Source organism: Lepus europaeus, chromosome 10 (genome assembly GCF_033115175.1).
Source record: "Lepus europaeus isolate LE1 chromosome 10, mLepTim1.pri, whole genome shotgun sequence".
NCBI classification, from domain to species: domain Eukaryota; kingdom Metazoa; phylum Chordata; class Mammalia; order Lagomorpha; family Leporidae; genus Lepus; species Lepus europaeus.
Window position 1 is genome coordinate 121258282 of NC_084836.1, and position 69511 is coordinate 121327792.

The 69511-nt window shown below is 61.8% G+C and overlaps 1 protein-coding gene across 4 annotated transcripts; it reads right to left on the reverse strand.

Annotated features, from left to right (window-relative positions):
• Positions 1–10362: 10362 nt before the first annotated feature.
• On the reverse strand, positions 10363–58443 carry PMEPA1 (prostate transmembrane protein, androgen induced 1). Of its 4 annotated transcripts, none has more exons than XM_062204403.1 (4): positions 58425–58443; positions 17046–17200; positions 14044–14097; positions 10363–13827 (listed from the first exon to the last, which is right to left on the reverse strand). In XM_062204403.1, the coding sequence occupies exons 2-4, from the start codon at positions 17157–17159 to the stop codon at positions 13285–13287; spliced, it is 711 nt and encodes a 236-aa protein (XP_062060387.1). In that variant the 5' UTR covers positions 17160–17200; positions 58425–58443; the 3' UTR covers positions 10363–13284. The 4 variants fall into 4 exon arrangements, with proteins under 4 accessions (XP_062060387.1, XP_062060385.1, XP_062060389.1 ...); XM_062204401.1 differs by lacking the exon at positions 58425–58443 and adding an exon at positions 57529–57644; XM_062204405.1 differs by lacking the exon at positions 58425–58443 and adding an exon at positions 54126–54311.
• Between the last annotated feature and the right edge of the window lie 11068 nt (positions 58444–69511).

Consider the following 69511-nt stretch of genomic DNA (forward strand, 5'->3'; position numbering starts at 1 on the left):
CCACGCTCAGAGCATGAACTTGGACTCCTAGCTCATGCCAGATGTAGGTGCCAGCTCTTCAGTGCCCAGAGACCTACACGTAGGAGCTAAGACTATAAACCTCTGCTGCGGTGCCGGCATCCCGTATGGCCACCGCTTCATGTTCCGGCTGCCCCACTTCCGACCCAGATCCCTGCTGATGGCCTGGGATAGCAGCAGAGGATGGCCCACGTGGTGGGGTCCCTGTACTCATGTGGGAAACCGGAAGAAGCTCCTGGCTCCTGGCTTCAGCCTGACCCAGCCCTGGCGATTGCAGCCATTTGGAGACTTAACCAGCAGATGGAGGATCTCTCTTTCTCTCTGTAACTCTGCCTTTCAAATGAATTATTTTTAAAAAGTATTTAAACAAGGATCATTATATAATCCAGTAATCGATTCCCCCCTTAAGGGTGTATCCAAGAGAGCTGAAAACTGTGCTGCAAAGCCTGACGTGAATGCCCACGGCGTACGACGCATCGAGGCCAGCAGCTGGAACCGCCCAAACGTCCAGCGACGAGTAGAAGGCGATGTGGCCACGGTGGATCCTTGTCAGGAGCCACAGGAAGGAGTGACGCACGGGTTCATGCTACCACACGCGTGGACCCTACGGCTGCTCCACGCTAAGTGAAACAGGGCAAATACAAAAGACCACGGACCACGTGACTCCCCTGGCCTGAAATGTCCGGCACAGGCAAATCTGTGAGACAGAAAGTAGATGGGCAGGGCCGGTGCTGTGGCGCAGTGGGTTAAAGCCCTGGCCTGAAGCACTGGCATCCCATAGGGGCACCGGTTCTAGTCCCAGCTGCTCCTCTCCCAATCTGGCTCTCTGCTAAGGCCTGGGAAAGCAGTAGAAGATGGCCCAAGTCCTTGGGCCCCTGCACCTGTGTGGGAGACCCAGAAGAAACTCCTGGCTTCAGATCAGCACAGCTCCGACTGTTGCGGCACTCTGGGGAGTGAATCAGTGGATGGAAGACCTCTCTCTCTCTCTCTCTCTCTCTCTCTCTGTCTCTACCTCTCTCTGTGACTCTGTCTTTCAGATAAATAAAATAAAAAAAGAAAGTACATGGGCAGTGGCAAGGGGTGCGGAAAAGGAGAAAAAGAAGGGTGACTGCTCCTGGGATGAGAATCTGGGAGGATCGTGGCGGTGGTGGTAGGATCTGTTATTTAGAGGAGTGTACCTTTAACACAGGGGCGTTTCACGGTAGGTAACAGGGTCTCCATTTTTAGATGTTAAAATAAGGACAGATGCAAGAGAATTTCCACGCTCAGCTCTGCCGTGCAAACAGCCTGGAAGCCAGAACGCTTGTCTTCCTGATAAGAAAAGCCTGGGCCGTGGCCCCATCAGGGGAGAGCCACAGGGCAGGCAGCTGCTTGAAGTCTCCCGGGGTGACAGAGCCGGTGTCGCTGTAGGGACGGGGACTCCCACCTGAGAGCCACTGAGGGCAAGCCAAGGCAGCATGGAAGTGGACCCAGGGGGCGCCGTCCCCGGGGACCCACACCCACCCAGGTCAGTGCAGTGAAGAACTGGGCAGTGGCCACGGGAGAGGAGGAGCAGGCACCGGGGGGGACCCCTCTCGTTCTCCAGGGGCCGAGCCCCCCAGACTCTCAGCTGAGGGGAGAGCAAAGGAAGCTGCAGGACCCTCGGGAGGGTCCCCGCGCCGGCACAGCAGCACGGGAAATGCCAGCAATTCGACCCTGAGTCCACTTTGTCACCACCGTGCCGGGGCAGCTGGGATGGTGGCAGTGGTGCTGAACTGGAGGAAGACACAGTCTCCGTGGGAGAGGCCGGAGTGACAGGAGCCAGGAACTCCATCCGGGTCTCCCACCTGGGCGGCAGGGGCCCAAGCACTTGAGCCATCGCCTGCTCCTTCCCAGACGATTATCGGGAAGCTGAATCAGAAGTGGAACAGCCGGGATTTGAACCGGTGCCCATGTGGGATGCCGGCATCACGGGCAGTGTCTATCTGCCTTCACTCCACAACGCCAGCCCCTCCTCCATTCCTCTGACCCAACAGCCTGTGCCTGGTTGCTAACCAAAAATCGTCACACACATGCTAAAAAGGAAGTGGAAACGTAGCCTGAAGAGACAGAGCGAGCAGCGGAACCAGGCTCAGCTGTGACACCGACTTTGGAACTATTGGATAGGAAATTGAATAACCGTGGTTGGTTTGTTAAATCCTCTAATGGGGAATAGAAAAAGGAAAGAATGTGCTAGAATGGATGGCCAGTGTGAGCCAAGCTGAAAACGCTCAGACAGACCCAAAAGGAGGGGCTAGAAACAAACAAACAAACAAAAACCGCCTTGTTGGGAGCCGGCGCTTGGCACCGCGGGTAGAGCACCCCGGCCGCTCCACTTCCCATCCAGCTCCCTGCTGTGGCCTGGGAAAGCAGCAGAATTTGGCCCCAATGCTTGGGCCCCTGCACCCCTGTGGGAGACCAGGAAGAAGCTCCTGGCTCCTGGCTTTGGATCAGCGCAGCTCCGGCCATTGCAGCCAACTGGGGAGTGAACCAGCGGATGGAAGACCTGTGTGTGTGTGTGTGTGTGTAACTGTTTCAAATAAGTAAATAAATAAATCTTTTAAAAAAGAAAGAAAGAAAGAAAGAAGCCAGAGGGGACGGCGCCCTCCTTCCCTGTAGAGGAAGCAGGGTAAGAATTCCGCCAGACTTCTCCGGAGAGAACTTTCCAGCGAGAAGAGAGTGGGAGGGAATAATTAAAGTGCCAGGAGAGCGACCAACCTGGAATTCTATTTTCTTTCTTTTTTCAAGAGTTATTTATTTCAAAGTCAGAGATACAGAGAGAGGCAGAGAAAGAGAGGAGTCTTCCTGGGCCAGGCCAAAACTTCCAGGAGCCAGGGACTTCCTCCCAGTCCCCCCACGCGGGTGACAGGGCCCAAGGACTTGGGCCACCTGCTGCTGCTGTCCCGGGCCATGAGCAGGGAGCTGGATCGGAAGCGCGGCAGCCGGGACACAAACTGGAGCCCACGTGGGATGCCGGCACCACCTGCTACCCCCTGCAATTCTCTTTTCAGCTAAAATTTTCTTCAAATGTGAAGAAATAAAGACTTTCCCAAATATACAGAAACTGGAGCAGTTATTGCCAATCTACTTTGGAAGAATTATTAAAGGAGTTCTTCAGAGAGAAGGCAAGTTACGCAAGCCAGCAACTCAGATCCACAGAAGCTGGGAGGCGCTGGGGAACGAGAAGGTAGAATACAACTGAAGTTTTCTTCTTGTCATTGGTTTAATGGGCAATTGTTCAAAATGACAGTGGCAACAATGGGCTTGGTTGATTATAACTTGTGTCAGCCTCGTGACACGGGGCAGGGGACGGGAGCGGGATTCTCCTGTCATGGTCTGCACGTTTTGTCTTCCCCCACATCCTAACCCCCAGTGCGGTCCTGTCTGGGAATGACGTCTTTGGGAGGTGATTAGGGTTAGATTAGGTCACGGGGCGGGGCCTTCACGATGGAATTGGTGGCCCAGTAAGAAGAGTGAGAGGCTTACCTCTGTCTCCTCCCACCCTCCCCCCTCCCCCGAGCACACCCTAAGGTAAGCACAGGTAAAGACAGAACAGGAAGTTGACCATCTGCAGCCCAAGAGAGAGCCCTCCCCAGGAGTCTAAGGAGGGAACACCTTGACCTTGCCCCCCACCGTGAGAAAAGGAGGGAACACCTTGACCTTGCCCCTCACCAGAAAACACGTTTCTGATGGCTCAGCCCGGTCCACGGTGACTTGCAGCAGCCTGACACTGCTAGAAGATCCATCGGTAGTCATGGAGCAGGGCAACATTTTTAGAAACTGGACTAAGAATAAATGTAAATGTATCTTGCAAACTCCAAAATTTTAGGACAAGCACTAACATTTTTAAAAGAAGAGAAAGTGGCGTCATACAGAACGCTCAACTTAAACCAGAGCAGTCAGGAAGAGAGGAAGACACAAAGGAACCAAAGACCAACCAGGAAAAGAGAGAACAGGGGCCGGCGCCGTGGCGTGCTGAGCTGAGCCTCCACCTGCAGCGCTCACATCCCACGTGGGCACCAGTTCAAGTCCCAGCTGCTCCACTACCAATCCAGCTCTCTGCTGTGGCCTGGGAAAGCAGTAGAAGATGGCCCAAGTGCTTGGGCCCCTGCACCTGCATGGGAGACCTGGAAGAAGCTCCTGGCTCCTGGCTTCGGATCGGCCCAGCTCTGGCTGTTGTGGCCATCTGGGGAGTGAACCAGCGGAGTGAACCTGGGGAGTGAACCTTCTGTCTCTGTGTAACTCTGACTTTCAAGTAAAATAAACAAATCTTTTTAAAAAATACACAGGAAAAAAACTGCTAGAGATGCAGGGAGAACTAGAGAACCACCCCTGCAGCTCGAGTCTTGAACACCTTTCTGCAGTTTGTAGATCAAAGAGGCAGAAACATCAAGGCCGGCGCTGAGCTGAACAGCGCTCTCAACGGCTTTGCCGTCATCGACATTTGCAGAAGACCCCACCCAGCAACAGCCAATCACTGCTCTGTCCAAGTCCATCTGCACATTCTAGGCCCTGAAACACATCTTAACATTCAAAATAGTAGAAGGCATACAACGCGTGGCCCCAGGCCACAGTGGAATTACACTAAACCGATCAAAGGAAGGCAGCTGGAAAAATCTCCAAATACCTGGACATAAAGCACTCACTGCTAAATAACCAAAGAAGAAATGATGAGGACAGTTAGAAAATACATTCACGGGGGGAAATCAGACAAAACCACATGCAAGCCTGCGGGGTGCAGCTACAGCAGTGCTGAGAGCGAGCTTCGTGCGGTAAAATGCATAGATCAGAAAAGAAGAAAGACCTCAAGGACTATGTGACACCGTAGGAAACTGGAAAAAGAAGGCTAGTTTAAACCTAAAACAAACAGATAGAAAGAAATTAAGAACATAGCAGAACCTAATAAAAATAAAAATATGCAATAAAGAAAATCAACAAAACCAAAATCTGGCTCACATAATTTTTCAGTGAAATTGACAGCCTTCAGCTAGGCTAAGCAAGAAAAAAAGAGAGAAGACATGAACTACCAATGTCAGAGATCAAAGAGGAGTCTTCATCACTGGTCCCCTGGACATTGAAGGAATAATAAAGGCGCTGTGGCGTAGCGGGTGAAGCCACCGTCTGCAGTGCCGGCATCCCTTAGGGGCACGGGTTCAAGTCCTGCCTGCTCCTCTTCTGATCCAGCTCTCTGCTGTGGCCTGGGAAAGCAGTAGAAGATGGTCCAAGTCCTTGGGCCCCTGCAGCCGTGTGGGGGATTGGAAGGAAGTTCCTGGCTCCTGGAAGTTTTGGCCTGGTCCAGCCTTTTGTGGCCATCTGGGGAGTGAACCAGCAGAGGGAAGACCTCTCTCTCTCTCTCTCCCTCTGCCTTTGCCTCTGCCTCTCTGTACCTTTTTCTTTCAAATAAATAAATCTTTAAATAGTAATAATAATTTCAATAAGGAAGCTAAAAAAACTCTATGCCTATAAATTTGATAATGTGGAGGAAATAGATGAATTCCTTAAGATATATAAACTACAAAAACTCACATAATAGCAAGTGATCTGAATGCTTATATCATGAAGTAAACCAATTATTAATTAATAACCTCCAATAAAGAAAGCATCAGGCCCAGATTGGGGAGTTGGGTAGGGAAGGGAGAGAGAGAGAGAGAGAGAGAGAGAGAGAAAGAGAGAGAGAGAGAGAAAGAGAGAGAGAGAGAGAGAGAGAGAGAGAGAGAGAGAAAGAGAGAGAAAGAGAGAGAAAGAGAGAGAGAGAGTTTCCGTGCATTGTGTAACTACTAAAACGCCTGCAAAGGCCCCAGGACCAGGCCGGAGTCAAAGCCGGGTGTTGGAAGTCCGGTCGGGTTTCCCACGGGGTGGCAGGAACCCAGTTACTCGAGTGATCGCCCCTGCGTCTCCAGGTCTGCAGTGGAGAGCTGGAGTCAGGCACCAGACTCAGGCACTCGCTGGGCTAAATGCCCACTCCCCAGGTGGATTCCACCAAAGACTCGGGGGAGAAATGACAGCAATTCTCCATGAACTCCAGAAAACAGAATCAGAAAAAAACACCAGCTCACTCTGTAAGGCTATGGTTAACCTATTACCAAACCCACACTGGAAAAAAAAAGACATTACAGGAACTAAAAGCTACAAAAAAGTATCTTTCATAAACATAGATGTAAAAATCTTCAACAAAATAATAGCAAATCAAGACCAACTACATATATATATATATACATATCTATCTACCTATATCTATCTGTCTATCTATCTATCTATATCTATCTATCTATCTATCTATCTATCTATCTATCTATCTATCTATCTATCATCAAGAATTATATGAGGCCAGCGCTGTGGCATAGCAGGTAAAGCTGCCGCCTGCAGTGCCAGCTTCCATTTGGACACCGAGTCCTGGCTGCTCCACTTCCGATCCAGCTCTGCTATGTCCTGGGAAAGCAGTAGAAGTCGGCTCAAGTCCTTGGGCCCCTGCACTCACATGGGAAACCTGGGAGAAGTTCCTGGCTCCTGGCTTTGGATTGGCACAGCTCTGGCTGTTGTGGCCATCTGGGGAAGGAACCAGCAGATGGTAGACCTCTCTCTCTCTCTCTCTCTGCCTCTCTGTAACTCTGTCTTTTAAGTAAATAAATAAATCTAAAAAAAAAAAGAATTGGGGCCAGTGCTGTGGTGTAAGGGGTAAAGCTGCTGCCTGCAGTGCTGGCATCCCATGTGGGCACCAGTTCTAGTCCCGGCTGCTCCACTTCTGATCCAGCTCTCTGCTGTGGCCTGGGATAGCAGTAGAAGATGGCCCAAGTCCTTGGGCCCCTGCACCCGTGTGAGAGATCCAGAAGAAGCTCCTGGCTCCTGGCTTTGGATCTGCACAGCTCCGGCTGTTGCGGCCAATTGGGGGGTGAACAAGTGGATGGAAGACCTCTGTCTGTCTCTATCTCTCTCTGTAACTCTGTTTTTCAAATAATTAAATAAATCCTTAAAAAAAAAAAAAGACAGTTGTGTGCCTCCTGCAACTGTCTTTAAGTTATTTAAAAAAGTAAAATAAGTAAATTAAAAAATAAAAAGAGTTACCCAGCATGGCCCAGGGTCAGTTCCTACAGGTGCACAAGGACCTGGACACTCCAATAGTGCAGCACCCAGGTGAGCAGGCGGGGGCTGAGTCTGACCGGGGCAGCGGTGCAGAAAGTGTCTGACAAGCCCATTCCTGACTCCTGACCAAAGGCAGTGGGCGTAAAGGGGCGGCAGCCTGAGTGTTGCGTTCTACCACGTTCTCAGGTGGAAATCCTGGTCCTCCAGGCGCCGCGGTGGGAGGCGGGGCCGCGGGAGGTGATCCGTCACAGGGCAGGGCCCCAGGCACTGTGGTTAGCACCATGCCAACTTGACCAAGAACGTTCTTACAGAACCTGCCGGCCAGCGTCGCGCCCAGTGACGGGAAGCTGCCTGCTCTCCCCTAGGAGAAGCAAGCACGGCCCCTCTCCCTGCACCAATCCACAGCGCGCTCCACGCCCCCGAGGGCTCCCGTGCCACGAGCTATGAACAGGAGATGAAGTGTATACACATACGGAGAGCAGACAAACAAGACTTTTGTTTACAGATGACGTGATTGTCCATGGAGAAAACCCCAAGAATCAGCAAAAACTCCAGGAACTAGCAAGTGATTTTAGTACTATAGTGTTGTGGCCGGCGCTGTGGCGTAGAAGGTTAAGCACCAGCACCTCATATGGGCACCGGTTCGAGTCCCGGCTGCTCCACGTCTGATCCAGCTCCCTGCTAATGCACCCGGGAAAGCAGTGGAGGATGGCCCAAGCCCTTGCGCCCCTGCACCCACATGGGAGACCCAGAAGAAGCTCCAGGCTAGGGCCTGGCCCAGCCCTCACCATTATGGTCATTTGGGGAGTGAATCAGAGTATGGAAGATCTCTCTCTGTCTCTCTGTCTCTCTGCCTTTCAAATAAGTAAGAATCTTAAAAAGAGGTAAATTTAAAAAAAATAAAAATTAAAGAAAGTAAGCCAGTAGGTAAAAGGCAATTGTTTCTCTATATACCCAGTAACCCACAATTGCAATCCTGAGAAAAACCCAGATGTGCCCCTTAGAGGGAGATTCTACAAACTTCCTGAGCGGCCTTTTTGCAGACTGTCAAGGTCATCCAAAGGGAGGGGCGGAGGGGGGGAGGGTCCCGGGCCGGAGGACTTGTAGCAGATGCCGCATTAGGGCTCCTGGGTGTGTTCCCGGGACAGAAAGGGGGACCAGCTAAGGCAACGTGAGTGAAGCTTAGGTAGATGATCAGGTGTCAATGTGGACTCCATTGTAACAAGCACATCCTACTAGCGTAGGTGGTTATGATGGGCAACACTGGATTTGTAGAAGTCAGTCTTCTCAATTTTCCCATAAATATAAAATTGTTCTGAAGATAAATATTTACCTATTTGAAAGGCAGAGTTACAGAGAGAGAGAGAGAAAGACAGAGAGAGAGAGACAGAGAGAGAGACAACGAGAGAGAGAGAGAGAGACAGAGAGACAAAGAGAGAGACAGAGAGAGAGAGTGGTCTTTCACCTGCTGGTTCACTCCCCAAAATGGACTCAAGAACCAGGAATCTCATCCGGGTCTCCCACGTGGTGCAGGGGCCCAGCACCTGGCCCATCTTCCTCTGCTTTCCCAGGTACATCAGCAGGGAGCTGGATCGGAAGTGGAGCAGCCGGGATACGAACCGGTGCTCCTCTGGGATGCTGGAGCTGCAGGGGGCAGCGCAACCCACTGTGCCACATGGCCGGCCCTGCCCACCCCACCCCCCACACCGTCCTGCTTTGCAGTGACCCGCATGGGACGCGCACTCTGCCGTCCACCAGGCCTTGCGGTGTGCGCGCCTGAGTGTGCTGAGCACGAGCCGTGCTGATGAGGCCCGGGCAGGCTTGGGGTCCGAGTGTGTTCTCTGCTGGCAGTGGCTTCCATCCCCACCGTAAGCCAAGGCTATCTGCATCTCGGGACTCAAGATCCAGCCCTGTGCAAACCCCCCGCACACTGCTGGGGACCGCCGGGACTGCGGGAGCGCTGAGGCCTGGGCCCGAGGCTTTGGTGTCTCCCAGCACCCCGCGTGCTCACAAGGATGAGAGCAGAGAGGGCGGGGCCGCCCCGCGTGAGGAGCTGCCGGCTTCGGGCGGAATGCAGCGCCTTGCTTGGTGCAGTGGGTGCTCGCTGTCATCCCCGGCTGACGGCTGTGCCTGCCGGAGCCATCCTGGTGCAGGGGGCTCCCTTCTGCAGCTGGAAACGGCTCTGCTCTGCCCTGACCACCGGGGATAGGTGGGCCTGTCTCTGGGTCCAGCCCAGGGCTGCAAGGGGGCGCTTGGTTATGGTCAGGAGACCCCACAGGGCCCCTGTGTTATCTTAGGAGACACCAGGAGCACCCCTGCCGACCCCACTCCAGGCAGGCGGCTGAGGCTCTGCCGATGCTGTGACCCAGGGAGAGGCTGGCTCCAGGGCACGGGCGCGCAGCTGGGGCCCCTGCTCCCACCAGCGAGGGGATGGTTCTCCCAGCTCTGTGTCACCCAGGATCCTCACCACCACAGAGGGGGAGGGAAGGCAGATGGGTGCCAAGCTCTGCTCCCACCCAGGGGGCCACTGTGGAGCCTGAGCCTGGGAGACCCCGGGGTCGAGGCCAAATCGCCACTGTCCCTGGGGGCGGCTTTCGCAGTGGCTCGCTTGAGCAGAACGGACCAGAAACCAGCGAGGATTCTCTGTAGTGGGTGCTGGGGGACCCCAGCCCCAAGCCCCTTTTGGATCCCCTCCTGCAGCGCCCACGGCCGCTGCTGCTGAGGGGCTGGCATCTGGGGGTCCGCGCTGGGGCTTCCGGATTCCTGGACCCCTCACTGCTCCACTGCTAAGCACAAGAGCCCCTCTCACAGGTGCAAGGTACAGAGCCCCCCCCCCCCCCCCCGCCCTGGGATCAGGTGTGGCTGGAAATTACCTGGAACCACCCCCCCGGCCAGCTTCGACCCCTGCTTTACCCCCTGCCCTGACTGCCTCAGCCCCCCCACCCCGAGCCCCCCATCCCCTAACACAAGCCTGGGTTTCAGGTTCACTTCTGGGGGAACCCCCTGAGAAGGGAGGAGGAGCTAAGCTGAACAGTGTTGTCCCCAAGCGGGAGGGAAGGGAGGGGATGTTTGCGAACCCTGCTGATCCCACAGCCCCTCCGCTGGGCCCCCAATGCCGGAGGCACTGACACAGAGAGGCCTATGGGATTCCTCAGGGCTGCACAGCCACTCACGAAATGCATCCTGGGGTTGAGGTGGGGCAGAGGGGAGGGGCAACACAGCCAAGGAAGACGCCTGGTTCCAAAGAATTGTAAAATTTATTGGGTAAGTATTGCAGCTTTTCGAAGTCATCATTGCCACTGACGATTACTGATACAACAAGCAATTCCTTCAGGCCTGGGGGCGGGCCGCCAGGTACAGAGTCTGGGCCAGCCGCACAAGTTTAAGGTGAACAACGCGGGAGACAGGGCGGGAAGCGTGGCCCGGGGCCGGAACACAGCCTCGGCGCCGGTGCCACCTCGGCGAGGTTCCCCGAAACACACAGCACAACGCGACTTCGGTCCTCATCACCGGATGCGTGGCACACAAGGGAAAGGTGCAATTCGTGTTCCCCGTGCCCCTCCCTGCGGAACGAGCTGCCAGGACAGGAAGTGGAGCCCGTCCTCGCCCCGCCCTGCTGGGGAGAGGCCGCTGTGGATTTTGCAAAAACCCTGGGCTTTGGGGAACCTGGGCGGTGCTTAGAGCGATCGGCTAAGTCTGCGGGCTCAGATCCAGGCTTTGAAGGGGAAAGGACTTCCGGGGGAAGAAACGTGGTGACTGACATGCGGGAGAGACTGACAGACGGGGGAGGGGAGAGAAAGCTCTGGAGCCTGGGTGAGCAGCGTCCCCCCAAACCAGCCTGGTCCCTCTCAAACCAGCCACTTCCAAGGACCCCACTGAACTTCCGAGTGCAAGGTGGGGCCTTCCCAAGAGGCACTGCAAAGACACAGACAGGACAATGACATCAAGGAACCGGGCGGCAGACCCCAGGGCTCTGGGTCCCGCAGGGCAGCCAGGAGCTAGGCTCAGGCAGCAGCCCCCCACTCTGACGTGGGGGAATCGGCCCAGTCTCTGACGGGCGCTGCTCCCCTCCTACGCTTCTGTCACGCAGCGGGCAGGAGTCTCAGGGCCACAGCCCTGCCCGTCATCAGAGGCGGCTGTGCCCTCAAGCCAGCTGAGGCCAGCCCCCTTTCTGCCTCCCCCCCTCCACTCCGAGCAAAGCCAGCCAAGACGGCCACCCGCCGAGACCCCCAGTCCAGCTCAAGGATGCCACGCATGCAAAGGAGCCTCACTTGGGGGCTTCCGGCCCAAGTGAGAGTGATCCAGGGTCCCCGACAAAAAGGGCCAGGAAGGGGCCTCTCGCCAAGCTGGGCACATCCACTGTTGGGATGGGAGGGACACAGGGTGACGGGGATGACGGAGGGGAAGCAGGCGTTCCTGCGGACCTCGGGAAGGGATGCCAGTGCCGACGAGCAGGGCACCGGCCATAAGTCCCTGCCCGAGACAAGGGGCCAGGGCCGCCTCAGTAAGGCACAGAGACACTGGCCAGGAAGGAAAGACGGGTGCACACACCTCGCCAAGCACTGGCCCACACCTCTCCCGACAAACTGGATGGGTTTCTGCGCACGGCTTTGGAAAAGGGCTCCCCTGAGAGGAGAAGCACGCCCAGAGCAGGCACGAGGCCTCTGCGGGGAGCGCAGGGGACCCATGACCCACGCACCGCCACCCGCCGCCTTCAACACCTGGGGATAGAGCTCAAAGGGTCAGAACTCCAACACTGGGTTTCAAGTAATAAAAAAGCTGCTTCGCTACATACAACAGGTGCACCGCCTGCCTCGCCTCTCCCGTGTTAGCCCACGTCAGCGTTCGGCCCCACATGGGGAGACCCCTCCAGGGCACGGCAGGGGTGTCAGCGAGTCTGCAGCGGGCAGCAGAGACCCCAGGCACGGGTCCTGGTCCCTGGCAGAGCCCAAGTGCCCTCGCGTGCGCTCTCCTCCTGTCCCGACTCCTGCGTTCCCACCTGCCGGCCACCAGCCGGGGCTCCTGCCAACCCCGCAGGTCCTCAGAAACAAAACCAAAAAACAAAACGCCAGAGAAACACAAAGCAACCAACAACTCCGGAATGGCCGTCTCCACGGAGGAGACAGCAAGGGGGCTGCACAAGGCAGGAGCGCCTCGGCCACGCCGTGAGGCCAGATACGTAAGGGGACAGACAGGGACGAGGTTAAACCTCGCCACCACGCCAGTGCACAGCACCGACCCCAGCCGGCTGGACAGGCACCGGAGCGTTGCCAACCCTCAGCCGCAGCCCTCTGGTGCGCCCCTGCCCTGCGGGGACCTTCACGATTAAAAAAAAGAGCAGGAAAGTAACTAGGACGCCTTCAGCAACGGTTTATTTCAGCTGGAGAAAGGCAGAAGCACCCCCTGGAAGCTGGCACCTCCACAACTTTCCTCCAAGGCTGCCGTGGCCCGGAGCGGGGAAACGTATCCCTTCGGGAGGGAGTGTGTCGCGTGGGGACCCCCGGACAGGGCATCAGCCCGGTGGCCCTCGGGATCCCGCCCGCTCCGCACCCGGGGGGCCAGCTCGCCCTCTGCCTGGCCTCTGAAGCTCCAACATCTCTCAACAGACACGGTAGAAGTTGTCATCCAAACAGCACTGACACATTTATATTAAAAAATAGTGCAAAATCTCAACATTTATATAAATAACTCTAGACCCCTGCTTTGTAACTGCTTAACAAGGTAATACACGCTTCCCGAGTTGGCACTCAAAATTGCCTTTTTTTCCCCCTCTTCTAGTTCAGAAAACAACTTTAATAGGACTCTTCTAATACAAAAATACTCCTGCCCTCGCACGTACAGCTCCTCTTAGTTTATATATATTTATATATAATATTGCAGGTTTTTAAAGGTTTTGTGCAAATACGTCTTCAAAGTTTAGTGACATCATAAACAGAAGGAACAAGCATTCGCGCACGCAGCTCAGATAGAAACACAAAGTTCTATGCAGGTTTCTCTTTGCCTTCAAGACACAGCTCGACAAAGGAACGTGGGGGTTTTTTGTTTTTGTTTTTTGCAAGCTCTCTCAGCTTGTGCATCCAGACCACACAGAACACAGAGTATTTATACAGCGGGCGGCGGTCCCCGCCCCTCGCTGCCCCCCCAGGCCCGCCCCCAGCTCCGGGGCTGCTAGAGGGGGTGCCCCTTCTGTTTATCCTTCTCCTTGCTCCAGACCGCCGCGCTCTGCAGGGGGGCGAGGTGCGTGTGGTGCAGCCGGGTCCCCTCCAGCAAGGGGGGCGGCCCACTGCTCTGCTGGTGCTGGAAGGAGCCGGGGTAGTGGCCGATGACCTCGCTGTAGGTGGGCGGCGGCCCCTCCATGCGCCCGCCGCTGCCGTAGCACGTGGCGCTGATGCCCGAGTTACTGCTGGGGGGGCAGGGGCCGCCCAGCAGGGCGCTGTCCATCAGGTCGCTGTCGAAGACGGTTCTGTTGGGGGGCGCGCGCACTGACTCCCGGTTCAGCTCCAGCTGCTGCTCGGGGTCCCGCAGCTGGAGGGTGCAGGGGCCCTGGTAGGGCGGGGGCTCCTCGCCGTCCGACAGGGAGATGGTGGGCGGCAGGTCGATGTCGTGCTGCAGGTACGGGTAGGTGGGCTGGAAGCGGTGGAAGCGGCCCCGTTGCGCGAAGGGTGGCACGGCCAGGCGGTCAGCGGGCCGGGCCGGGGCGTAGACCTGCGGCTGGGGGGCGGGGGCAGAGGCTGAGACCCGGCTCCGGGAGAGAGGGCAGCAGGGTGGGTGGCATGCGGAAGAGGGGCAGGGATGTGGCCCCGGCTGCCACCCAGCTCCCTCCCGTCCGGGGCAGCCAGGCTGGAGCCCAGCCAACGGCTCAGGCCCCAGCTCCCAGCAGCCACAACTCTGACAATGGAAGGGGGCCGGGCAGGCGCTGGGTCTCACCTCCGGGATTCCGCCTCCTGACACGGTGCTCTCCGAGGGCCAGAGGCAGCCTTCCTGTGTGGGAGGGAACAGGGACAGGCAGGGTCAGTGTCACGCACAGAGGGCCAGAGCTGCAGTGTTTCCCCCAGGAGTCAGCTCTCGGGCCCGCCCTGGCCTGGTCAGTTTCTCAAGGGCTGCAACCGCCTCCTCGCACTTCCCCTTGCTCAGACACACACGTGACGCGTGGGTCCCCCCCGACGCTCGGCACCTTGGAACAAACCCTCCACCAGCGCCCCTCGGCCTCCCGGCCTCGGCCACGTGCCTGCCGTGTGGCCTGGGGCCAGCCACTGAGCTCTGAGGCCCTCGACGTGCGTGTGAGCTTTGGCAAAGACTGCCCGGCCGCTCCACTCCACTGCAGGGCTCCCTCCGACTGACCGCACCCCCAGGGCCTGCTCCCACCAGACAGTGGCCATGTTTCACCTGCGATCATCCTGTCCGTATTTATGTGCCTGTGCGGTATGAACCAGCCATTACTCATGTCCCGGTTTATGACCAAGCAACGTCTCGGTCCCAGCCAGCGAGGGACTTGGTACCACTTCTGTCGCAAGCTCTGGGGTGGGCACAGTGTCGCCACCTCACGAGGCTCAAGTCCTCTGCCCTGAGACTCCGCAGGGCCCTGTGGCTCCCTCCAGGAAAGCCACATCCGCACGCTAGCACCGGCTCCTGAGTCGCCCCAGGTGTTTCTGGGAATAGCCCTGGGCCTCGCACAAGGGATGTCATTGAGTTTTACGGCTTCACTGGGATAAAATCAGAATCCAACAAACTGACACCTTCCAAGAACACAACCTGATCACGTTTGGGCAAATGCCTATATTAAGAACCTGTCACTGGGGCTGGCGCTCTGGTGCAGCAGGTTAAGCCACCGTCTGCAACACCTGCATCCCATGAGGACGCTGGTTCAAGTCCTGGCGGCTCCACTTGCAATCCAGCTCCCTGCTGATGGCCTGGGAAAGCAGCGGAGGACGGCCCAAGTGCCTGGGCCCTGCACCCACGTGGGAGACCTGGAGGAAGCTCCTGGCTTCAGCTTGGCCCAGCCCCGGCTGTTGTAGCCATCCGGGGAGCGAATCAGCAGATGGAAGATCTGTTTCTTTCCCTCTGTAATTCTTAAAAATAAAATAAATCTTTTTTTTTTTTTAAAAAGCGAACCTGTCATCACAACCGACATAATGGACGTATCTATCGGCCCCAGAGCTTCCTTGGGGTATGGTTCTGCAGGCAGCAGTCTCACCTGCAGCCCGGACGGGAACTCCCAGAGGGCGGCAATTTCCCTTACGGCCACTAGGGGGCTCTGCAGCTCCCAGAACGGTCCCTCCTGGCATGCATTTGCCAGGTTGAGGTCAGGGTGGTGTCTAATTTAGGGAACAGCCTTGACATCCTTCAAGCTGCAGACGACCCCGGGGGTCACTGACAGCCCCCTCCCCTCTAGATTCTCCCTCCCGTACGCAGCTCAAGTGCACCCCGCTCCCCCAGCATCTCGGCCAGGGCCGCCCAGGCCGTGGGGTGCAGACTCTGTCCCAGGAGGGCCGGGGCTGGGCGGGGCTGGCCACACTGCCACCCTAACCCAGGAGAGACCTCGGGGAGGCTAACAAGGCTCCAGCTTAGCAGCCGGCATCCCAGGCAGGGCTCTCGCGGCCCCAGGTCACCAGGCAGCCAGAGCGGGAATCCTGCGGTTGCCACCCACAGGGGCAGCTTCCCCCTCCTCGACTGCATGGGCACTGTCCCCACTGTCCCCCTCACAGCCTGACAAGCTCCTCCTCCTTGTGCAGAGCCCCACGCCGAGGCGCACAGGGGCCAGACGGACAGCGGAGCGCGAGCTCCCGGGCTGCTGACTTCTCCTTGCGGCACGCGCCTTCCTCCTCTGTAGCACAGGATGGGCTATGCCGGCGCCAGGGCATGGGGCAGGTGCCCGCCCCAGCCTCTGCTCTGAAATGTGGGGAGAGCCCGAGTGCAGCCCGGCCGGCGACAGCACCAGCAAGCGAGCCCCGGACTGGAGCAGCAGTAGTTTCAGAGGCCTCCAATTGGGCCTGGCCTCGGGTGCCCACGCTCCTGCAGTAGGCACCACAGCGGACGCCCTCGACCCGGCGACCCAGGCCTGACGCGAGCAGAGATGCCCCCACCCTGCTGGGCGCAGGCCCCGTGGCTCGGGCTGGGGCCAACGCTCTGAGCCTGACTCGCCTCTGCCCAGGGCTCTGGGTGCCACTGCCACCCCCAGGCATCCCCCAGAGCTGGGCACCTGCCGGGCACCGGCTGCTCAGTCACCATCCTCCCTGCACCCGGCGTAGGAACTGCGGTGACTGTGTGCCCGCCCCCCAGCACTGTCATCCCTGAGTCCCCTTCTCCAGCCCCATGGCAGCAAGGGCCTGTCTGTGCCGTCACGGGCCCAGGGCCCAAGGCAGTGCCAGCCACACACAGGACACAGGACACAGCGTAGGACACACACAGAGCACACACAGAACACACACACCACACACAGAGCACACACAGAGCACACAGAGCACACACAGAGCACACACAGAGCACACAGAGCACACACAGCACACAGAGCACACACAGAGCACACAGAGCACACAGAGCACACACAGAGCACACACAGAGAGCACACAGAGAGCACACAGAGCACACACACAGAGCACACAGAGCACACACAGAGCACACAGAGCACACACAGAGCACACACAGAGAGCACACAGAGAGCACACAGAGCACACACAGAGCACACACACAGCACACAGAGAGCACACAGAGCACACAGAGCACACACAGAGCACACACACAGCACACAGAGAGCACAGAGAGCACACAGAGCACACAGAGCACACACAGAGCACACACAGAGCACACAGAGCACACACAGAGCACACACACAGCACACACACAGCACACACACAGCACACAGAGCACACACACAGCACACTGCGTGAGTGTGTGGACCCCCCCCCCCCCGCTCTAGCTCCAGGCCTTACCGAGGCGAGGGTGTCGCCCCTCCGGCGGGCCTGGCTGTGCCGGCTGATGAGCGAGTGCGGTGATAGCCGGTAGTGGTTCAGCAGGCACGTGATCACCACCACCACCACCATCATTACCACCACGATGATGAGGATCTGCACGAACTCCAGCTCCGCTGTGGGGAGAGGGACGCGTGAGATGCGGGCGCAATGCTGGGCTTCACCCCTGCCCCAGGGGATCACAGAGGGGCGCAATGTGGGGCTTCCCCCCACCACCCAGGGGGGTCGCAGAGGGGCCTGTGAGACGCAGGTGCAAGAACCCTGCCCCAGGGGGTCTCAGACAGATGCAATGCTGGGCTTCCCCCCTGTCCCACCCCAGGGGGTTGCAGAGGGATGTGTGAGACACGGGGCTCAATGCTGGGCTTCTCCCCTGCCCCAGTGTGGACAGGCAACGCCGGAGCCTGGCACATACATGTGGATACACGGACACAAACCAACACACGCACGCGAACGAAAGCCGAAGCACGCACACGGCACACCCCACAGACCCAAGAACACCACGCATGCGTCTCACACACACACACACACACGCACAGCTCCACCCCCAAGGATGTGGGGTGCTAAGGGCCGCCCTGCCCTCGCCGATTCGGGACGAGACCATGCAGGTGGCTGCAACGCTGCCCCTCTCGTGGCCTGGGCTGGGGCTTGTTTTCTCCTCGAAGGCAGAAAAACCCTCAAGCGCTGGAAAAGGAAGACGGTTATTCTGATCCCGCCTGAGCCAGGCGCGTTGTGCTGACCCAGCAGGCCTGTGCCTCGGCAGCTGGCCGCGGCTGGTGCCAGCAGAGCCCCCAGCCACTGGGAGGCAGCACTGGGGGGCTGAGGTCCCAGCAGCCTGGCCCCACTCAGCGCGCCCGGCCCCAGGCGCACGGGGGACTCCCCAGTGCTGCTGGAGCTAAGGAGCACCCAGTCACAAGTTCAAGCCCAGCCGACTCCTCCTCCCCAGACAGAGCATCGGGGCTGGGGGAGGAAGCTGGGAGCGGCCAGGCAGGTCTCGGCTGGGAACGACAGAGGACAGGCATGGGGGTGCCCGTGTGTTCATGCTCGGGCCACCAAGAGGGGACCCAAAGTCACACCTGGGCCCAAACAAGGCCAGCTTGTCCTCGGGGGAGAGGTGAGGTCAAGAATGCTTCCTGCTGCATGCATGCCTGTCCCCAGGACCCACAGCCCCGGGCCACATCACCAGGCCTGTCCCCAGGACCCACAGCCCCACGTCACGACACCACGCCTGTCCCCAGGGACCACAGCCCGGTGCTACGTCACCAGGCCTGTCCCTGGGACCCACAGCCCTGCGCCACATCACCAGGCCTGTCCCCAGGACCCACAGCCCCGCGCCACATCACCAGGCCTGTCCCTAGGACCACAGCCCCGAGCCTCATCACCAGGCCTGTCCCCAGGACCCACAGCCCCGCGTCACGACACCACGCCTATCCCCAGGACCCACAGCCCCAGGCCACATCACCAGGCCTGTCCCTGGGACCACAGCCCCACGCCACGACACTAGGCCTGTCCCCAGGACCCACAGCCCCGGGCCACATCACCAGGCCTGTCCCCAGGGACCACAGCCCGGTGCTACGTCACCAGGCCTGTCCCTGGGACCCACAGCCCCACGTCACGACACCACGCCTGTCCCCAGGACCCACAGCCCCGGGCCACATCACCAGGCCTGTCCCCAGGACCCACAGCCCCGCGCCACATCACCAGGCCTGTCCCTGGGACCACAGCCCCACGTCACATCACCAGGCCTGTCCCCAGGGACCACAGCCCCACGCCACATCACCAGGCCTGTTCCCAGGGACCACAGCCCGGTGCTACGTCACCAGGCCTGTCCCTGGGACCCACAGCCCCACGCCACATCACCAGGCCTGTCCCCAGGACCCACAGCCCCACGCCACAACACCAGGCCTGTCCCTGGGACCACAGCCCCACGTCACGACACCACGCCTGTCCCCAGGACCCACAGCCCCGTGCCACGACACCAGGCCTGTCCCTGGGACCACAGCCCGGTGCTACGTCACCAGGCCTGTCCCTAGGACCACAGCCCCATGCCACGACACCAGGCCTGTCCCCAGGGACCACAGCCCCAGGCCACATCACCAGGCCTGTCCCCAGGACCCACAGCCCCACGCCACAACACCAGGCCTGTCCCTGGGACCACAGCCCCACGTCACGACACCACGCCTGTCCCCAGGACCCACAGCCCCGTGCCACGACACCAGGCCTGTCCCTGGGACCACAGCCCGGTGCTACGTCACCAGGCCTGTCCCTAGGACCACAGCCCCATGCCACGACACCAGGCCTGTCCCCAGGACCCACAGCCCCGGGCCACATCACCAGGCCTGTCCCTAGGACCCACAGCCCCGGGCCACATCACCAGGCCTGTCCCCAGGACCCACAGCCCCGCGCCACATCACCAGGCCTGTCCCTAGGACCACAGCCCCACGCCACATCACCAGGCCTGTCCCGCACCACCTGGCCTGTCCCTGGGATCCACACACACACAGAGTGACCGGGTCCTTCCTAGACGGCAGCGGGCCCTGCACAGGGCTGAACACCTGCGTTCAGGTGCTCTGATCGTCCACACATCACACAGGTGGTCCAGGAGCCCAGAGCTGGTGGCTCCAACCAGCTCAGTCCCAGGAATTGGATCTGAGCCTGGATGGGCTGACCCTGGAGGGGCCGGGCAGGAGCAGGAGGAGCTCTGACACCTGAGGCTCCCACCTGGAGGACCTCAGCCCCGGTCGCTGTGGCCACACCTCCTGCCTCCCTGGCTGAGGGCCGTCTGGAGCCTAGCAGCCAGGCCTGACTCCGCGTGCCCCCGGTCTGCCCGTGGGGGCCCGGGATAAAGCCTCACATTCAGGGGACACACAGGGCCTGCTTTGTGCAACGCCCAAGCCTTCTCCCCAGAGTGACCTGCGAGGCCCGGCCCCCAGCCTCATGCACAATTCACCCCGGCTGGCGGAGCCCCCTCCCACGGGTTGTCTCCAGGGGCCCTGAGGGAGCGGGCGATGGCTGCCTTTGTCCCTTGACCCAGGTCCTGGCGCCTGTGGGACCCAAGCCAGCCACAGTGGTGGGGACGAGGCTTGGGGAGCAGGGCCAGTGGGGCCAGCAGGGTGTGGACAAGCCCCGGCGGCCTTCCTGACCTGCCACGGTCAGCCGACATCAGGGGAGGGGAAACAACCCAGTCATTGCCTGGCCAGGCTTGGTGACCCCTGGGGACCCTACAGCCTGAAGGCCACTCAGAGGATCTGAGAGTCACAAGGATTCTCTACAAGGGGGGGGGGGCAGGGGGAGGGGACCTAAGTCACATGACTGAGGTCCTGGGCTGGCTCTGGGTGGCCTTTGCCACGTGCTCGGCCCACAGTGCTCCCTAAAGGTGAGCACGATGAATGGAGACCCCAGCTACAGCGGCCCCAGGAGCTCACAGAGAGCTGAGGAGGGCCAAGGTCAGGGCCAAGGTCAGGATCAAGGTCAGGGCCAAGGTCAGGGCTCCAGGCAAGCAAAGCAGGGAAGCTGGACCCTACTGGCTACAGCCAGGCACGGAGGCGTCGACAGGGGCGGGACAGGCTCTCCCGCTGGCCCCAAGATCTCCACCCAAGTCCAAGTCCACCCACCCCACTCCCTGCTGTGAGGAAGGCAGGAGAAGCACTCAGGACCCTCGAGCATCACAGGGACCTCCCGAGGGGCCCAGCAAGGACTGCCTGCGGCTGAGGGTGAGGGACGAGGGACTCCGGTCCTGCCGACAACACACCCACCGCCACGCACGCCCACACCCAGGGGGCTGCCTGGAAACACAGCACACGTGCACCTGCTGGTGGAGGTCACAAACTGGAGGCCCACGGACGTGTGCGTCCCCATCCCTGGCCCCAGCAGTGCTCACGCTAGGCATCACGGGAATGGAGCCCAGGCAGCCACACTCTGCACGAGCTGTGCCGGCTGCTGAGCACGACATACCTGGATGCTGCCTGCCTGGCCCCTGCCGGCATCCACACCTCTACCACCTCCTCCTATGCCCACGGCAGACAGAGCTAATCAAGCCCTGTGCCCACGGCAGACAGAGCTAATCAAGCATGAGCTCCCTGCCCTGCCGAGTGCACAAACCCCTCTATGAGGCACCAAGAACCAGGAGGTGCCTCTCCTCACCCCAGGCCTCAGAGTCAACTTCAAAGCATGGGGGCTGGTGCTGTGGAGTAGCGGGTGAAGCCAGTTCTAGTCCTGGCTGCTCCACTTCCAATCCAGCTCTCTGCTATGGCCTGGGAAAGCAGTTGAAGATGGTCCCCAAGTGCTCAGGCCTCTGCACCCACATGGGACACCCGGAAGAAGCTCCTGGCTCCTGGCTTCAGATTGGCACAGCTCCGGCTGTTGCAGCCATCTGGGGAGTGAACCAGCAGATGGAAGAGCATGCTTGCTCTCTCTCTCTCTCTCTCTCTAACTGCCTTTCAAATAAACAAATAAATCTTAACCAAAAAATGTATACTTCAGGGCTGGTGCAATGGCATAGAGGGTAATGCCAGTGCCTGCAGTGCCAGCATTCAATATAGGTGCTGGTTCGAGTCCCGGCTGCTCCACTTCCCATCCAGCTCTCTGCCATGGCCTAGGAAAGCAGCAGAAGACGGCCCAGGTCCTTGGGACCCTGCACCTGCGTGGGAGACCTGGAGGAAGCTCCTGGCTTCAGATGGGCGCAGCTCCAGCCATTGTGGCCATCTGGGGAGTGAACCAGAAAATGGAAGACCTCTCTCTCTCTGCCTCTGCCTCTCTGTAACTCTTTCAAATAAATAAATCTTAAAAAACAAAAAAGTTCAAAGCACGACAGGTGCACCCAGCAGCACCAAGGTGGACACATCTCAGCCCCCGACAGCTCCCAACCCTCCCGCGCCCCTCACCTCAGCCCCCGACAGCTCCCAACCCTCCCGCGCCCCTCATCTCAACCCCTGACAGCTCCCAACCCTCCCGCGCCCCTCACCTCAGCCCCCGACAGCTCCCAACCCTCCCGCGCCCCTCACCTCAGCCCCCAACAGCTCCCAACCCTCCCGCGCCCCTCACCTCAGCCCCTGACAGCTCCCAGACCCTCCCGCGCCCCTCATCTCAGCCCCCGACAGCTCCCAACCCTCCCGCGCCCCTCACCTCAGCCCCCGACAGCTCCCAACCCTCCCGCGCCCCTCATCTCAGCCCCCGACAGCTCCCAACCCTCCCGCGCCCCTCATCTCAGCCCCCAACCCTCCCGCGCCCCTCATCTCAGCCCCGGACAGCTCCCAACCCTCCCGCACCCCCTCATCTCAGCCCCCGACAGCTCCCAACCCTCCCGCGCCCCTCATCTCAGCCCCCAACCCTCCCGCGCCCCTCATCTCAGCCCCCGACAGCTCCCAACCCTCCCGCGCCCCCTCACCTCAGCCCCCGACAGCTCCCAACCCTCCCGCGCCCCTCATCTCAGCCCCCGACAGCTCCCAGACCCTCCCGGCCCCCTCATCTCAGCCCCCGACAGCTCCCGGCCCCTCATTTGTCCCTGAGAATGCAGGGAGGCTGGCAGGCCCTGTGCTGCACACGGCTGAGCTCGCGTGGCTCAGCCCCTGCCCCAGGACAGCACACAGGGCACGCGTGCAAGCGTGGCCCCTCTCCCCGTCTCTCCGGGCATCTGGGAACCGCCTGTGATGTCACTCAGCTTCAGGCAGCTCATCCACAAGCTCCGACAGCACCCAAGGCGCACGGTCCTGCCTCAGTTTCCCTAAAGTGCCCAGGATGACATGCTGCCGGGGGTCCTCCCCCTGTGCTGTCCCAGGCTCTCAACTCTCCTGGGGACACAGGACGCAGCCACTGCTCGCAGACACGGTCTCGTCCTCGGCCCTAACTCGCTGCACGCACTGGCTGTGAGCCGAGCGATCCTAAGACAGCCAGGGCCCTGAGCCCCCCCCCCCCAACCCGGTCCTATCACTGCGCCCCTTTCCTGCCCCCGATCCTGCAACTAGGAAGAGCAGGGCTGGGTCCCCCCTCCCCGCCGCCATCACGGACCCCGCGTCTCCACCTGTGCTTGCCAGCGAGAGGCCTCAGTACACGCGGGGGAGGCCCAGGGCTCCCTGCCTGACCTCTGACCCCAGGGCCGGGGTCTGAGCTGAGGTCAGTCCAACACCAGGCCCTGCCCCAGCACCCAGCTGTGGGAACGGGAACCGCTGGGAGGCAAACGTCCCACCCCGTTCCCCCGCTCTGCTCCGGCCCGGGCACGGCGCCTGTCCGCTTTCCTTGTCATCTCCCCCTAGGGGTGAGTGGTGGAGGTGGCGGGCTCTGGAGGAGACCACACCCATCCCCTACACGCAAAGTTGGGGCGCTGTAATCTCACTGAGGCCTCTCCCCCTGCCTCGCTGGGGGTGCGTACTCACCCCTACTCCTTCCCCGGCCATCTCACACCAGGACAAGCGGCCGCGTGCAAGGGCCCTGACCACCCGGCCCTTCTACTCATCGGCTCGCTGAGTCCTGTCATTCTCATAAGTGCGGACTCCCCCCCCCCCCTTTTATACAGGAAAACAATGAGACTGAGAGAGGAGAGGTGACCGGCCACTGACCCCACAGTCCAAGGGCCCAGAGCCCCGTTTCTCTGGCCCCAAGGCCTCCGCCTTCACGGCAGGGTTAGAATGACTGGGTGGGCCCAGGGACGAGGGTCCGCAGTACCTTAACTGGCACGGCTTCCAGGGAAGGGCTGCACAGAAACACCCGGAGCGGGGCTGGCGTAGCGGGTAAAGCCGCTGCCTGCAACAGGCACCCCTCGTGGAAACCGGTTCAAGTCCCGGCTGCTCCACTTCTGAGCCAGCTCCCTGCTAGTGGCCTGGGAAAAGCAGCGGAAGATGCTCCAAGTCCTTGGGCCTGTGCACCCACATGGGAGACCTGGGGGAGGCTCCTGGCTCCTGATTTGGCCTGGCCCAGCCCTGGCTGTCATTCTTTCAAATAAATAAATCTTTAAACAAAAAAGCAAAGGCCCAGAGTGACACCCTCCGCGGGGTCCACAGAGCCGGTGTTGGTGGCTGGTGGGGACCAGAGCACACATTCCTGGGGAGGTCAGGCGGAGTTCCGGGCCCTGGCAGTGGCACGACAGCTCCTGCCACCTCCCGTGTGCGGGACACCCCGCAAGAACTTCCTCCTCACTCGCACAGCCCTGGATCACAGCCAAACCTCCAGACCGAGCTCCGTGCCTGCCCCCGGCCGGGCAGCCAGGGAGAACACAGCTGGCTAAAAAGGAAGCTGATGGCGCGGAGACCCAGTGACCGACCTCTCCCCAGACCCGTGACCCAGAAGCAGCAGACACAGGCACACGTGTGATGCGAGAAGACAGCCACACGAAAGGCGACCTGGCCGTGTGTTTCACGGGGGGCAGGGCCCGTGGTTTCCACCAGTTCGGGTCGGAGGAGCCAGGCACGGCTGTGGGCTGGCTCCTGCGTGCGTGGTTCCGTTCGGCAGGGGGTCGGGGAAACCTAGATCCCCTCCCTACCAGGTTCAGTCCCTGATCTTGGCGACGGAGCTGGAGCCACCCTCAAATCCCAGCCGGAGTCCCCCCAGGGCGCACGGCGGGGGGGGGGGGATCGTAGAACCGGTTAACAGGCGACGCCCCTGCCCGGCCCCAGTCTGCCACTAATAACCGGAACGGCAGCGGTGCTGGGCTGGAGAGCTGGGCAGAGTCCACCTGGCTCCTGCCAGCGCGAGGGAGGTCTCCAGACAAATGACCGCCGCCGCCGCCCCCCTGCCTCCTCCTGGCTGACGGCCCGCACACGCGGCCCTGTCTGGCCTCCTGGCCGCACACCGAGGAATTAGGAATTGGCACTGTCTGAAATTTATGAAAATCTAATCTTGTTAGGCCTGCCTGGATGAGACCTGCCAGGAGCGCCTCATGGTTGGTCGGCACAGTCCCAGCCAGCCTGGGCTCCAGCCACTTCCTGTGCTGTGCCCCCGACCCCCTCGGGGACAGGCTGAGAGCCCAGCCCCCACTCACCCTGAGTTTCAAGCGAAATTGAACCAGGCGTCAAAGGGGTATCTTGCTGATTGCTCTTGGTGCCATTTCAACCCTCTCCCTCCCTCCGCCCCCGACAGCACGTTCACTTCTTAAAGTCAGACCTTGTATGGACTAAAACACAACAATCCCGCTCCGTTTCTCTTGAGGTTTTGGGGGCGACCTGCCCATCTAGGCCAGGGTTCTCGCGCTGAAGAACAGCCGAGGCTGCTTTGAGAGTGGGCGCCTGGCCTCGGGCCGGGGGAACCCTGGGAGGCGGCTAGGTGCTGGGAGGGCAGAGGGACTCAGGTTAGGGGTCCCACGCCCAGCTCCCTGCCCTGCGCTCATATAGAACCTGGGCCACAGGTGAGATGAGGAAGCGTGGCCTCGGGGTCCAGGGATCCTGTGCAGGCTCAGCCACTTGCTGGGGCCTGGGGCAAATTGCAGGGGAGTGGGTCTGCCCCCCCACTGCCTGGGCTGCGGCAGGAACAGGCCCAGGGAACGCCGGGAGGATGCCTGGCGGGGAAGCCTGCACTTGGGATCAGCGTGCCAGGTCCCAGCTTGCTGGCCAGCACTGGGGAGGCAGCAGGTGATGGCCCAAGTACCTGGGTCCTTCCCACCCAAGTGGGAGACGGGGTGGAGTTCCTGGCCTTTGGTTTTGGCCTGGCCCAGCTTTGTATGTTACAGGAATTTAGGGTGTGAGCCAGTGGATGGAAGCGCTCTCTCTCTCTCTCTTTCTCTCTCTGTGTCACTCTGCTTTTCAAATAAATACGTGAAAAAAAAATCTAAACTATGAAAGAAAAAGCCTTCCGGGAGGGGACGTCTAGCCACCCAAGCAGGCCACGGACAGCTCCACTCAGAGGCCCCCCCACCCCTTCCCGACACGGTCAGCTGGGCCCCTCGCACGCCCAGACCACCTCTGGGGGCTGCCGGCTCCCCATCTTTGCTGGGCCTCTGCCTTGTGCTCACTCTAACCACCTTCTGCTTTCCGGTCTCTCAAAGCACCAGCCGCCCCTCCCAGCCCCGGCACCTTTGCAGGTGTCCACATGGCTCGCTCCAGCGTCACTGGGACGTCCCCGGGGCACCCCGTCTGGCACGGTCCTCTGCTGCCAAGCCCCAGGCCCCGTCCCTGTCTGACAAGGAGCTCCCGCCTCTCCCCCCAGAGTGGACGCAGCTTACCCTCCAGAGGAGGCACAAACTCATCCCTAACAAGCGAGCGTGTCCGTCGTTATGTGCAAGGGACGGTGCTGAAGGCCCGTGCCAGCTTACAACAGACCCACACCAACCAGGAGCCACCTCGACGTGCCCCCGGGGGCTGGCACACAGAGGGGCAGGGACATCAGGCCACCTGTGTATCCTGACAGGAAGCCGCCAGGTAGGACGGACTCGTCTGGGGTTCAAGAAGAACAAGCGCACGTTTCTCTTAAAAGGAAAGGCGGGATCGGCCGATGCACACCTGGGTGGTGGGTAGCTCTGTGTCCGCCAGACCAGGGGCCAGCAGGGTGCACAGGGACCTGCCGGTCATGGGTATCGGGGGAGGGGGAGGGGAGGGCCCCTTCCGTGTGACACACGTCTGCATTCTGGCACCTCCAGGCACACGCAGGTGCGTTCATGGTGGAACTGGGGACCCGAGCTCTGCGCTCCCCGTGATGAAGCCTCCCACGTGGTCCCCACAGAGGCGCTGTCACCCTGCTGGGACGAGGAGGCTGGAGGGGGCCTGGGGTTGACAGGAGGGGTGCGCAGAGGCATCCGACTGCCCCAGGAGCTGCAGGTGCAGCAGGGAGTGTGCCCACTGGGCAGCAGGGGCACCTGTCCACTCCTCCAGGCTCCCCTGACTCCAGAACCCAGGGTCCAAACAGTCCTGTCTCCTTCCCTGGGCCGTGGCCACCCACGGAAGCTGCCCTGTGACCCAGGGGCTGGCTGCCTGTCCCAGGCACCAGACCACTCCTGGGAAGTGGTGTCCTGTCTGGACCCTGATGTGGCTGCACGGCACAGGGGATGACAGAGCAGGTTCTGAGGGCACTGTCTCATCACCTGCTTCGTGCCCCAGGAACCACACGCACGCCTCTGCCTGCATCACTCCCGGTCTCTCCTTACCTGGCTGGCTCTCAACAAGCATCCCACCCCTCCATCCACCATCCACCCCTCCACCCACTCTCCTATCCACCCATCCACCCGTCCATCCATCCACCATCCACCTACCCACCCACTCACCTACCCACCCACCCCTCCATCCACCATCCACCCACTCTCCTACCCAAGTATCCACCCATCTTCCCATCATCCACCCATCCATCCTCCCTCCCTACCAGGCACTAGACCTGAGACAGACACCCCGACCCAAACCTCCGCCCTCGGGCTCAGGCACGCGCACACCCACATCTGGCGCTGCCTGGGCCCTCCCTGACCAGGCATTCGGCCCCCACCCTGGGGTGTGAGCGCTGCAGAGTGGGGGCCCTGACTCAGTTCTGCAGATCCTTCCAGCCCGGACTGGGCCTAGCGTGGGGCTTAACAGAGAAGGCTCCACATGAGAGTGTCCCAGCGGGAAACCCCGAGGGACCGCAAGCACACACACACACACACACACGCGCGCGCACGCACACAATTAGACAATAAATACAGGTCTGGCTTTAACGGATTCCGAAGACAACCCAGCCCCACAGCTTGTGTGAGCGTCCCCTTTAACTGCGCCTGTGTTAGTTGGCAAAGGGCTGGGGGTGAGCTGACTTCCGAAACCCCGGTGACAGAGGTGACAGAGGCTCGCGGAGCCTGTACTGCTGGGGCGCGGCGCCGGGCGCTCCAAGGTCGTTGCAGGAGGCAGCTGGGGCGGAAGCTGCACCTGCAGCCCCGAGCCGGGACGTGCTTGTGGGGGACAGGACGGTGGAGTGGGAGCCCAGGGAGGCTCAGGGCCCTGCGATCATTCTGGAACCTCATGGTTACACGTTCCTTCTATAAGAAAAGACAAAGCCGAGCCTTTTATCTTCCTTGCTGTTATCCAAGTGGAAAGGACTAATGAGATTTTTTCCCCTATTGTCACCAACATTGAACATCTTTAAACACCGCTGTCAGCAAAGTATCAGTCACCGCTCCAGAGGTATCGGCAAAACGGAGGGAACTCACGGCGAGGGGCCGGCCCCGCCGAGGGCCACGTCGGAGGGCCACGTCTTGTGGACTGAGGGCGGGGAGAGGGCCGCCCCCGCCGAGGGCCACATCGGAGGGCCCCTACCGAGGGCCTCGTCTTGTGGACTGAGGGCGGGGAGAGGGCCGGCCCCACCGAGGGCCTCATCTTGTGGACTGAGGGCGGGGAGAGGGCCGCCCCCGCCGAGGGCCACATCGGAGGGCCCCTACCGAGGGCCTCGTCTTGTGGACTGAAGGTGGGGAGAGGGCCGCCCCTACCGAGGGCCTCATCTTGTGGACTGAGGGTGGGGAGAGGGCCGCCCCCGCTGAGGGCCACGTTGGAGGGCCACGTCTTGTGGACTGAGGGTGGGGAGACGGCCGCCCCCACCGAGGGCCACGTCTTGTGGACTGAGGGTGGGGAGACGGCTGCCCCCGCCGAGGGCCACATCGGAGGGCCACGTCTTGTGGACTGAGGGTGGGGAGACGGCCGCCCCCACTGAGGGCCACGTCTTGTGGACTGAGGGTGGGGAGACGGCTGCCCCCGCCGAGGGCCACATCGGAGGGCCACGTCTTGTGGACTGAGGGTGGGGAGACGGCCGCCCCCACTGAGGGCCACGTCTTGTGGACTGAGGGTGGGGAGACGGCTGCCCCCGCCGAGGGCCACGTTGGAGGGCCACGTCTTGTGGACCGAGGGCGGGGACATGGCGGGAGTGCGTCTGTCCACAGTGAAGGTGCCACCGCCCTCTCAGAGGGCATCTACTGCCACTCAGCGAACCCTGGCCCATCACAGTGTGGGACACAGCACCTCAGACCGTGGCGGGCCCGGCCAGTCTCAGCACGGAGGGCGTTCTGAGCTGGAGGGTGTGTGTTGGGGGGCTGCCCTGGGCAGAGCAGGACGCTTGGCGACATCCTCGGGCTCCTCCCACCAGATGCTAGGAGCACTATGTCCTCTCCACTGTGGCAGCCACAAAGGCCCCAGCCACTGCCCAGTGTCCCCTGGCTGAGAAGCCCTGGGCCACCGTGCTGACGGGGCACAGGTGCCAGCAATCATGGCTGGGCAGAAAGAGTGAACCGGCACGGTGCGGACCGTGGGCCCCATCTCACAGCCAACCGGACCGGGAACATGCACCAAACTGCCCTTGACGGCTACCTCGGAAAGGGTGGGGCCCCTTTAAGACTTTCTGGGTATCTATCTATTGCTTGTGTATTTAATCCAAGACCATTCATGTCCTTCACAGAAGAGACGCACACACGTGCTGCGTGGAGAGACCCCGGGAGGGTGCAGCCCGGAGGCGGTCACCCAGGCAAACCCTCACCTGAGCACACATTCGCAGGCACCTTGATCTCAAACTTCCCCAAGTGCTTATTCTTGGGGCCATGGAGTCCGTGGCCTTCCATTACAGCAGCGCAAGCAAAACAACACCCCTCGTGCAGACGGAAGGGGCTGACCGGGGGGGACCTGGCTGTGGGCAGTGGATGCAGGAGCCCTGCGCTGGGAGATGGACCCACGGCAGCCCAGGTGCCTTCCAGCTCCACGCGTGGACGCCCGGGTGGGTGGCCGGGAGGCTAAGTTTATTTTCCATGGCTGAATCTGTCGCGAGGGACTCTGCAGGCCGATGCACCTGTCTGAGCAGCACCTGTTCAGCGGGCTCCTGCTTCATGCCAGCCCTGCACCTGCTGGAGGTTTCGGGCGACCAAGGCCAGGCCCCGGGAGCTGGGATTCCCGGAGCGGCCATGGCCCTTCCTGTTGGACTGTGCAGTCTCCTGGGGAGCAGAGGGATTCGAACCTGAGCCCCCAGCAACCTGGACTTATTTCTGGAGACCAATGTGGACATCTGATCGATTACCTGGCCTCTCCCACAGCTGTCCCCAACAGGGCACGTGTGACAGGTGCAGGGGCCCTCGTGTGTCCTGCGCCCCCCGGAGGGGGTTTCTGTCGTCTCATGTAACTTTGCCAGCAGCGCCCAGGAACAGTCCCAGCCTGCTGATCACCCTGTGTTAGGGACCGGGAATTGGAGACACAGAGAGGCACAAAAATACGCCCAGGTGTGAAGGGCAGGGCCAGGCTCTCCTGACCAGGGACGCGGGAGCTGCTGTCACCACCACGGCTCCCCCTCGTCACACAAAGCCCCGCCCCCCGAGGCCGTGCACCCCCCAGTTCTCAGCAGCAACACAAAGCAGAAGTTATTTCTGTCACCACGGGGCCCCTCCCCCGCGCCACCTGCAGCAGGGCTCATCCAGCTCTGCGGGACTTGAGTGCCGAGGGGACCCCAGGCCACACAGCCTCCTTGCTGCACGTCTATTTGACCACGTTCCGGAGGAAGGTTCCAGCGCACAAGGCTGGTCCCACCGACAAGAGGCCACTGATGGACGGCTGGGCCCGGGAGGACGACCTGGCACCGAGGGGTAGGGGAAGTGGGGGAGGACCCCCCTGCCCACTTTGCATCCTCTGTGGGTGTCCTCCTTCACGGGGAGGCGGGGTGCCCGTCTCACATGGGGGCCTGTCCCGGGTGTGCACCTGCCGAGCCCTTGGCGGCAGCTCTGTCCGTATGGCCTCTTCCATGTCCTCTTTCAGGCGACAAGGAACGCAGACCCCAAGAGAGACGCTCCCAGACGCAGGCACCGCGGCCTCTCTCTGCCTGCACTCCAAGGGTGAAGCTGCCCTAGGCCTGGGTGTCACCTGCCCCCAAGGGCAGCGACGGGGACAGAGCGGAGCGGTGGGACACGGGTCTGGCTCTGGATTCGAATTCTGCCTTGGAGTCCTCACTGCATGGCACAGGTCTGCCTCGGTTTGACCCCCGTGGGGCTGCGGAAGGCCTGACTGAGCAGGCAGGACGCCCCACTCCCCATACACCAGCTGGTATACAGCAAGCGTACCCTAAGTGGTGACCATCATAGATTACACAGCAGGCGGCCCTGATGGATGTAACAAGGACATCAGCCGGACACTGGCTAATGACCTGGAGTGATGGATACTGAGCAGGTACATTCAATTTATGGGAGAATCGGCAGAAAGAGAAAATGCGAGAAAAATGGAGAAAGCAGAAAAATCCATCACAGGACACAGCTCAGGTCTGGCTGCAGAGAAAGGGGGCGTCGCCTCTCCTGCCCTGGAAGGCAGAGCCAGGGCAGAGCTGCTCAGAGGCGCCTCCCCGGACTGCACCCTCTACTGCTGCCCCCCTGCGCCACGGCCCAAACTCGGGGAGCCTGGGAGAGACCCCTCAAGAACAAGTGGTCTCGGGGCCGGTGCTGTGGCACAGCGGGTTAACGTCCTGGCCTGCAGTGCCAGCATCCCATATGGGCACGGGTTCAAGTCTGGCTGCTCCACTTCCGATCCAGCTCTCTGCTATGGCCTGGGAAAGCAGTAGAAGATGGCCCAGGTCCTTGGGCCCCTGCACCCATGTAGGAGACCTGGAAGAAGCTCCTGGCTCCTGGCTCCTGGCTTCAGATTAGCACAGCTCCGGCTGTTGTGGCCAACTGGGGAGTGAACCATCGAATGGAAGACCTCTCTCTCTCTCTCCCTCTCCTCTCTCTGTGTGTAATTCTGACTTTCAAATAAACAAATCCTAAAAAAAAAAAAAAAAGAACAAGTGGTCCTGCGTGTCACTCTAGCCTCCCTGCTGCCGCCAATGCAGCCCCCCACCCAGCAGAGCAGATAAAAAACCTCGCCCATCGAATCAGTGCCTCGTCACGCTCAGATTAAAGCCGCAAGAGGCCCAGCTGACCTCACTGTCCCACCGCCCATCTCCTTTCTTGCTCACTGCACTTTGGCTATGCTGCTTCCCTCTTCCCACCCCAGGGCCTTTGCACATGCAGTTTGGTCTCTCCTAGGTCACTCATCCCAAATGCATTCTCCTTTGGCACCTGCGGGTGAACCGTCAGGGTCACAGGAACACACAGAGCAGCAGAGGGTCAGGGGCTCGGACTGTCCCAGCTGTCACAGTTCGGCGGTGGGATCAGCTCTGTGCCGCTGCCTGCTTGTCCGTGGAGGGGGGTGATGGTCCTGCTCCACTGGGGTACCCGCAGAAGACCAGCTAAGCCATGTGAGCTCCTGGGAGAGACTTCAGGATTCACGTGCTTGCCTGATTACCGTTGGTCCCATTTCACCGTCAACACGAAAGGGCAGCGCTGTGGTGCAGGTAAAGCCGCCACCCGCAGCGCCAGCATCCCATATGGGCGCCGGTTCAAGTCCCGACTGCTCCACTTCCTATCCAGCTCTCTGCTAATGTGTCTGGGAAAACAGGGGAAGACGGCCCAAGTGCTTGGGGCCCTGCACCCACGTCAGAGACCTGGATGAAGCTCCTGGCTCCTGACTTGCACCTGCCTGCAGCATTTGGGGAGTGAACCAGTGGACGGAAGACCTCTCTCTGTCACTTGCCTACTCTCTCTTCTCTCTAACTCTGCCTTTCAAATAAATACATCTTAAAAAAACAGATAAAAAAAGCAATGCAGCTCCACTGCCAGGTCACTCCTGAAATAACAAAACGGTAGACGAGCCAGGTTGTCGAGGCGCCGGCGCCGGGTGTGGCTCTGCCCTCACCATTGGGCAGCTGCGTGGGCCCCGACTGTGGTGGTACCCACACAGCACCGCATGCTGAGCTTACCCCCTGTACACGTGGGCCCTGAGCTAACCCCCCGCGCACACCCACAGGGGTGCCAGGTCGGGGGACGGGCCCCAGGGCCCCAGGGCTGGACCCGGCTGTGGCACTGGGCTCGTGTAAGACATCGTCGCCTCAGGGGACGCTGGAGGAGGTGTTTGGGATTGCGCGCCGTCATTTCTCACAAGTGCACACTGAGGGCAGCTATCTCAAAGGAAAAGTTGTTTTAGAAAGAAACAGGGGGCCCGGCACCGTGGCTCACTTGGTTAATTCTCCACCTGTGGTGCCGGCATCCCATATGGGCGCCAGTTCTAGTCCTGGCTGCCCCTCTTCCAGTCCAGCTCTCTGCTGTGGCTCGGGAGTGCAGTGAAGGATGGCCCAGGTGCTTGGGCCCTGCACCCGCATGGGAGACCAGGAGAAGCACCTGGCTCCTGGCTTCGGATCAGCGCAGTGCTGGCCGTGGCGGCCATTTGGGGAGTGAACCAACGGAAGGGGGACCTTTCTCTCTGTCTTTCTCTCTCTCACTGTCTAACCCTACCTGTCAAATAAATTTTTAAAAATTAAAAAAAAAAAAAAAAAGAAAGACGGCACACTCTGGGAGTCTGGCACACCCTGGGAGGCCAGGTCCCTCAGCCTCACCTGGACCACAAAGCATCAGCACACACCAGCAGCCTTAAGCCACCCTGGGACGGGACCTGGGCACCTCCCCTGGCCCCAGGGAGGGCAGGGGCCTACCCAGAAGCCACTTCCCCTCTCCAGGCCCCCCCCAGCTCCTGCTCACGGCACCTGCCATCTGGCGCTGCAGCCCATGAAGCCGTCTTGCGGCTATCACCCTTCAACTTCCAGGTCTAAAGAAGAAATTCTAAACATTTATATTTTCTCTCTTTCTTTTTTTTTTTTTTTTTTTTTTTTTTTTTTATTTTTTGACAGGCAGAGTGGACAGTGAGAGAGAGAGAGACAGAGAGAAAGGTCTTCCTTTGCCGTTGGTTCACCCTCTAATGGCCGCCGCGGTAGCGCGCTGCGGCCGGCGCACCGCACTGTTCCGATGGCAGGAGCCAGGTGCTTATCCTGGTCTCCCATGGGGTGCAGAGCCCAAACACTTGGGCCATCCTCCACTGCACTCCCTGGCCACAGCAGAGAGCTGGCCTGGAAGAGGGGCAACCGGGACAGGATCGGTGCCCCGACCGGGACTAGAACCCGGTGTGCCGGCGCCGCAAGGCGGAGGATTAGCCTGTTGAGCCACGGCGCCGGCCTATTTTCTCTCTTTCTTAAAGGCAGAGTTACAGAGGGGCAGAGGGAAAGAGAAAGAGAGGGAGGGAGGGGACAGCTACAGCCGCGCCAGCCCCGCCAGGCTGTGCTGGGGCCCATCAGACACCGTGGGGACAGCTACAGCCGCGACAGCCCCGCCAGGCTGTGCTGGGGCCCATCAGACACACCATGGGGACAGCTACAGCCGCGACAGCCCCGCCAGGCTGTGCTGACGCCCATCAGACATACCATGGGGACAGCTACAGCCGCGACAGCCCCGCCAGGCTGTGCTGGGGACCCATCAGACACACCGTGGGGACAGCTACAGCCGCGACAGCCCCGCCAGGCTGTGCTGGGGCCCATCAGACACACTGTGGGGACAGCTACAGCCCCGCCAGCCCCGCCAGGCTGTGCTGGGGACCCATCAGACACCGTGGGGACAGCTACAGCCCCGCCAGCCCCGCCAGGCTGTGCTGGGGACCCATCAGACACACCGTGGGGACAGCTACAGCCGCGACAGCCCCGCCAGGCTGTGCTGGGGCCCATCAGACACACCGTGGGGAAAACTACAGCCGCGACAGCCCCGCCAGGCTGTGCTGGGGCCCATCAGACACCGTGGGGACAGCTACAGCCACGACAGCCCCGCCAGGCTGTGCTGAGAGCAGGAGGCGCACCAGATCACTCACGGCTCCCAGATTCCCCACGTGTGACAGAGGAAGAGATGGAGGCAAGAGCGTCAACCAGCGTCAACCAGTCTGCTCCGGCTACGGCTGCTTCTCACTGGGGGGATTTCACCCCGCCCCCGACACCTGGCAACAGCTGGGGGGGTGCTGGCATCCAGTGGGTACAGGGGACGTGGCTGAGTCATACAATGGGCAAACAAGCCCCCGGAGAAAAGAGTGACCCAGCCCAGGGTCCACAGCACCAGGTCCGGGCAACTTTGTGGTCCACGAGACCAGTTAGTGTCCAGAGCACGGTGCCTGGGGACGTGGAAGCTGCTCGGTGAACATGGGCAGGGGAGTCCTGACGGACACCGCATGCAGACAGCAAGCAGGCGAGGGACCCGCACCTGGCGTAAGGAGTCGTAACAGCAGCCCTGCCCCAAAATGACGCCTGAGACGGTGAACTTGGCAATGCCAGGGCCAGGCCCACAGACAGCGCCTCACAGACACATGCTGGAAAAAAATCAGTGAGCAAGAGGAAGTGCAGGAGAGCGAAAACCAGGCCAATGGCAGTGCAGGAAAAGCCACAGTGTGTAGCTTCCGCCTTTCCCACCGAGGGCCTGCGCCCCAGCACACAGGAGACTCCAGGCTCCGGGGCAGAGCTGTGCTCAGCTGTTCTCCCGGGCCTGGGAGCTCCGTCCTCCCACTTGGGATGCCACCCCAGCACGTCTGTCTCACACGCCAGGTGTGCTGCCGAGAGCTGCATGCTGTGATGGATTGGTGATGTCTGCTCTGAGTGCCAGCAGGGATATGAGGCAGGCATCCTGGTCCGGTCCTTGTCTTCTCCAGGGCAGAGGAGGGAACCAGATACCCCACCTGCAGCCTGGCCTCCAGGAGCCCCCTCCCCTCCCCAGCCAGCCCTCGGGGTCTTCCCTTCCTGGGGGTGGCTCGTGGCCCCTTTGCAGGGGTCCCAGCAAGGAGAAGGGAGCCCCCCACTCCACCAGACCTTTTACTTAAGAAACAAAACATCTTTAATTGGATTATCTCGTGTTTTTGTTACTGAGCTTTTTTAGTTACACGGGAGCAGCACAGCTAGATCATACGGAAGATCTATTTTTAGTGTTTGAGGGGAAAAAAAAACCTTTTTATCTTGGGATAATTGTAGTCTCACACACAAGCGTGAGCAGTGACAGAGTCTCCACACCCCCTGCACCCAACCCCCGGCAGGGGCAGCTGGCAGGAGGACCAGGAGCCACTGCCCACTTCAGCCTCACTGGGAGCCTGGGGAGCCCGAGGGGAGGCAGCCAGCTGGGAGCACCCCCCACCCACACCCCAGCTCTGCCGCTGCCGATCCTGCCCACCCTTCAAGTCTCAAAGGGTCCTTTCCAGACACCCCCCACCCCCACCCCCGGCAAGCAGCCTGGGCCTGGTCCCACCCACTCCTAGCTTCCCCTCAGCTCACTGCCTGCCTCCCAGCAGCTCCCTGCGGCAGGTGCAGGTCTGCCCCTTCTCACACAGTAGGGGCGCAACCACCGTGCAAAGGAACAGGCAAAGCCAGGTCCCTGGAGCACCAGGCCCACCCCCTCGGGCGACATCACCACTTCCTCTCGTCCAGGGCCACACTGCATCGAAGGAGACACTAGCAAAGGCCTTGGTCTGAACTGAGGGCTTGGCCCTATGAGGGCTCGGAGGGAGTCCAGCTCCACCTCCGCTCTCTGAGCCTCAGTGTTCTCATCCATAAAATGGGGTCCCTGCCGACTGGGGTCCAGGGTCCTGGGACTACCTGGAGCGTCACGGCCACCCACTGCTTTCCTGGAGGACTGTCCCCCTAATCCAGCCTCCGACAGCCCGACAGTGCAAGCCTTAAGGTCACAGCCCCCCAGCGGGAAGACAGCGAGACCGGCAGGCGCGAGGCACCTCTGTACCCACCGAGCGGCTGCGACAGCTCCCACTCTCGCTCTCAAGTCTGTGTCCCCAGTGCCAGCAGCCACCAGCGCTTCCTGGGGGAAGGCAAGTTCAATGGGCGAGCTATAAATATTTCTGCTGAACGGTGCTGGGCGTCGGGCTCTCTGCATGAGCAGGCCCCACGGAGAAGGCAGGCGGCGCGCCAGGTCTGTCTGGAATTATGGAAATAGATGTTGTCTCCTGCTGCATCTGTTTTGCCTGACAAATGAACGGCATTTCGCCTCCTGAATAAGGCAGCGCACCAAGACCAGCGCAAAACTCCCGCTCCTCCCGCTCTTCAGAAGAGAAAAACGTCCAGGCGAGCGGTGGAAACCAGACGTTCCTCGGGGCACAGCCTTGGGCTCCGCTCTCTGCGAGCACGCCCCAGTGTGCCCCGAGGGGGAACGCGAGGAACCACCGCTCCCCACAGAGACGACCAGGAGGCACAGGACGGACTCACAATGTCCCCAGGACCCCACACTCAGCCGAGGGCGCGCGCACCCACAATTGCAGGGTCCCTGGGTTCTCCGCGCCAGCGCATCACTGTAATCACCCCAGGACACACACATCTGCCAGCCCAGGGAGCTAAGGTTCCAGCGACCCGTCCCTGTGAAGGCACATCCCCACTCTGGGGTGGCAGCCCACTGGGCTGCACCACACACAAACCTCGTCTTCCCCCACAGGCCCCTTCCTTTGCATTTCAAAGAGCGACAACCACCAGCAAGGTGTAGACCCCAGCACTGAGTCCCCGGGCTCAACAGCGCAAGGTGCAGCCGGCGCAGGGCACCTGGGCGATGGAGTGGCAGCTGAGCAGGTGCAGTGCGCAGCCCCCACCCCGGGGGAAGGGGGCTCCCCTGGCTCCCTGAGCTGCAGGTTGGAAACCCCAGGAGCTACCTGGTTTGGAGCCTCCCCACACCGGTGTGCCCCGTATGGGGAGCCCGAGGCAGACTGCAGACAGCGGTGCTGAGGGCGCTTCTGGCCTTTTTAAGGGGGGTGGGGGTGAGGATCTGGCTGGGTGGGGGCAGCGCAAGGCCAGCTTGCCTTCCGGAAGCCCTCTCGCAGGGTCTCTGCCCTCCCCATCCCCTGAACATACACCTCGGCTGTCACTCAAGTTCCCAAGTCCCCCCTGGGCGAGGCGGGTGGGACTCCCCTCCATCACCACTGGGCCCACTTGTGCGGTCACCCCAGGACAATGCATTCTGCTCCGGGGTTGGGGGCTTGGAGACCCTCCACCCCCCCCCCTTCCCCTTTCACTCAGGCAACAATGACCTAGTTGCTATGGCGATTAATGTATCTCTTCCTCAGAACTACAGCCTCGGGCACCCGGAGCAGCGTTTGACAGTTTGATCCTCAAAAAGCCAACCCCAGGGCGGGCGACTGGCCTGCTGGTTAGGATGCCCTGGGCCCACGTCCGAGTGCCTGGGTTCCACTCCCAGCTCCGGCTCCCGACGCCAGCGTCCTGCTAACGCCCACCCAGGGAGGCAGCGGCGCTGGCCAGCAGTTGGCTCCCCGCCACCCACGTGGGAGACCTGGATGAGATCCTCGCTCCCAGCTTGCCACCTATTCCAGCCCTGGCCGTTGCGGGCACTTGGGGAGCCAACCACGGGATGGGCGTTCCCCCTCCCCGCCTGTCTAAAACAAAAGCCAACCACTGGAGGTTTTGCTTTACTGGTCTATGCATGCTAATCAAGAAACTCCCCCAGAACAAAAAGCAAACCCCAAAAATGCAAAAGAAGGGCCCCAGGGTCTCTGTGTCCCCTCTCTGCTTCCCTGATGAGGGGACAGGATGGGCAGAGGCCAGCAGGAGGCTCGGGGGGGCGAGGAGTCTGGGGCAGTGCGGCCGCAGGGAGGACGTCTAGACGGTCAAGAGGACAAAGCGGCCGGCTGCAGTCACTCCCTCGCCAGGGCACCCACCCAGCCGCGGCCTCACGCTCACAGCCCCACAGGCAAAAAATGCGAAAAACAAGACAGGCCGGCGTGGAGGCCCGCACAGCTTATGAGCGCGGGTTCTGAAATCCCGCTTCAACCACGCGGGGAGATGAATCCAGCCCCGTCGGGTCTCTCTCGGCTCGGCAGGCCCAGCATTCCGCTGGCGCGCTGTCTAGACACCGCTAACAAAGGACTTTACAGCACGCAGAGTGGCCATTTAAGGATGTGGCATTGCTTTCTCCGTCTGAGGCGATTTGTCAGTTACCGGCCTGCTTCAGGGTCGGCTGGCGGGCGGCAGGGGCCGGCACGGCGGAGCGCGGGGGATTCCCTCTCCTACGAAGCTGACTGCGACGCTGTTTCTAAGCCCAGGAGCGGCCACTGGGCTGAGGTGCACAAGAGGGGGCCACCTGGGGGCCCAGAGGAGCCGACAAGGCAGGGCAGGAACCCGGAGTCACCTCCAACCTGGCTACAGGGTGTGCCCCTGGGGCTCCCTCGGGAGACACCTGCACCCTCTAAGCCAGGGCGTGTTTCCCCCCATCTGGGGTGGCCGGACAGGGCCAGGTCTCCTAATCAGGAGACTGTCAGCTTGTATGGCGAGGCGTGAGCCCAGCAGGTGCCCCAGCGAGAGGTCATTTACTCCACCAACCTCCGCCATCCTCTCGGTCCGGGCACAGCCACTCGACTCGGCCCGGGCACAGCCACTCGGCCCTTCCCCAGGCCGGCCCCGAAGTCAGAGGCGGCTGCTTCTTCCGGAGTCTTGTCTGCCCGCCTTGCCGCCTCCCTCTCCAACCTCACCGTCCAGGCGTCAGAACCAACGGCAGACACACCCCAGCTCCGCCACGTTCTCTGAACCTGTCTCCGCCTCTGTGACACGGGGTCCCGGCCCCCCGGTCCTGAAAGACGTGAGGATTACCAGTGCCCGCTCTGGGGCAGGCATCAGCTCTTTCAACACCCACCCCCCCACACACACAGAGTGGGGTGAGGGTCCCGGGCCTGTGCTCCGGCTTCCACACTCTCGCCCTCGATGATCACTTCTGGAAGGCTGCTCCTCACCCGGCTCCTCCAGCCTCTGCTGCCCCTGGACGAAGCCTCCAGTCCCCCACCCCACCCCGACGCGGATGTACAGGTTCTGGAAGACTCCGCCGACTCCGGATCCGAGTGCAGGCCTTGGAACAGTGCTCCCTTTTGTCGAGGGTTTGCTGGAGTCATTTCCTTCTTCCCAGATGGTCTCCCCGGCCAGGGGTAGCGCTGAGGTCCTCCAGCAACAGGAAGTCACAGCTGAGGAGGCGCTGACCCAGCTCTGCCGCTTGACAGACAAGGCCAGAAGGGACGTGACCTGGCCAAGGTGACCCAGCCGGGATGAGGAAGGGCCTTGTTATTTCTCGCACTTTCCACTCCCCTGCACACACCTACCACCATTCCTGAGGCTTGGAACCACAGCAGACATTACTAATCAATTACCACGCTCTCTCTGCAAGAGCCTAGCCTTGGCCTCGAGAGCTTCCTCTCCCCAGCACCCCACCAGTCAAATCAAACTTTTTTTGCCAATTCTTCCCCAAATATAGCCATGGCGGGGGGTCTTCTGACTTTAAAGGAAATGAGAGGGGCCGGCACTGTGGCACAGAGGGTAAAGCTGTCGCTTACAGTGCCAGCATCCCATATGAGCGCCAGTTCAAAACCCAGCTGCTCCACTTTCAATCCAGCTCTCTGTTGTGGGAAAACAATGGAAGATGGCCCAAGTCCTTGGTCCCCAGCTGCTCTGAGAAGTGGACAGCAATACCCTAGCTTCACCCACTGGGTGCCAGTGGCAGCAGCCCCCCACCAGGGCTTCAGCTGTAACAACCAAAACCATGTCCCCAAGGGACGGCTGAGAACTTTGGGTCCTGCCAGGAAGAATGAACAGGGAGCACAAGCGACCGCTCTGCGCCCCCTGAGGACGCACGATGACCATTCATGTTCCCATTTTGCAGACACAGCAACTGAGGCTCACTGAGGTACAGGCCCGGGACAGAGCCACACAGACTGTGGACTCCACATCGCTCTGTGGTCGGCTCCAGCTCCCGGGCAGCACCAGCAGGTCTGGTCACCAGGGTTTTGGGGTCCCCGCCTGCACCCCTGCCCTCCCACCGTGCACATCCCCCAGCGGGCAGAGGCTGGGGAGTGTGGCTTGGCTGCCTGTCCCCACAGGGGTTTCTCCGGCTCAGCCCCGGCGGAGTGCGGCCCCAGCCTTCGATTCCTGCTGGCAGCCTGCCCCAGACTGGCACGGGCCGCGGGGCTCTATTCATACCCTGTCAGCTGAGCAGCTCCAGGAGCTCGGCCGTCTACTCCGTGGGGCGCTGCCTCCACCATGCTAAGCGGGTGCACGGCTGGAGGTTGGGGCTGCCCACTCGCAGGGCAGGCGGAAGGGACGGGCTGTGTCCTCTGAAGCCGGCTTCCCCAAGCCCAGTGCCCACCCCTCCTTACGTCTCAGCCCAAGCCCCCCCCCCCCCAGCCCCCGACCCTTCCGAACAAAAGGGAGCGGGGCGTCTAGACTGCCCGCCTGAATGTGTGACGGGGACATGGGCCGGCCTTCCGGCCACAAAGGCGCACCTGGCAGGGCCGGGGGGAGGGACTCTGCCCCTCCCAGAACACAGGTGCGGCTGCAGCCACGGCTAGAACCGGACACTGACTCCAACCAGAGGAGGAGGCTATAAATACCGTGAAACAGGGGACCATGCTACTTAAACAGGTGCAACCTGGGGTGTGGGGTACACATGGTGCAGGGGAAATACAGTCGCCCTCCACACGCGTGGAAGCCCGAATCCAAGGATGCAACCAACGGTGGACTGAAAATGGATCCAAAAGAAAAATCCAATCAGGACTGCGCAAGCAGCTTCCGGTCACGATCCGCTAACCGATACAGCGGAACAACCTTTCTCGAGGTGTTTCCGTCCTCCTAGGGAGCACAAGTCACCCAGGTGACTTCAGTGGACGTGTGTGGGTGACAGGCAAGTTCTACGCAAGAGACCCGGCCACCTGCAGACTGGAGCCAGCCCCCAAGGCGCCTGAGAGGCCGGCGACTTGAGCAGGAGGCTCCAGCACTCGGGAGCCACACTAGGAAGCACTTAGAAACGTCTGGCTGCAGGGGCGCGACTCCCACCCACCGCACGTCTGCGGGATGGGGCAGCTCAGGGCTCGCGCCGGACACCAGGATCCACAGGCCCAAGTTCTCGATTCCGGATCTCCTGGGGGAGACCTTGTGAGAACGCAGGTTCCTGTGCCCACCCAGCTTCTGCACGCATAGGAAGAGCGCGCGTGCCCGCCTGGTGCTGCTGCGTCTCCCGCCCGGGGCCCAGGCCTCCGGCTGCTAACGCTGATGGCAAAGCGCACGAAGCCGAGAAAGCCGGCCCTGGTGCCCTCCGGCCTCCGCCTCTCCCTCTAGGACGTGTGTAACACACACACTGCTTTCCTTGCTCACTTCCTGTCCACCACGCTTGAGGGTCTCCTCACAGCCGCAAACTTCCGGAACATAGCAGGTGCTCAACAAAGAAGGCCGAGCAAATACACGGTTGTGGTTACTGAGAAAAATTACCCATCGGTGAGGTTCCTAAACGTGTACAAAACTGCCTGTCACTCGGTCTCCCACCCCAGCCTTGCAGCACCCCCGCCCCACATAGGAGGGCGAGGGGCACTTCCTCGCCTCATCCCCCATCTCCTCCCTCCCCAGCACGTCCACGGAGCTCCCTCCAGGCCGGCCTGCGGCCCCACATCCCAGGGAGGAGCCGTGGGTCGGTGGGCGGGCGCAGAGCAGCTGGTGGGGTCATCTCCTCCTCCCTAGCACATCCACCGGGCTCCCTTCAGCCGTGGGGCTGGGCTGGGTCTCTGGAGGACCCGGTGTCCAGGGCACAGCAACCTGGGCCCCACCCCTGCTGCCGACACAGCGGCCACTCCCCAAAACGCTCGTCCCGGTCCCCCAGGGTCGGGGGAGGATCTTCCCCCAAAGGAAATCAATTCCGGGCTACAGAAGAGGACACAGGTCAGCGTGAGGTGGGGGCAGGCAGGACCCTCCCAGCACGGGGGCACAGACCCGCCCTGTCTGGACTCTGTCTGCTACACCCCTGTGGAGGGGCTCGGAGCCCCCTCGCCGGCCCCACTGTGTGTCTCTCAGGAACGGGAGGGCGGAATCCCCGGGGCTGGCACCTGGGATCTCACAGGAGACCCCCAACTCCTGCCACACCATAGGGCCGGCTCCAGCATCGTTGTCCAGCATCGAGGAGACTCCTGCTTTTCCCGCTTCCCCACAGGGCTGCACGGGCTCAGTGGCCACGCCCCCTCAGTACTGGCCGTGGCTTCCTAACAGAACAGGCCGCATCCCTGGAGCTTTTCGGGAGGTCACTCTCACCCTGAGCCTATGCAGCGGGTGTCACTGTCCCACTCCACGGATGACGACAGGCAACCCCCGGCCTCCCTCCCAAGTGGCAGGCGTCAGACCCAGGCATCTGGCGCCAGCGCCGGCCCCAGTGCCGCCCTCTTGGGTCCCCATCCTGGGGGACCCCCCTCACTCCCTGGGACCCAGTCTGGCCTCACCTGGAGATTTCCATAAGCACAGGCATCGGGTGCGGCCTGTTCGGGCCAGATCGGTGCATCGGCGGACTCAACAGAGGCAGGGTGCAGGTGCAGCCAGGGTGGAGGAGCAGAGGCCCCCGAGCTCCTGGTCGCCGAGGCCCCCTACCCTGGGAGGCCCCTCCCTGCACTGGCCTGTGGCCAGCGAGGGATGAGCAGGGGCACCCGTGGCCCCAGGAGGAGTTCCTCAAGGGCCAAGGCCACCAGCCGGGAAAAGGCGCAATGGTGCTGGCGCGGCGGCATCCACAGAAGGGCCCCTGCGGGAGCTGAGCACCCCTGGGCCTGGGGGCCCTCACCCGCTCCTGGCCAGTCCCCAGGGAGGAGCGGCAAGGCAGAGCCCCAAGTCTGGGGCCTGGCGGGTCTTAGGCCTCCTGGCACTCTCTCCCCTCCCCCCGCAGAGCCCCAGGCCACCACCTATCCCAGCAGCTGACCGGCCAGGCTGCTCCTACCCTAAAAGGGCCACAGCTGCCCCCCCAACCAAGCACACGGCCCCACACCCCAGTCAAAGCGGCCAGGTGCTCTGCCTCTCCCCCGCCCAGAGCCCACAGCAGGTGCCCTCTGACCCTCGGTGTCCAGTCTGTGCGATGGGGCTGCTGACTGCACGGCCCGGGGCGCTCACGCGGGGCTGCCCAGTTAGGAGCCTTTGCCAGGCTCTCGCTCAGATCTGGCTTGTGTCAGGGTCTCCTCGGAAGCGGTCAAAACCAAAGCCAAAACTGAACCGGGACGAACGGGGCGGAGTCAAACACAGAATCTCAGCAAAAGCCAGACAAGCGCTGAGGCAGCGGCGACGCCCGCGGGCCACCCACATCCTGTGGGCCTCGCGGCTCCCACCCAGCAGCCTGCTCCCCCCCGCCACTCCCAGGCCAGGAGCGCCCACATTCCAGCCGCCGCGCGGCAATAAAAATACCTAGACTGGTAGTCAGGGAGGAGGCAGGCCCAGGACGCGCCGGGGCAGGGGAGAGCGTGGTGCCCCCACCCGGGGCCTGGCCTCCCTGAACCCCCTGGACTCTGCCAGGCGCCGAGTGCTGGTGGAGGAAGGGCCGCCAACCCTGAGCAGGGCCACCCCGTGCACTTCCCGCCAATGCTGTCCCCCAGCGACCAGGTGCCAGTGGGAGGGAGGCGTCGGCCGCGACCCTGCAGTCTCCCCTCGCCCCAGCGCTAACCAGGGGCCCTGGAGCTTGAGCCCAGGTCACGGCCCTACACAGCAAACGCTTCTCTGTGTCCGAGACAGAACGCAGAGATCCTGGTTAAGGCGGAGACGAGGACGTCAGAGCCAAGGCCGGCTGTGGACACACTGAGCTCCGTGCCGAGTGCAGGGAGGGGACCGTGAGGCCCAGCCGGGGAACGCACCTGGCACAGGGCTGGCTTCTCCATCCCCAGTATCATAGTGATGCTGGTGTCACCCTCCAGGAGCTTCTGCGAGGATGGCAGGTCCCTCACCCCCACACCTGCCCGCCGCCCCACCCCCCCCCCCAGCAGCTTGACCCCGTGACCTTGATCTCCCGGACCTTCAGCCAGGTCAGGTCAGGTGACCTTAGAAGGCCAGAGGGCCGAGTGCCTCCATGCTGCCGGGACTGACACGGTGCCCGGCACCACGCTCAGCCTCCCTGACCCTCACCACCTCCGAACACCCTGCGGAAGGAATGAAATGAATACCCAATTGATTCCTTTTTATTCCTTGGGCTCGCCTTAAACAATAGCACTCATAAAACCAGTAATGTTTTTGTTGTGACATACAGCAGCGTAGACACAACCTTTAAACGGCTATCTGAAATGTTCTCACGGCTCACGGTTTGCGCTGGGTCTGCAGGTGTCTTGGGACTCACGGGGGCAGGGTGGTGATGGCCCAGGGGCGGTCAACAGGTTTTATATCCAGCTCAGCCACTGATCCGTCGTGGGCCCTGAGACTCGGTCTCTCCATCTGCAAAGTGGGCCTGGCAGCTCGCACAGGGGCTGCATGTCGCACAGGGCCTGGTGCACACGGCGGGCAGGCAGACAACAAGAGTAGGAACTGCTCGTTAGCAGAACAGAGCTGCTCGTTAGCACGCCCATTCTACAGATGACAAACTGAGGCCTGCGAGGCACAAAGCCAGGATGCTGAGCTTGCACCCCGCTGGGGGGGGGCTCTGCCGTTCTCTGGTCTCCTACAGACCCTGTGACTGTTGAGGGGCCAGGGCCTGCAGGCCGCCAGGCCCACTCACCACAGGCAGACACTGCCGGCCCTCACCGCCTGGCCCCGTGCCAAGGTCCCGGCTGGCCGGTCACCGCCTCTGAGTAACCATCCCCAAGACATGATTCACACCTGTCTGGGTCAGCCACATCCTCCTCCCCCGTGGGGCGAGGCAGGCCAGGTGAGCGGGCAGGCGGTGGCTCTGGGCTGGGACCTGCTGCGGGCTCCGGCACTGCGGGCGCTGGGCCAGACGCCCAGGAATGTGCGCCCGTTCCTGAGGCTCCGCTCTAGTTACAGAACGTCCTCCCCGCGGGGCTGCCCGGCGTCCCCGCCTCGGCCGCTGCTCAGGGCTCTCAGACCTGCCCCGCTGAAAACCGCAACTCGGCACACACAGCACGAGCCCACTGACCCGATCCACGCCAGGACGGAGTCCACGGGGCGGGGAGGGGCGGCGGCAGGTGCAGGCAGGAAGGGAGGGGCAGGGCTTTCCCGGGAGCCGGCGGCGATCTCTTGGCTGGACCTAGGCAGCTGCTGCAGCGTCCCTGGAAGTCACCCCAGCCTGCCGGGAAAGGACACCCAACACGGGGCGGGGGGCAGGCCGGCTCAGGAACGGAGACCACACCTACAGCTCCCGTGGGGACTGGCGGCGTCTTCCTGGCTCTGACGAGGCCCCCAGGTTTGGGGAGGCCCGCTTACAGAGAGGAAAACCGTGAAGCGAGGAAGGAGACGGCGTGAGCCGGGTGTCACAACACGCCCGTCTTCCTAACTGCGCTGGCCAGGGCCCTGTCCCTGCGTCTCCGTGATGCCCCTGCCCCCCGGGGCCAGCACAGGAACCCCGGACCCGTTCTGCCCCGAGCCCCACGGTCACCTGATGCTGCCTGATGACCCTTGGTGTGTGTGGCCGGGGAGGGGGGTGGCCACGGCCTTCAACCCGAGTGGCAGGTGTTTCTGAGGCTCAGGGGAAGGTGGGCCCAGCCCCGTAGCCCACGCTCAAGCCCTAGCTGCTCTGTGCCAAGCGGCTCAGCCCCGCCCCTCACACATGAGCAACACGGCCACGAGGATTAACAGGACAAGCATCTGTTGCTGTCAGTGGGGACAGCTGAGGTTCAAAACGCCACCACGTGCAGCGGCGAGAAAAGCGATCAAGGACGGAAACCCGCGGGCACTGGGCTGAGTCCCTAAATCCTGGCTGCCTCCCCGTTGGTTCCTCCTGAGCCCGGGGAGACGTCCGCTGCTCATTCTCACTAGAGTGTAAAGGAATGCTCCCGAGCTGCAGGTGGCGCTCACGGCGCCTTCGGGAAGAGGCTGCCGCGCACAGCAGAGCTGTGACCCTAGTTTTGTTTAAAGACAAGTGAGGCGCCGGACACGAGGGGGGTCCAGCCAGCACCTTGGGAGATCCCTGCTCCTGTACTGCACTTAAAGGCTGCCTCTCTGGGGGTGGAGACCTCCGCCGGCCGGGGGGATGGGCAAGCAGCCCAGTGGGATGCCACGGTGATAGAAGGAACAGCTGGGGAGGTGGTCCTGGGGACCGAGTGTGGGAGCAGCCTCCCTCCACACCTGTGCAGCCCCGCTCTCTCCTGCCCAGCAAAGTCTCTGCACACACAACTTCCGGTTCTCCTTGGAAGGTTCGTCCGCAGCCCAGAGATTATCACTGAAGTGCACTGGGAGCCTTGAAGGGGAGCGGACGTCCAGAGCAAGTACCACGGGGGCGGGGCTCTGAGCCCAGCAAGCACAGACACTGCAATCGATTAGTGATGCCTGTCATGGGCAAGCACAGAAGCGCTGGGTCGAACGCCATGCACTCCATGTCCCTCGAAAGTCCCGGCTGGGTTCTGCTCTAACTGAGGAGTTACAGCAGCGTTCTCCTCCAGCGAACTTCCTCACCAGCCAGGAACCGGACAGACACCGGCCGGACCATGCTCTGCTCCTGGCCTGGGGCTGGAAATCCCTGAGCCAGGGCCTCCCCGGGCGCAGGGTCCAGCAGCGTGGGCTCCGCAGGGCAGACGAGTTCGACTGAACCACCGTGACTGCTGGGTCACGCGCCCACAGGCCTCACTGTGCGCCCACGGCTGGAAACAGGACCGGTAATGACACCTCGGGCACGCAGGCCGGCGGCTGCAGTTGCCCCAGGTGGGAGGATGATGGCCGTTTTATTTAGGGCCCAAAGCAACTAATAAAACCTGCGGAAGCTCAGAACAACACCAACACCTGTCAATTACTCACACACAGCCAGTAACTGTCGCTGCTGGAGGCATGACCGGGCCAGCGATCCCCTTACACACAAGCGTGGACATCCCAAAGGTTCCACAGTGCACCCACCAGGTTTCTTAAAAAAAGAGGCAGCAGGGCCGGCGCCGTGGCTCACTTGGCTAATCCTCCGCCTGCGGTGCCAGCATCCCATATGGGTGCCGGTTCTAGTCCCGGCTGCTCCTCTTCCAGTCCAGCTCTCTGCTGTGGCCCGGGAGGGCAGTGGAGGATGGCCCAGGTGCTTGGTCCCTGCACCAGCATGGGAGACCAGAAGCATCTGGCTCCTGGCTTCGGATCAGCGTAGCGGCCATTTGGGGAGTAAACCAACGGAAGGAGACCTTTCTCTCTGTCTCTCTCTCACTGTCCACTCTGCCTGTCAAATAAGAGAGAGAGAAAAAAAAAAAAAGGCAGCGTCTTCTGCATGGGTGGCTATGACCTGACACGGGCAGGTTGGATGGGGGCCTCCTCGCACGGCAGCGGCTCAGACACTCCTGAGACACGAGTGGGTTTGCTGTGATCCGTCCCAACAGTCAGCAGCAGGTGGGGTGGCGTGCCAGGAAGGGCTGGTGATACCCTCTCTGCCGCCTCACTGCTTCCCACACCATAAATAGGTTGGAAAAATCGTTTCCTCCTGCGGCCGTGACCCCAGCGGCTGGCAAGCTGAGCCCGGCATGAATCACCCGGCTCCCCGCGCCGGCGTTCTGAAATGACTGAATGATAACGAGCCGGTGCAGACACCATAAATGAATCACGCCTTCCGCGAGCCCGGCCCTGTGGCTTTCACAGACACCAGTTACAAAGTAGAGAGGAGAACAAAGAAATTACTCAGGGTGTTTGCGCAAAGTTGATTCATAGGTTTACAGAATTATCACCGACTAAATCGTTTTTAGCGAGGCAATTAGAGCCGTGGCCAGCTCCGGCACATCAGCCCAGGGAGGAGGCTCTGCAGACGGGAGCCTTGGGCCAGCTACCCCTTCTGCAAGGTCACGCAGCCCTGGGGGGCCCCTTGGGGGTGTGAAGAAGTGAGCGCGGGCACACGGGGTCCGAGCCAGAGTCTCAGCACTAACTTTTTCACTTCTTTAAGGGCAGCAGCCGGCATCAGCCGAGCCCCTCGCTCCTCTGAACGGACTTCCACCAGACTCCGTCCTGAGATCAAAGCCGCTTTACAACTGTTGTGGCCACACACGAGCGCTGATGGAGGTGCCGCCTCGGGAGGAACCCCCCCGCAGGGCCTGGGCCGGACCACGTTGCGGGGGCAGCCGACCACCTGCGCAGCTCCCACAAAGCCTGTGAGTGACCCCCACGTCAGGGACGCCCGGCCCCCAGGACAGAGAAGGGAACCAAACTGACCTCAGGCCTGGCTCAGGCTCCCAGGCTCGTCCCACTTGCCACCGGCTATCGGCCACCACCCAGGTGCTCAGCAAGGACTTCCCTCACGTCAGGCGGCGTCTCGAACCCGGGCCAGTAAGATCGGGGAGAGCACTGGGTCACGGCAGGGCTGCGTTAGCACGGCGACTCCCTGCGCCTGGCCACAAAGCCTGCTGCCCTGCCGGAGGCCGGTGGCCAGCACCGAGCCCACAAGGCAAGCGGCGCCCCCAGCAGTGCCGGGGCCTGGAATCCTGGTTTCATCAGCCTGTGGGAACTCAAAACTGCGAAAGACGCCGTCCAGCCTTGCCGGGTGGAATTCACACCTGACACACACATGCAGACGGTAACATCCATGTGCTGTACTGCACGGATCTAAACGTAAAAGCAGTCGCCCCTCAGTGTCTGTGCACGACGGGTCCAGGACCCCTGCGGACACAGAAATCGGCAGATGCTCAAGTCCCGGCATCAATGGCGCAGCATCGGCACAGAACCTACACGCCCCCTCCCAACCACTTCAAATCACTCCTCTCTGACTTGTAAGCCCTAAGAGGATATAAATGCTGCGTAGACACTTGTGCTGTATGTCCTGGGAATGACCATCGGGGGAGACGTCTCTAGGGATTCAGGACAGGGTGGGTTTTCCCCTCTGACTATCTCGGGTCAGCGGATTCGGATCCTGTGGACGCAGTGGGTGGCCACGTTCTGAGCTTCTGACGCCCTGACAAACCCACAGTTGCACCTGCCACATTCGGCCCCCCACCCCCAGCCACGCTCCCAAGGCTGCTGGAGGAAACATCACCTCGAGGAGACCGTACCGACCAACCGGGACGCTGCCATCCCTGGTACCTACGCGACCTGCACACTGGGACCAGTGAGACCCGTCAGTGACAGTACAGGGTGGCGGTGCCAGCGACCCCTCCCGTGCCCGCCCCGTGCAACAACCACGCACGCCCCCAGCCGCTCCAGGGAACAGGGACGCCTGCGTGCACTCACTCCCACCTGCTCAGCGGCTCAGCCTGCCACTTCTCAGTGCACGCCAGAGCCGACACAGCCGCCCCTTCAGGGGCCAGAGGACGAGGGACAATTCCCCAAACTTAGAAGGCTGGGGAGCATCCTGAGCCCACAAGCTGGCTGAGGTGAGGCGTCTCCGCCCAGCCTGGGGGAGCCCCTGGCTCTCAGGGTCGGGCCTCACCCAGCGCTCACAATGCAGAGCTGCGGGGTCTTTTAAAATTGTTACCAAATAATTAAAGCCCCCTCCTGCCAGGAAAGCCATTTCCCAAACCCACGGATACGATCAAAGATGATCGGAGTTAAAATCTATGTGAAGGGGAAAGAATGGGACCATATTTCCCGTGTTTCTGTTTTTTTTTTTTTTAATTCTGGTCTTTGTTTTTCTTTCGGCTCTTTTTTTTTAAAAAAAAATTTATTTACTTATTTATTTACTTGAGGGACAGAGTTACAGAGAGAGACAGAGAGAGAGAGGTCTTCCAACCGTTGGTTCACTTCTCAAATGACTATGACAGCTGGGGCTGGGCCAGGCCCACGCCAGGAGCCAGGCGCTTCTTCTAGAACCACGCACTTGGGCCTCTCCCTCGGCTTTCCCAGGCCACTGGCAGAGAGCTGGATCGGAGGAGCAGCCAGGACCAGAACCGCGCCTATGTGGGATGCCGGTGCCGCAGGGGAGGCTCAGCCCACTCCGCCACAGCGCCGGCCCTCCCCGTCTCTGACACCTTCACCAGCAGACTCAAAGCCACGCTTGTTCCTCCCGCCCCCAGCCCAGCGCACAGCAAACACACCCAGAGCTCGCCTGCCCATCAGGAAGGTGGGACTGTGACCGAGTCCCAGGAGCGGCCTCTCGGCTCTCACTGTGCGCGTCTCACCATCACCTCTGAGCAGGCCCCACCCGAGCTGCCAGGCGGCTCAAGACTAACCAAACACAGGCTCGTGCGGGGAACCGCCCTAGACGCTCTCCTTCCGGGGCGCGGGGCAGGCCCCAGCAAGGCGTTTTTGTCATTTTGGCGCCCTGGGAAGACCAAGGTGACGGCTGAGAAGCCCTGACCCCCACCCCCGCCACGCAGGTGGGGCTGGAGCAGGACGAGGTGCACCTGCACCTGCCCCTTTGTGGGGCTCTGACGTTTCCAGAGGGTGGGGAGGAGGCTGTGCCCAGCACAGCGCGTCCTCCTGGGGCCATGACGGGTCATCTTCCATGCAGCCGCGTGCTCACAGCGCAGGCGACCGTCTGGTCACCCCCGGGGCCGGCGCCGTCCTGCCATCCAGTTCACAGGGGGCAGGCAGAGCCTCAGGGTGGGAGGGGGGATTCAGAGCTTGCCTCAGAATGAAGGTGTGCAAAGCCTTCTTGACAATTTCTTGACAGCGTCCCAGCCTGCCTGGAACTTTCTAGAAACCTGCCAGCCCACTTCCTGCCTTCCTCCAACATACTGCCTGCCTACTCCGCTGGGGGCACAGCAAACAAAAGACGACCCAACCCCTTGGTGTTCCAGCTGACCACACCACTATTGGACAATCAGGCGGGACAGGAGACAGCCATGGTGGGGGGGGTCCCAGAGCACCCCCCAGGATGAACGGCCTGGGGGGGTCCCAGAGGACCCCCCAGGATGAATGGCCTCGGTGGGGGGGTCCCAGAGCACTCCCCAGGATGAACGGCCTGGGGGCGGTCCCAGAGCACCCCCCAGGATGAATGGCCTCGGTGGGGGGGGTCCCAGAGCACCCCCCAGGATGAACGGCCTGGGGGGGTCTCAGAGCATCCCCCAGGATGAACGGCCTCGGGGGGTCCCAGAGCACCCCCCAGGATGAACGGCCTGGGGGGGGTCCCAGAGCACCCCCCCAGGATGAACGGCCTGGGGGGGTCCCAGAGCACCCCCCCAGGATGAACGGCCTCTGGGGGGGGTCCCAGAGCACCCCCCAGGATGAACGGCCTGGGGGGGGTCCCAGAGCACCCCCAGGATGAACGGCCTGGGGGGGGTCCCTATATGAAGCTCCGTGAGTGTCCTCTCTGTTGCCCCCTCTGTGCACCTGCTGGCACCAGCAGCCACTGGGGGCGGCCAGGGTCCTGTCTGCTGTCCCCTGGGGTCCACAGGTGACAACCGCTGCTGAGTGTCTGAGCACCAAGGGCACTCTGTGTCCCGTGGCAGCCCTGACCAGTCTCTCCAGCACACCCCAGCCACTCTGCGGCTCCTGCCCCCACAGCTGCTGGTGCGGGCGCGGGGGCTGCACAGGGAGCTGGGGCACTTCCCAGGAGATCAGAGCAAAAGGAACCTGACCACTGCTTGCTTGGACAGCTCCCTGACCATCAGCCTTCTTACAGGGGTGAGCGACTTGGGAGCTCAGGGGTCCCTGTGGGGCTGTGGGATCAGGAGCTTGGGTGCGAATCCCCACAAAGCATCATTCCCAGCTGTGTGACCCAGAGCGGGTGTCTTACCCTCTCTGATCCCTTGTTTTGTATCTGCACATTGGTGACTGCACGAGCTCTCAGAGTTGTTTTCAAGATTGGGAAGAATGTGTCACTAGCGCCTGGCACGTAAGAACCACTCCACATCCAACCAGGAAAAGCAGCGGAAGCCAAAGTCTACCAGTCCCCGGGGAAAGGAAGAGACAGCCCTGGGATGCCCCAGGCCCAGCCGGGAGTGCTGAAGGCTCTGCGGATCCTGAGGTCCCTCTCAGCTCGGGGACACACACCTCTGCCAGTCACAGGCGCTAGATGAGGCCCCCGGGGCGGCAGGTGCGGCTCCCAGCGTCACACAATGAGGCTGTCAGGGCTTCAGGGAGGGGGCAGGGGTTTGCCTCCAACCCCCATACTCACTTGGTGAACACTGAAGCTCGTGTTCATAACTGGGCGGCTCAAACCAGCCCAGTTTCTGGGCTTTCTGCTCCTTAGGAAATGGACACGGCGGGTGCCTGGAGCCAGGGTGATGCTGGCTCCGTGGCCCAAGTTCTGTGCCTCTCACCCTGTCCCCAGCCACGGTACGTCCATGCTGGCAGGCCTGAGAGGCCGACTGGGCCAGGGGCGGGCATGCCAGGCCTTTGCCAGCTCGGCCCGCAGTGGGCCTGGCACAGACGGGGAATGTGACCCAAATATTCAGTTACCTCCGCATTCAAGGTCACAATCCCCGGAAGGCCCTGCTGGTGCCGGCATTCCCAGCCAGGCCCCAGTGGGGAAACGCTGTTTAGGCAAAGGCATCCTCACTGGGCACGGTGCCAGACGCGACACTGGGGACCGGGCAGAGTCGGACCTACCTTCCATCGTAGGCACACAGCCTCTGCGCCTCTGGCCCTCGGCCACGGGCAGGGCAGGTGACTTGTGGGGACACATGCCAGCGCAGAAAACCCAGGAGCTTTCTTCCCATCAACATCTGGCCGTCCAGGCTCCCTGGAGCACAGCAGAGCTGGCCACACGGGGCCCGTGCGGTGCTGGGACCCCCTTTGGTCAACTCCCTGATGAGACCAGAGGCTTTGCCAGCCCAGGAAGCCCCCAGTGCGCCCAGCTGCCATCCGCAGGGCACACCGAGAGCAGGCGCCCGCACACACGGCTCCCGGAACATGCCCCAGCCCCACCTGCGTTACACAGTTACACAACACCTTCGAAAGAGCAAGACCGGGGGCGGGGGGGCGCTGTGATCTCCCCCTCAGCACGTGCCCCACGCAGGAACCTGCGGCCGGCAGGTGCGCAGCCTCCATCACTCACCCCAGAGGCTGGGGTGCCCGTGTCGACCACACCTGAGGAGACAGCGTCACTCAGGCCCTCGGCCCCTCGGCTTGGGGCCCTGCACCAGCAGGGACAAAGCAAAGCCTGGGTGGAGGTGGGGAGCAGGTGCCAGGGCACCCCTGGGCCAGAGACTCAGGGGCTACTTGGAGGCAGCTGCCCCGTGCAGTGTGGAGGCTGCAGGGGCTTCCGGAAGGAAGACTGCACACTCTGCTTGCCCGGCGTCGTCTGCACAGTGTATGGAGAACAACAGGCAGAAGGGGCAGGAGCTGCGTGTGCGTGCATGTGTGTACGTGTGTGTCTACGTGTGTGCGTGTGTACACGTGTGTGTACGTGTGTACATGTGTGTGCTGTGTACGTGTGTATACGTGTGTACATGTGTGTGCGTGTGTGTACGTGTGTCTGTGTGCATGGACCAGCAAAGCACACGTGCGCGCAGAAACGATCACTTAGTGTTCATCTTGACTCACCCTGACCCCGGTCACGCTGAGCTTCACCCAGTTCTCCCAGCAAGCTCCTGCCAAGTGTCTGGTCTAGGACTGCAGCCGCCAAACGCCAAGGTCTGAGTTGAACCAAGTTCAACAACGTCTGATTGCAGCAACCTACAGCCCAGACGGTCACAAACCCTGCAGGGGAAAAGTCCCAGCCCGGACAGCCCACAGCAGAGAAGAGCCAATACCCAGCGTCGGTGTTTCAACCTGAACCCCAAAATGTCAGCTTTCTCTGACGCCAGGGTCTCTCCCTAGAAATGTGCACCCAAGATAAAAACCAGGGCTTCATCGCCGGGGGGAGGGGGCACCTCCATCTGTCCTTCACAGCACACGACAGCTCAGGTAAGGTCGAGAAGCTGAGGTGGCAGGTGCAACTCCGAGCGTGAACACCCCCAAACCTTTAAAGAGATTGACTTCTGAAGGGAAGTGAGGGTCTCCTGGGGGTGCCCCCTCTTCCCCCTGACCCCCAAAGCCCTGCAGTGCTCAGTGGGGGGCGTTTGGCTGCATCTAGAGATATGTAGGGAAGACACAGCTGGGAGCCAGCATCTGGGGTTAGAGGCCAGGGATGTGGCTCAGTCCCGGCTCCAAGCCCTGCCGAATCCTGGGGCCCAGACAGCTGCCGAACAGCAGGACACACCCATGGACAACCGGGAGCCCCGGGAGTTTCCAGTATTTGGAATATTTGCTTGGAACAGGCTGGCGAGGAAGGGGAGGCCCAGGACCCTGCCTCCTGTAGATGCCACCGCAGCCACAAACCAGCGCTCCCCTTGGCTTCAGGCCAAAGTCGGAGGAGAAAGACGGGGTAAGTGCTGAGAGACGGGCTAAGTTCAGAGCTGCAGGGGTCAAAAGCAGGGCCAGGAGAGACGGACGGCAGGAGGAGTCGCTCGGGCCAAGGGCTTTCCACCCCAAGGCCCCGGCTGTTGACGGGTACCGTGCACTTTTCCTCTGTGTTTGGGGAAGAGGGAGTCCCTCCCAGGCGGCACCCTCACCGCTGACTCTCACAGGAGATGGGGCCCCAGGACCCATCTGGCTTCCTGGGGGCAGACCCAGTCCCACCCTCCCAGACACAAGGGATGCCAAGGAGCTTCTCCAGACCCCAAGTTCAAGGTGGACCTGTTCTGCGGCCCAAGCTCCACATTCAAAGGCAGCGTGTGCGGTCCCTGAGACGCAGCCCACGTCGGGTCTAGGCAGAGCTGGGGGCCATGGGCAAAGCTTCCCAGCACCCACTTTCCCCATCTCTAAAGCTAAGGGTGTGAACCCCAAGTTCACCAAGGTCTGAAGCTGGGGCCAATGAAGACCACACAGGGGAGACCCAGACATCCGCGGGCCTCTGGACAGCACAGACTTCTCTGGTCTCCATGTTCAGATGTGGAAATGTAGGGGGGGGGGGGTTAGGGCCCTAACTAACAAGGTCAGTCTTCTGCCAAGAGTCGTCTTGGTGCCCACACCGCCCTGCGGCCCACTCCATCCCAGCCCACAGTTGCAGTGGCCAAGGGCTCCCAGCAGGTGGTCAGTCCATTCCCTTCCTTCCTTCCTATATTTCCACTCAGGAAACACGTGGCCTTAGGGCTCCCTCATCCCAGTCTCTTTCAAGGAAATCTGATTAACACTTGCAACAAACTGTGACATTGTACCCATGCTTTCAGCCTTTCAGCCCAGCTCCCCTTGCTCCCGGCTGCTTCCTCCCGCAGGTAGGGCACTCAGCAGGCAAAGTGCACGGGGCCAAACCAAGCCAGGGGCCGGGAGCCAGGTGCTCACCTCCAGGGTCTCAGCTGCATGGGTGGAGCAGATGCCTGGGTGTCAGCCAAAGCATTAGGGCTGCTTAGCTCAAGCAGGGGAAGAAGTTAAAAACAAAAACAAAAAACTGCAAGGAGTAAATGTTTAAAAAGTCTTGCCTAGCCCTTGGAAGGAAGGGGATGGGACCCTGTGGGTCCCCTGGGCGGAAGCCCCTGGGGTAGAGTCCCCCAGCCTGCCCCGGAACAAGTGCCGACGTATTCCACGTGCACTTCATCACCAGGGGCCTTTGGGAAGCAATCCGGTTTCATGCAAGTCAATCCTGCAAACCCCGGCCCTGGGCATGCTCTCCGGGCGCCTCCCCACCTGGCTCTGGGCAGCTGAGGGAGGAGGGTGGGGGAGGTGGGGAAGCAGTGGGGTGTGGGGCCTGGGGACCCACCACCACCACCACCACCACGGAAGCCTGGGCTGGCCACCTCACTGGAAGGGCTCGGGGGCCACAAACTGTGGCAGCCGCCTGCGGAAGCTGGCGCATGAGTCACCCAGACGTGGCTGGAGAAAAGGCAGGCAGGGCGGCCAAGAGCCACGGCCTCTTCCCCTTGGGTGGCTCCCGACAAGGACACGGACGCTGAAGCTTAGAAAGGCAAAGGTCCCCCCAGACAGGCCGGCCGGGGGATGGGGAGAGGGTTCCCTTCCCCATCCACGCAAACGCCCACCAGGACAGGACCCAGGTGCGGGAAGGAAGCAGGGGTCACTTGTCTCAACTTCTGCTCGTGCAGGGCTTGGGCGCCGGCCCTGAGCTTCAAACACCCACTCCCCACCCCGGGTCCAGCTGCCCCATCTGGGGCAAGGCAGTCCCGACCACAAACAGCCCCAAACTTGGACTCCTCTCCAAGCACAGTCCCAGCCAGACCCAGCCAGGCTGTCCAGACAGGCGCTATTTATAGGTGCGTCGGGGACTCGCTGGCACCATGACACACACACGCAGGACCCACGCTGGGCCAGTCGCACCAGCGCTGAGCCCCCGAGTCAGATCCCTGGACACCGCTCCCGGAGCCCAGACCCCGAGGGAGGCGCGCCGAGTGCGGGACGCGGACGCCGGCATCCTCGGGGGACGGACCGCACAGCCCCGCGGACACCCGGGGCGACACACCGAGAGCCAGACAGAGACACGCAGGCACGCACACTCCGCAGACGCACGGAAATCCGCTCCCCGAGAACGAGACACAGCGCCACACTCCCCAGACACGCGCGAGGGGCCGACAGCTCGCGGGCCAGACAGAGTCTCCCAGCCGGCCGCCCTCCCCCCCCGCCCCGAGTTGATACCGCGCCGGCCTAATTGCTCCTCCGTGACGGCCCCTTAGGGAAATAAAACTGTAACTTCCCGGCTCCAGCCGCCCAGGCCCTCCCGCGCCGGGCGCAGCCGCGGGGCCCCGGGTCCGAGTCCCGGCGGGCGGGGCGCGGGCAGCGGGGGCCGCGCCAAGCTCCAAGCGCCGCGGGACAAAGCCGGGCCGGCCGCCAGCCGCCGCGAGCCGGGAGGGCGCGCCCGGGGCGCAGGGCGCACGGCCCGCGCCCCTGCCCGCGGCTGCGCCGGGACCCGGGGTCCGCGTCGGACGGGGCCTCCGGGGAGGGGCGCAGGGTCACTCACTGATCTCCATGCTCTGGAACAAAGAGCGCCTGCAGTTGCACGTGCAGGAGACATTGGGCTGCCCCGCGGCGGCGGCGGCGGTGCTGTTGGCCCCCATCAAGCGGTGCATGGACGGCGCGGCGCGGCGGCGCGCGGCTCCGGGGGCGCGGGGGCGGCCGGGGGGCGCTCCGGCCGGCGCCCGGGGCGCGGGCCCCGCATGCAGGAGGCGCGCGGCGGGGGAGGCGCGCCCCGGCTCGCCGGGCTCGGGGCGCCGCCAAGTTCCCGGGGCGCCTCGGGGCTCAGCGCGCGGGGCCGCGCGGCTCGGCGCCCCCCGGCCGCCCCTCGGCGGCCCCAGCAGCGGCGGCGGCGCCCGCGTGTGGCGTCCGGGAAATGGGCCCGCAGCCGGGGCGCGCGCTGCCGCCGGGGCTGAGCCTCCGCCGCTGGCTTCCCCCCGCCGAGCGCCGCCGCCGCCGCCGCCTCCTCATTCAAGTCCAAGGAGATCGGGTTTCGCTCCGAGACCGCGGTCCGAGGCAGGCAGACGGTCTGACGTCAGCGCTAGACGGGGCTGCCGGTTCCCACCGCGCGGGGGCCGGGGAGGGGGCGCGCGCTGCGCCAATCCCCGCCGAGGTTCCCCCGCACCCCCTCCCCGGGCCGGGGGGCGGGGTGACGGGAAACGGGGCGGCCTCTTAAAGGGCCAGAGCCGGCGGCCCGCGTAGACCCGGGACGCGCGCCGCGGAGGAGGGGCGCTGCGCACCCTCGTCCGGGGAGCCTGCGCGCTCACCCCGGCCCGCGCCCGCCGGACCGTGGCCGGCACTCCCTGCCCACGCCGCCACCGCCGGGGGCCCGGGCCCGGGTTGTCGTGGGGGGCACGCAGTCTCTCAAGGAGCGCGACGTCCCGGGGGGGCCGGGGGCGGGACCTTGGAGAAGGGAGGGGGCGCTCCCAGCTCGGTCACCCATTGCCGGATTCCGCAGGAGGCTCTCTCCGCCTTCGGCTCCGCGGCGCCCCCTCCCAGGGCACTTTTACCCGCTCCCGCGGAGGTGGACTTGGGAAGCCGGGCACTCGCGTAGACACGCCCGGGAGCGTTGTCATGTAAATGCGTGTCCGGGACGGGTGCATTGTCCGGCCCCAGCCGGCGGGCCCCGGGCGAATCCACACCCATTGTCTGCTGCCCCGGGGGCTGCCGGCTGGGGGGCGCGGCTCCCGAGTTCAGAAGGGGGAAGGCGGGGGTGTAATTTTATTTCATTAACTTTTAATTACCCAAGAGCTACGAGAACACACTCTCGTGGGGTAAAAAAAAAAAAAAAGATATTAAAATATTACATAAGAGGCTGTCCTCCCGGGCTCCACGCCAGCGTCTCCAGAATTCGGCGTATCCGCTCCGGGAACCTGGCTTCACCAGCACTTATGGAGCGCCGCCTGTAAGCCCCAACACTGGAACAGGGCCGGAGGACATGGCCCGTGGGGTGCCTGGCCTTCCCCTCGCCCACGCACGCACACACTGGATCCACATTTTCCTGCAGTGTCTGGAGTTTTGGTAATGAGCAGGCACTGCTTTGCTTTTTTTTTTTTTTTTTTCTTTTCAAAGCAGAAAAAAACTTCTGGACGTTACTGTAGTTTTATTTTATTTTAAATAAATTGCAAGGAGGAGGACAAGGAATTTGGGAAGTGGAGGTGGAGTGCAGAGTGTTGCTCCTGCAGAGCCGCACACACACTTACACACGGGAGACTTGCCGAGCTCAGGGATGGCTGGTGGGACCCAAGGGTGGGCCAGAAAGAGGTCCAACGGTGCCAGAGACCTCCAGCGTAGAGCCCCCGCCAGCCCGGGGTCAGGGCACCAGCTCCCCGAGGAGGAGGGGGAGGCGGGCGCTGCTGCCTGCGTTCCGGCGTCCTCACACCAGGTCTTCCCCAGAGCAGGGCTCGCTGCATCCTGGAAGAAAGGCCGGGGGAATCCTGGGCAAGGCCCTGGGGGTGGGGGCTGGGGTCGCCCAGGGTCCTGCTGGGCTCCAGCCTCGCCACTCCCCTCCTTTCAGCCTCCCTTCCTGCCTTCAATCAACAAACTTTCACTAAGCTTGCAGCCCAGAGCTGGAATTCTGGGACGCTGTGCACAGCCCTGGGGCTGGGGGGAGCCTCACTGGGGAGACCTGGCCCGTCAGGCAGGGAGAAATCACACGTTGATTGTCTTGGGAATGAGGCAACATTTACACACCCCAGGTGGAAAGCCACGGGCAGACAGAACCAGTTAATTCGGTGGATTAAGGAGAAAGAACGCGGCTCACCGCCCAGGCCCTCCCATCGAGCCGTCTGGGTCAACAGGAAGGCCACTGTTGATGGAGTGCTCCGGCGACCCTGCTGTCTGACGGCGTCACCAGGGATCGGTTCAGTGGTCTCCCAACCTGTCCCCAGGCTGGGGGGCTGCAGGCTCAGTGGTCAGAAGTGGGCCCCCCAAAGTGCGTGGCGCACAGCTGTGTGAGCTGGCCAAGTGCCTTTGCCTCTCTGCTTCTGCACAGCTGGGGGGGGGGGGTCTCAAGGCGCCTTCACGTGGTGCCGTGGTGCCCCTGGGGCACGCAGCGGGCGGTCAGTGCTAGAATGTGGAAGCAGAGAGCTGCAGGTTTGCGCCGTCCCAGCAACCCCGGGAGAGAAGGAGCTGCCGTCACTCCATGGCCATTTTACAGGGATGGACTTCTGCTCTCAGACAGGGCCCAGGGAACGTGGGCAGCAGGACATGACAAGGTGGCCTTGGGAGAGGCGTGGCCTGACCAGGCCTGCACCCACAGGAGGCCCTCTGTGTGCCGAGGGCTGCCAGATAAACACATGCCGTGAACGTGTGTGGTATAAGTATACCCCAGGCAGTGCTTGGGACATACTTGCACTAAACACCGATCTAATGCTTATCTGAAATTCAAATTGAATCAGATGTCCATATTTTCATTTGTTAAATCCGGTGAACCTGTGTGCCCAGGGCACTGGGCTGGGAATACAGCCATGAGGGTGCTGTGCCCGGGGTCAGGCTTGGCGTATGCAAAAGCACTCACAACTCCAAATTCTGTTCAGGGCAGGTGGGGCAGGGCGGAGGGTGACAGCTGTCCCCGCGGGGCGTGGGGAGGAGGAGGAAGATCACAAGCTAGGGGAAGAAGCTTCCTTCCCACATTCCACAAGTACTGTGTTCCAGCTGCTTGTGGGCAGCCACGTGCCATCATGGAGGACAGGTGGAGCCGAAGACACGTGTGCTCTCCAGGGCTCAGTGAGGGCATTTTGGATACGGTGAGGATGACCCCAGGCCCCGGGCGGGGAGAGATCAGGGACGCCTTCCTGGAGGAAGCGGCAGCCCATTCAACTTGTGCTTACTGAGCACCCACTGAAGACCAGGGCCAAGTCCCCGACCTCCTGGGGCTCACTTTCTCCAAGGCAAGACAGACCTCGTGAGCCAACCGACGGCCCCGGGACCGTTTCAGAGGACGGAGCTGGAACAGCACAGAGAGAGGGTCTGGTGGCCTCTTTGGGAAGGTGGGAACCAGACCGGGGAGGAAGTCCCAGGTGGGGAGGCAGCCGGTGCCAAGGCCAGCCAAGCTGCTGGAAGAAGAACAAAGAAATCCCCATCACCCCAGGAAGTCTGGAATCGGGGAGAAATTTCCCAACCCACACACGGTCACAGGACCACGAAACGGCTGTGTCCCCAAGCCACAGGCCTTTCGGGGACTCCAGACAGAGTGCACCGCCGCCCGCCCCTGCCCTGGGTCGAAGCCACTGCCGAGGTTTAGAGGGAAAAGGTCCTTTCCAAGCCAGCAGGAAAGCTTCCCAGCCGAGCGAGCCGACAGCCAGGGGGCAAGGCTGGCACCTGGGGGAGACCACCCCCCACGAGCCCCAAGCTCTCCCAAGAGCCCCCTTGCTTAGTGTAATGCCCTCTTTTCGCCATCCGCAAATTCATAATATCTAACAGTTTTTGAACAAGGGGCCCTGACTGTAGACAGTCCTGCTCAGATGCCAGACCGCCCCGGCTGCCAGCTGGGAGCCCGTGGGAGCCAGCGTGGGCTTGGCCAAGGCCGAGGGTGGCTGGCAATGTCCCGACCGTGCCCGGCGGCCTGGGGTGGCCGGGCGCTGTGGAAATCGCCTGGCTGAGCCAACAAAGGGCCTGCTTTGAGTGTGGCCGTGGGACAAGGCAGGGAGGCCTTCCTGGGGCCAGCCCTGCCCCTCACCTCCCCTACCCCAGGCCGCGGCAGACAGAACCGCCTTTCAGAAGCGGGCCGGAGCCGCTTCGAGTGACATCACCACCTCGGGCACCTCCTGCCAGCTGAGTCATTTTCTCCCCCAAGTCTTTCCTGTGGTTCACGGCCGGCGACTTAACCAGGTCAGCATCTTTACTTTTTAGACGCTGAGAAGAGCTCGCGGCTGTTGGGGATCTCCGGGCTCTACCAACTTCACATTCTTCCGTTTAGTCACTCGACAAATATGCGTCAGGCTCCTCAGCGAGCCGGGACCTCCCGCAGCAGCCTGGGCGGTCCAGGCTAAAATCGTTCCCATTTGTCAGAGAGGAACACTGAGGCCCAGGGATCCTGAGACGGAGCCAGGATGTGAATGCCGGTATTCGGGCCCCAAAGCCCCTGAGCTGTGGCTTCAGCAAGTGGATTCTGCGCCCCCTGACCCTACGGGCCTCAGGCAACTGCAGCCCCTTTGGCTCCCGGGAGCCGCCCCAGAATCCCCCAGTGCCCTCCAAAGACACAGCAGCTGCAGGGGGCGGGGAGCCAGACGCGCACCTCCCACAGGCGCCTGCTGCAGAACCCCTGTGGCTGACCTTGGCAGGCGCCTCACCTCGCTGCACCTGCGCCCTCCACCACGAGCGGGGGTGGGGGCGGCACTTGGCAGCAGGAGGGGGGGTTTTCGGGGCCTCAGCTCGCACAAGCAGCATCGGACGGACGCCTCCACTTGACAGCTCCAAGAGGGCCACTGCCTCAGACGGGGTCGGGCGCAGTGGGTGCTGGGTGGGAGGCGCTTGGTGGCCCCTATACGCATAAACCTGCGGGTGGCGCCTTTGGGGACCCCCATTGCTCACTAACAGATCTTTCCTCCCACTGTCCCCCTCCCCCCCCAAGTATAGGCTCCTAACCAGTGCCAGGAGCCAGAAAGATGCATGGTATGTGTGTGTGCATGTTTGTGTGTGCACATGTGTGTGTGCATGTGTGTGTGATGTGTGCGTGTGTGCACGCATATGTGTGATGTGTGCGTGTGGTCTGGATGGCGCGTTAGTGGAGCGTATCTGCACACTCATATTCTGTGTGTGCTGTGTGTGTGCTGTGTGTGTGCTGTGTGTGTGTGCATACACGTGTGTGTGCACACGTGTGTGATGTGTGTGATGTGTGCGTGTGTGTGCACGCGCGTGTGTGATGTGTGCGTGTGTGCACGCGTGTGTGATGTGTGCGTGTGTGTGCACGCGCATGTGTGATGTGTGCGTGTGTGCACGTGCGTGATGTGTGCGTGTGTGCACGCGTGTGTGTGATGTGTGCGTGTGTGCACGTGTGTGTGTGATGTGTGCATGTGTGTGCACGCGTGTGTGTGCTGTGTGCGTGTGGTCTGGATGGCGCGTTAGTGGAGCGTATCTGCACACTCATATTCTGTGTGTGCACACGTGTGTGTGCTGTGTCCCTTGGCTGTGTCCTGTGTGTTTCAGGTGTTGGTACAGGACCTCACGTGGTTGGGGTCCCCAACAGCAAGCCGAAGAAGCCACAGGGGCCACGCCCCTCCCAGGACCCCTCTGCTGGCCAGCGCTCCTGCTGTCTTCTGTCTCTGGCGGGGAGCTTTGGGGCCCCGGCGGGGAGGTGCAGGGGCGTGGGAGGAGAGGGGACACTCGTGCCGATCTCGTGTCCTGCCAGACAGCTAAACAGAGAGAACGGAGACTCGGCGATGTGCCAGTGAAGGCAGTGCCGGGCTGGGGTCCCGCCCTGACTCCTGGCCCAGGACCCCCAGGGCCTGTGCTACCTGAAGTGGTTTATGGCTGCTCTCGCCTGAAAGGGGTCTGGAAGATTCCAGGTGTTGAACTCATGGCTGAAACACTGCTAGAAATACTGTCATTCACGCCGACTTCCGGAGCAGAAACCTCTCCTCTCGTGAACCGCAAAGGTGCCTTCTGCCGTGGGAGCTGTGAATAAGGCCAGGGAGGCACTGGGGGCCTGGTGGGCACTGGTGGGCGGGGCATAAAGCACTGGGCAGGGCCAGTTTATTGCTGGGTCTTGAGGGAGACGGGTACAGGTGGAGGGCTCAGGGAGAGCGCGTGAGGCCGAGTAGTCGACAGACACGGGAACCTGGGGAGCCTGGGCCGAGCCGGCATCAGGCAGCTCACCTGGCACAGAGAGGAGCCGGGCTCTGCACTCGGGGAGTTTACCCTTGGCAGTGGGGGAGCTGTCTCATCCCCCAGACCTGGGCTCTGCACGCCAGCAGCTGTGAGGTCACACGCGTCTATCACGGCTTCCAGCTGTGTGACTTCGTCTGCGGCCTCATCGGGAAGGCACCTGCTCACTGGGCCCGGGGAGCACGGCGTGGGGGCTCCCGTCGGGCACTGAACGCTGGCTGGGCGCAGGCTCCTGAGACCAGGGGCTCTCTGGGCTCCGGTTCCAGACACAGGCGAGCCCGAGGTCCCGCTTCTGCCCTTCAGAGAACGTCTCTGGAGCCGTCACTGCGTCACGAGTTTGTCAGCAGCACTGTGCAGCGGGCGCTGCCCAGCCCGGCCCCGGCGTGTGGCCCCCGGAGTAGACACCCAGACGCCAGCCGGGCACTGCCAGCGCCCAGGGGAACAGGTCCCGGCTGCCCTCGGAGTCCCCACAAGAGGTGGCCGGGGAAGGCGCTGCCCCCTTCCTCCGCGCGCCCCTTCCCTGCCCGGGAGCCCTCCTCTGGGCGCAGCTGTCCCCAGCCTTGAGGCCCCGGAGGGTGTCCAGAAGATGGTGCAGGCGGCACCGGCTCCGTCTGTGTTCTTGTGGGCTGCATCCTCGGCTCCCAGCAGCTCCTGGGGCGAGCACGGCGTGTACTCCCCACACAGCTGCTGAAGGATCGGAGGCAGTGTGGATTCGGCCCTTAAAAGTCTGTGCGTTCAGAGGCCGCGCCGTGGTGTAGCGGGTAAAGCTGCCGCCAGCAGTGCCGGCATCCCATATGGGCGCCAGTTCAAGTCCTGGCTGCTCCACTTCCGATCCAGCTCTCTGCTGTGGCCTGGGAAAGCAGTGGAAGATGGCCCAAGTCCCTGGGCCCCTGCACCTGTGTGGGAGACCTGGAAGAAGCTCCTGGCTCCTGGCTTCAGATCGGCGCAGCTCCAGCCAACTGGGGACTGAACCGGCGAATGGAAGACCTCTCTCTCTCTCTCTCTCTCTCTCTCTCTCTCTCTCCCTCTCTCTCTCTCTCTCTCTCTTTCTCTCTGCCTCTCTGAAACTCTGCTTCTCAAATAAATAAGCCTTAAAAAAAAGTACGTGTGTTCTCAGGCAGTAGTTCCATTTCTATGACACAGGTTAAGGAGATAATCAGGGAACTAAGGGAAGATTTAAGGACAAACATGTTGACTCCATCTTCATTTGTAAAAGCAAAAGTGCAGTGAAGTTAAGGAAACACCTGACGGCTACAGATGATGTAGCTGCTCAAAAGATTATCTGATGATATTTTAAAAGTCCTTTATAAATTAAAAAAAAAAGCTACCGAAAACTGACCCCAATTTTGTACAAGGTTATTAGAAAAGAGACTGAAATAACGGGTGCCAGACGTCCACGGTGATCACCTCCGTGCAACGCGACGCACTTCTGCGGTGTCGCCCTGCTCCGCGGCGGAGACGAACCCCGAAAGGTCACGGAGCCTCCGAACCCGCGCAGCTCCTTTAAGGAGAGTCAAGACACCCGGGGGGCGGGGGTGCCAGACAGGGCTGACGTCACAGGCAGCCCGAAATGACACCGCGGAGACACCAACCCCAAGTTCGGATGCCGGGAGAAGCCAGTTTGATTGGACGCAAGTGCTGGGGCCTCGGCCAATGGCAGAAGAGGGGCAGGAGCCCGGCGGCCGCGTGGGTTTTAAATCCACGTGGTGGCGAGGGGGCGGGGCGCGGGGGCCAGGGCCGCTTAAAGGCGCAGGGCTCTGCGGGGGCTGTGGCTCCGGGGCTCCGTTTCTGGAGCTTAGCCTTGCTGAGCCTGTCGTACCAGGATCCATGCACGTGACAGATCTGTGCTGGGCGTGTCCGAACGGGGCCTGCAGGGGGGGACACACACGGACCCCCACTGCGCTGGCCCTGGTGCAAGGTCCTTGTAGTCTTTCTTGGAGGATGTGAGCTCCCCGGGGGCAGCCCCCGCGTGCCTGGGCGGAGTCTGCCGCACAGTTCACTAATTCAGTGCGCACCTGCTGGACGGTCGTGACCAGTTCCCGGCTCAGGAGGTGTTGAGGAACGCCAAGAGTGACACCCGGCACCCAGGAACTGCCCACTGTGCACCAGGTGTTGGTGCTGTCTGGGCGTGTCACCCGTCTTACCTGATTTAACTGTCACAGATTTACAAGTCTTATCTCCCTCCCTGCTCACAAAAACAGGCTAAGACCCATACGGAGACCAGGTAGCTTTGCTGCGGCCCTGGGGCTAGGAGGGGCCGGGCTTCCTCACACCAGGTCTGGCTGCCCTTGCTCTCAACCACTGCCCTGTCGCAGTGTCTATCCCATACCCAGCCTTTATTTTCTAAGAAGCGTTCCATAAACCAGGCCTGGGATCTTGGAAAATGAGAGAGAGGGGAAGGAGCAGACAGGCCAGGCACGTTGTTCAGGGTTAGGGTTAGGGTTTGGGTGGGGTGGGGTGGGGGCTAGGGCAGTGTCAGGAAGGGGGCGACCAGCCTGGCTGCCACCGGTGCCGCTTCTCTCATGAACGGGCAGCCTGCACGTCGGGCCGTGAGCTGGGCCACGGTGGGCGCTGGTGGGGAGCACAGTCCATCCCCAGCCAGGCTACACCAGCAGGGACCGCTGAGCTGGGGCAGCCTGCAGAAGGGCCTTTGGGCTGCGTGCATGATGTTTAGGATTTTTCTTACCTTTTCAGCATGAGCAGCCACGGGCCCTGCCTTCCCCGGTGCACCACACGTGTCCGTCATTGTGCACCACTCTCTGTCTCCTGGGCTACCCGTGAAGGCAGGCCCCGGGTTGGGCCTGGGCTCCGGGGCTGCTGCGTGGTGCTGCCGTGGTGTCCTTTCCTCCTGTCGGTGTTTGGAATCCCAGAGTTTCCACCGGGAGCTCAGAACTCCTGCCAGCTTGAGAGCCCGGTCCCTGACCCTGGCGCTGTGTAGCCCGCAGGCTGAGGATGGTGCGGCTCCCAGCATTGCTACCAACCAGCAGGGAGACCCAGGACAAGGTCCTAAAGCCCGCCGCGCCACAACTTCCTCCTCGCACAACGGGGAGGTAGCAACCCCTTTCCCGTGGGGTCTTTGGGAGGGCTGAGGGGGGTGGGTACGTGGCTGGCACGGGTCTGCGCTCATCACACGGCTTTTAGTTTTTCTCCAGGAGCCACCGTCGCTGGCAGACAGTTCTTCCTCACAGCAAGCCGAGGTCTGCCTGCCTCGTGGCTGTGTCGCCGTGTGCTCCCGCAGGGGTCTGTCCCGAGGGCCAAGCTCTACGCCACGGCTTCCCGCTCAAGACTGGCTGTGCAATCCGGGGACCGAAAACTCAGGGCTCCTTGTTCAAAAAGTGTGGAGACTCACGCAGGTGAGAGCAGAGCCTGGAGACCTCGCAGGGCTGGTGTTGGGGGTGACACCACGTGGGACACCCCATGGAGCCCACTGCCCCTCTGGGGTCCCCCCAGACCCACAAGAGGCTGCCGGGGCAGAAAGCGGAGTACAGATGGCGTCCGGTTAGGCCAGGAGGACTGCGGGCTGCTGTGGCCTCTGCCTGCAGCTGGCTGCGGGAATCTGGTGCCCGGAGCCCAGAGCCACGGCTGCCGCTCTCCCCTCCACTCCGGACATTCTACGGCGATAGAACGTGCATGGAGAGTGACGTGTGCAAGGTCAAAGACCCTTCATGCTGACTCCACCTGTGTGCCCACTGCCCCCTTGAAGGCGGGCGCTCCATCAGTCTAGAAAGTTCCCGGCTGCTGCCCACCCGGGTTTGCCTTGCCTGTCTTTGAACAGCGTGTGCTGCTTTGAGTCTGACTTGGGCACTTCCTGCTGGGTCTCGGGAGTAAGCCTTGGGTGAGAGTGGCTGATTCTCTCTCACTGACGGCCTGGGATTTGCCCACTGGCTGCCCTGGGTCAGCCACAATGAACACTTGCTCTCATTTCTACGGGGACTTTGCTAGGCACGGGAGTGCCGGGTCAGAGGGTGAGCGTGCCGTCAGCTTGTGCAGCCGCGGTCAGCGGGGTCTGGACCCCCCTCAGCGGAGCGCTGAGACCTGGTTAGCTGCTGTTTACAGACCCCCGGGGAGAGCTTGGGAGACCCCAGGCCTCCGCCTGCCAGCGCCGGTTCCTCTTGGTTGGGGTCTCTTGCATGGCTTCTTGGGCTTCACCCGAGTGACTGACGTCAGCTATGAGCAGGGACAGCCCTGGGCGTGGGTGGACACCACGCTCTGTGTGAGTGGACTTGGGCCATCTTCTGCTGCTTTCCCAGGCCACAGCAGAGAGCTGGATTGGAAGTGGAGCAGCCAGGTCTTGAACTGGTGCCCATATGGGATGCCGGCACTGCAGGCGTCAGCTTTACTGGCTTCGCCACAGCGCCGGCCCCTTTCCTTGGCGTTTCCTGGCCATGGACGCATCACCTGGCCCCTGCCTTCACCCTCACGGGCTCTCTGTCTTCCAGCAGCCTCCATGGAGTTGTCACTAGGTTTGGGGCCCATCCACGTGAGTCTGACGTCTGTCTGGAAGGCGTGCCTCCCACCTGTGGCCACGTTCTGCGGTGCCAGCCCCAGGCCTCCTCTGGCTTCTGAGTGGGGGCAGGTGCACTGTGTGCCTTTCATTCAGGGCCCCCGGCCCCAGAGAGGCCCCTGAATCAGCAGCACTTTGCCCTTTCTTAAATTCTTTTTTAAAAAATCTATTTATTTATTTTTGACAGGCAGAGTGGACAGTGAGAGAGAGAGAGACAGAGAGAAAGGTCTTCCTTTTGCCGTTGGTTCACCCTCCAATGGCCGCCGCGGCCGGCGCACTGCGCTGATCCGAAGCCAGGAGCCAGGTGCTTCTCCTGGTCTCCCATGCGGGTGCAGGGCCCAAGCACTTGGGCCATCCTCCACTGCACTCCCGGGCCACAGCAGAGAGCTGGACTGGAAGAGGGGCAACCGGGACAGAATCCGGCGCCCCGACCGGGACTAGAACCCGGGGTGCCGGCACCGCTAGGCAGAGGATTAGCCTAGTGAGCCGCGGCGCCGGCCTCCTCCTTAAATTCTTAAAGATTTATTTGAAAGACAGAGTTACAGTGAGAGACGGGGAGAGAGAGAGAGAGAGAGAGAGAGAGAGCGAGCGAGCAGACATCCTCCGTCTGCTGGCTCACTCCCCAATGGCCGCAACAGCCAGGGAATTGGACCGGAAGTGGAGCAACTGCAGGCGGCGGCTTTACCGGCTGCACCACGATTCCAGCCCCTGCCCCTGCCCTCTGCTCCTGGAACCCGGGGTCACTATGGGAGCTTTGTTCCAGCAGTGCTGTGCAGCCCCTGATGGTGGGGGTCTGCTCAGAGCCGACAGCCCCTGACCCGGGGCACACGCTCGCCAGGGTCCCGAGCCCCAGCCTCGCTTTGTTCCCCCTCCGGGGGCACCGTTGTCAGGAGAACAGAAGCGGACAGTGCGTGCGCACACACGGCTGAGCTGCCCGGCTGAGCCCTGTCTGCGCAGCCACAGCCTGACCAGGCTGTTTGCAGTGGACAAGCTGATCACCTTTGTCCCATGAGAAACACGCCCGGGGCCACGCAGGTCGTCTGCAAACGCCTCCACGTGCGCCAGGGGAAGGGTCAGCCCTTGGGACGCAGCTGCAAGACCCGAGCGCCTCCCGGCACATTTCTGTCCTCACCCTTCACCCCGGGCACTCAGGCTGGCT

Coding starts and splice junctions, on each gene's coding strand:
- PMEPA1 (XM_062204401.1), bottom strand. CDS start 57,637: ATGCACCGCTTGATGGGGGCCAACAGCACCGCCGCCGCCGCCGCGGGG. Junction 17,201..57,528: donor GTTCCAGAGCATGGAGATCA/GTGAGTGACCCT, acceptor CTCTCCCCACAG/CGGAGCTGGAGTTCGTGCAG. Junction 14,098..17,045: donor GGGGCGACACCCTCGCCTCG/GTAAGGCCTGGA, acceptor CCTCCCACACAG/GAAGGCTGCCTCTGGCCCTC.